General features: G+C 47.1%; 1 protein-coding gene across 1 annotated transcript; it reads right to left on the minus strand.

The window, feature by feature from the left end:
• Positions 1-5,500: 5,500 nt before the first annotated feature.
• Positions 5,501-25,448, minus strand: ADRA1D (adrenoceptor alpha 1D). The gene is made up of 2 exons (XM_054573497.1): positions 24,081-25,448; positions 5,501-6,924 (listed from the first exon to the last, which is right to left on the minus strand). The coding sequence occupies exons 1-2, from the start codon at positions 25,189-25,191 to the stop codon at positions 6,323-6,325; spliced, it is 1,713 nt and encodes a 570-aa protein (XP_054429472.1). The 5' UTR covers positions 25,192-25,448; the 3' UTR covers positions 5,501-6,322.
• Positions 25,449-71,667: the final 46,219 nt, after the last annotated feature.

The following is a 71,667-nucleotide window of genomic DNA, read 5'->3' on the forward strand; positions in this document are numbered from 1 at the left end:
GAAGACAGTGTTGGGGCTGGAAATGTAGATTTGGGACATGGATGCTCCTATAGGTGGCATTGGAAGAAAGAGATTAAAAAAAAGGAGATAAGAAACCAAATAGAACTTTAGGAAATGCCTAAATTTAGGGGGAGATGAAAGAGGGGCAGGAGGAAAAAAAAAAACAAAACCTTTCCTGATGTGTTAAGGGCTCCTAACAAAGCAGGCGGGTCTTGATGGTAGATTGGGAATGATGAGTATGGGTGTGTCCCATGGAAATGCCATCTTCAAAATCCCCAGAATCTACTTCTCCTCATCATTTATCTCCATCCCCATGGCCAATGGCCAAATGTCCATAATTTCTTGCCTGGATTATTGTGGTTGTCACCCTCAAGCTGGTCTCCTGCTTCCCCTCTGGTCTCTCTCCCTTTCCCCCCACCCCCGCCCCAACAAAAGCCAGAGTGGCCCTGTTCACCCAAGGTCAGGTCCTGTTACTTCTCTCCTCAGGCCCTCTTATGGGGCCACCTCACTCGGGAGGAAACCTAGAGTCCTGCTGTGGTTTACACAGCCCAGTGAACTTCGGCTGCCGTCACCTCCTTCATTTCATACTCCCCTGCTCTGCCTGGTCTGCTCGGACTACCAAAGGCAGGGATTGAAGCATGAGCCTTTCAGATGGGCAGAGGGAGTGTACCAGGCACGGGGCTCAGTTCCCAGGCCAGAGCTCCACCTCCCTGTGTATCCTGCCTGTCTCCAAGACACATCCCTCTTCATGTTTAATAACCCATGTTTAAGCAGCTATTGATCAACTTACTGATGACTTGCAGCTGCATTCTCAACAGATCCAGTGTGCTAGAGATGCCAGTCATTACCTGCCCCTCCTCTGCCCCGTCTAGGAAAATCACTCCATCCACAGATACTAGCACCCAGACAGCTGTGTTTTGTGCCACATGATCTGTCCTGTTCTCATCTGCCTGACCAGCTATTCAGATTTGTCCCCAAATTAGCCAATTCATAGGATGGTCAGTGACCAGCCTATTTGGCTTTGTTCAAAAGATGAGTGAGGCCCATCAGAGTCTCTCTCAGGAATGGGCTCTGGGACTCCTTTGGTTTCTGACAGGACAGAAAGAGGTGACAGACAGCATGGTGGAGTCATGTGAATGGAGAGCCTTGGAAGTGATATGGTAGGCAGTTAGACAGGCATGAGCAGAGCAGAAACGATAGGCTAGGTATGGAATGTCACTAGAGAAGAAAGTCCCAGGTACCTAGTAATGGGCAAACCTGGGAAAGCAAGTGTTATAGGCTAGGACCTTACCCCAGAGTGACCCTGCCTCCCCTGGCATATCACTAGTCGTGTGGTTTAGACCCTTTAATGGAGGAACAAGAGAACCACATAATAGCCTGATGTGACTCCCATACAAGCCCTTATATGACCACTCCCTTCAGCACTGGGGCCTCAGAACAGTGAGGATCTGACCCTTATCAGATAATCTTAGGAATAAATCCTGGGTCTTTCGACCACAGAGACAGAGTTTTGGACAAACTAGAGAAGACATCCAGGCCTCAGTTGTGTTTCAGCTCCAGGCCCAGAAAATCAGCAAAACCAGAGCAAGCAACACCACACATGGCTGACATCAGGATCAGATGCAATGACTAATGACCCCCTGACCCTGTGCTGACCAATCAAGACCCTGAAGGACACCCTTGGAAAGCTGATGAATAGTCTATTGAGATCCTCTTCTGGGACCTCTCCTAAAATTCTTGCCTTTAAAAACTCTTAAGACAAGGTACCTAATGCTCTCTTTCTCTCCTCGCCTTTCTCCTCTTCTCTCAGGTGCATTACCTTTACATTTCCTTCTCCTAAGCTCCCACGATCCTTCTTCTGCCTCTGTAACTTGTTCCCTGAGTCCACATGGCCACTTCTTTTACCTCGGTGACTTTCTAAATAAACTTTCATTTGTATTTGAGTTCTTGGCTCTGAATTCTTTCTTAGCCAAGCTCAAAGACCAAGGTCTAACTTCTAACTCTGCTGGTAACAGAAGAACTTCTACAAATGTCAGGGTGAGGTCCCTGGCGTGGCCTCCGGTGCGTCCGTCATTCTGGCTCTTGGCTCTGAGAGCTCAGCCTGTCATGGCCCCAGTTTCCAGATTTCTCCTTGACTCCAAATTCTTCCTGCAATGTCCACTTCATTCTCCCCCAGACCAAAGCAATTTGAGAATGTAGGCTGGGGTCCTATCCAGCACTCCTTTTGTTTCCCTGCTTCTGCCAAGGGGTCGGTGGGGAAAGGGAAGAAATGCCAGCCCAGAGCAGCAGGAGACTGCAGCACTCCCTCCCAAAGACCCCACTCCCAGTACCAGCTGGATCCACCAGGCTCCCCAGAGAGTTATTCTGAGCAGAGAGCCTGCGGGACTGGTTTAGCCTTTACAAGCATCTGGTTTTGTGCTTCCCAAAGCCAAAGGAATAAAAAAAGAGAGAAAAAGGAAGAAAGAAATTCTTTCCAAGTGGATGGTGAATATGTAACCCCCTGGGGGTGTAATAGGATGGGAATAGAAACAGGGTCAGGAGGGCACTGAGGAGTCAGAGCTCTGACAGGTCACTGAGGGGAAAGCCACCAAGGTCCCAACCTTTCCTTGGTGCCTGTCAGCACCTGGACCAGCGGTGGTGGGGAGAGGCTTGCTGGGAGGTGGGGCTCCAGGTGGGAGGGTTAGGTGGGCTGGAAGGCACATGGAGCAGGTGTTCCTACAGAGTTCCAGGGTGCAGCCGGCTCTCTGCTTGGGGGAGGACTTCGGCTCCAGCTCCTTGAGGATTTATGGGACCAGATGAGGTGAGGGTCTCACAAAAAATGGTGAAGTTAAGCCAGCTACCAGGTGGACAAAGGTGCAGGGTTCCAGGAAAGGGTGAATGGATCCATAGATCCAGTATTTAATGAGCACTCACACCAGTCCTGAGCAGCCCTGGGGACCGATAGCCCACTCCCTGAAGGACACAGGCATGGATTCTAACATTGGACTGTAAGCCAGGGCGATTTTGGTGTGAGCTACCAGGAAGACTGAGGCATGCATGCTCAGGGATTAGTTCTGGGCAGGGGACCTGGGAGGGAGGTCTCGGGAAGATGACAAAGCATGAAAAAGACAGGCAGGCTCAGGGCCTTGGGGAGCCGGAAGCCCCAGCACCAGTGGCCTTGCTGTGCCTGCAGGGAGTAGATGAGATGGCTTTGAGGAAGGTGAGTGGGCTTGCGTTTGGGGTGTTTGGGGTCATCCAGACACAACATCTGGAGCTTGAGACAGACTCTTGGGGGCCATTTATGTATGAGAGATGATTTGGAGTGGCTGAGATTGCATGGAGGGTTGAGAAAAGGAGGGAGAAAACCCTGGGGGACATTTAAGGACAGAGAAAGGCGCCTGCGCAGGAGTCAGAGAGAGTGCGGTCAGGGGACCAGAAGAGGTCCCAGGGGCGTGGCTTGGGCAGGAGGGGAACATTTCAGGAAGCAGGAGTGGCCACCAGTGAGGAGAGCAGCAGAGACAGATGATGGGAGGAGATTAGGGAAATGAAAGGTCCCAGGTGACTTGCAAAAGTAGCCCTGTGGAATGTGGGGGACAGAGGTCCTGAAGAGTGTGGGAAGCAAGGCAAGATGGGTGGCAAGAGCCCAGCTTGAGAGGGAGGGTGGACCAGAGCTAGAGGTTTGGGGTGGGAAGCAGGAACGAAGCTTTCTGAGGGGGAGGGGCAATTGGACAAATGCCAGTGTCTTTGGAGACTTTCTTTTTCTCTGTCACATCTCACAGGACCATGCCCTTCTCACTAACAAACTTCCTCATTTCTTGAGGATTGTGCGAAGGAACTCCTATTCCTATTTTGATGGGTGCTGAGTCTCCCCTGTTCCCCCAATCACCTTGGCATTTCACAGGAGCTTCCTGGAGACAGTAGCACCATTTTTCATGTGCACTTTAAGGACAGTCTTTAATGACTTGTGTGGGCCAGGCTCGGGGGTGGGACACCAGAGGACCCAGGGAATGGTGCAGTGAATGCACTTCTCCCAAATGTCCCCAAATCACTTGCAAGAGGCTTCCTCTTCCAGAAGGGCTGTTGCAATGCTCTCCGTTCCTCTTGGTCCCTCTGCAACTTTTTGGCATGTCCTGAGACCAAGCTCAGCAACTCAGTGCTTTATTGATGATTAGAGCCGGGTCCCTGAGGCCTCTGCTGTGGCATGGGCTCTCTGGGTGCTCTGCCGCCCTCTCCCATCTCCTGCAGTCTCGGCACCTGGTGTGTGGGAGGGAGTTGTGTGCAGAGGACCTGCTGTCCAGGAGATGGGGCCTGAGGACTGAACATCTGACATGTGTTGCTGATTGATCATCATGCCAACAGAAAGTACTGGGCGAGCTGCGTGTACCACCTGCCTCTGTGCCTATTGTTATGGGGGCAAGGAGGTCCCCTCTCCGACTTAAAAAATCCTCCTGAAGACTCCCTCCCCACCTTGCTGCCTTGCCCCCACTGTTGGCCTCCTAGGGGTCAACTTCTCTGGCATGGGGTAACTAAAAATCACCCTGCTCAGGGACCCTCCCCTGCCCGGGAGCCCAATGTTCAGTCCTCTGATACTGGGGTCGACCCCATTGCTGACCTGATTGGACCAACAACCCCACCTCTGGGAGACCCCATTAAATTCAGCTTTAAGGTGGCCAATGTATTGCAAAGTAGGGTCCTCTTGGGGTGTGCAGTATGCTGCCAGCACCCACCTAAAACCACCCTTCCTGTGCCTTTGGGGGGATGCCAGGCCTGAAAGTCCAGAACCTGCTATAGTCCTACAGCGTGAAATGTCAGTTCCTAAGCCCTGGTATTCGCTGCCTTTTTGCCTTGTAAAATGGCAAGCGAGTAAGGGGTCTGAAATTGTGGTGACCTTTCAAACAGACAACTTTCCCAATACAGGATGGAAACTTTTGGCTTAAAATACTGGTCCATGTTGGCTCTAGCAGCTGGATCTTCCACTTTCAGAACACCTCCCGCTCCAGACTCCCTAGGGGATCGTCTAACCAGCTTTCCTTCCAAGGGCCCACTGGGCCCAGTCCTCACTGGCAGGCTGGTTGGGTGCATGTGGTTGATATTATCCAGCTAAAGACTGAATTACTTGCAGTCTCTTGGGAATATGATGCATTGGACATTTTACTCAGAGCTAACAAGCAGGGGTTCTAGGGAGGTGTTCTCTCACTCACCATGTACACCTGCCTACTTGGATTTGCATATTTTTTCTTGTGATGTTTCACCCATTTAACTGATGTCTGCCTTCCCCACTGAGGCCCTCAGAGGGTCACAGGTACATCTGAGGAGACTGACAAAGTGAAAATTCGAGCTTGTGATTACTGTTTGGTTCCCAAGACTAATCGCGCGAATTTTAAGTCAACGACCTCTCCTCTACCCCTCCAGAGTCCTTTGGTCAGACTACAAGTCCCAAGGGACAGCAGCCATCTATTAAAGAGACAGTTAAGTTGAAACTAGAAAGGTGAATGAACACCCACTCTATTCTGTCGTGGGCCTTTAGTATTTGAAAGATTTTAGAAAAAAAAAAAGTAGTTCTTTATAGGTTGTAAGCTAAAGAGGGACAGTTTGCACAGTTTGGACAAAATAGAAGTACTCTTACCAATAAATATGTCTCAAAATGACAAATAAATTTCTCCCCATTTGACGGCTCCGGATCCCAGCGAGAGGTGACGGGCACAGGCACAACGAGCCATGTACAGAGTGTAAACAGTAAGGCCCTTGGGGACGTCGTAATGAGGGGCAGGGCCAGGTGAAGCGGTGCGCATGGAGTTCCGCCAGGGGAGAGTGGGTCCACGGGTAAATTCAACAGGCATGTAAAACACCGTCCAATCGGCCACCAAAGCTGCGGGTGGCTGTGACAGGTCCTCAAGGTTCCTCCCGTTGGCAGTTAGGCGAAACGGTGTTCATTGAACAGTCCTGGTCCCAATGACTTTTCCCTAGGGAGGCAAGTGGCGCAGCCGTGCTGGGCCTCCGCGCCCCTTTCTCCCGAAGGGAGGGACCGGCCTGCCTGGCCACACTTGCGGCTGTCTGTCCAGGGTTCAAGGCATGAGTGGGGCAGTGTTTCTCAGACAGATTTGGAGCAAATGGCTCCGCGGGCTCCACAACCGCTCCTTCTGAAAGGAGGAGCTTGGGCAACTGTAGCCACGTAGGGCCCATAAAATTCTACCCTTCCAGGGCACCACCCCCGCCTCAGTTTTGAGTCCCTGACCTTCATGGGTCTTGAAAACAGCCAGCCTCCCTCCCCACATCCTCGCCCTCACCCCAGCTTGTCCGCCTCGCCAGCACACCCCAACCCCCGGCCTAGCTGGGGGATGCCTTAAATATCAGTCTCCCGGAGGTTGCTGTCGTCTGCCAGTTCGTAGGCCTGACAGGTGGCGCCCTCCGCGCCATCGTGGGGGACGCCAAGGGACACAGCCTCCACCTCCGAGCGCAGGGCGCTCGTGGCCTCAGTGCGTGGAGCGCTCCCGGCGCGGATCTTGTGCGACAGGCTGGAGACTTTCGCTCGCAGATGGGTGGTGGGTCTCCGGAAGGGCCCAGGCAGCCTCCACTCGAGAAAAGCGCAGGGCTGCTTTCCGCAGCCGGCGGCGGGAGCCTGCACCTCAGGCATGCCTGGGGAGTCTGAGGCTGAGAGCTCGGTGAGGGCCAAGGGGGCTCCGGGGAGCGCGGCACCCGGGCCGGGGACGCAGTCGGGGCGTGGCCCGCTGGTCGAGGCCCGCCAGTGGTGACCGTAGACGCGCCAGAGGGGGCGCCGGCGCCGGCGACGCCGGCACTGGCAGCGCAGGAGACGCAGGAAGGCGCGCTTGAACTCGCGACTGGAGCAGGGGTAGATGAGCGGGTTTACGCAGCTGTTGAAGTAGCCGAGCCAGAAGATTACCTTGAAGACGCCTTCCGAGGGCTTCAGCTGCGGGAACAGGGAACCTGCAGGGAGCAGAGACCCAGGTGGGTTAGAGAGACAGCCCGGGAGGAAGGAGGCTCAGGAAGTCCCTGGGCGCCAAGGGGCAACCCTCCCCGCGACCTCCAGGGGCCCTGGCTGAATGATCAACTAGGGATTCTCACGGTATCCCTCCCAAATGGGTCCCTGATATAATTCGAGGGGGTCCATGAACTTGGATGGGGAAAAAGAGTCATTTTCAGTTTTTCTCACAACTACCTGAAATTGAGCATTTCCCTCCATGACCGGGGTAGGCAACAAACCGAAGTAGAATTGGGCAAAACTATATGAATTAGTTTTTATAGCTCAAAACTGGTGCAACACTGGCAGTTTCCTAAGGCTCAACCTAATATTAGCTGGTCCTGCAGATTTTTTTCTATCACTTACAGTTGTTGCAGTTGTTTTGAAATATTGGCTCTGCTCCTCACTATTTGGAGATGATGGCCATTGGAAAGCACCTCTAGATCTTATTTCATGTCTTAACATAGAAGCACATTTATTACCACGTCACAAATTTCATTTAAAAATATTTTGGCAAGGGGTTCCATACAATCAGTTTTACTTGCAGTCCTTCGTATTTTATTTAGTGCATTTGAAAGCGTGACTCAGAGAAGAGCTCTTGAATAGTTCCCAGCGCAAAAAGGATGAGAACCCCTGACAGTGTGGAGCAAGGCTTTCCTCATACCAGGCACCGCGCTGAGCTCCCATCAAACGTCGCCCTGCTCCCTTGTGAGTGATGTGGATCAAATAGCATTGGTACGCGGGTGTGGTGGTGCTCAACCTGTGGGGTGGGGACCTGTCGGGGGTCTCAGAGAATGGGCAGGAACCAGCCAGGGTAGTCAGGGCCGCGGGCGTGGGAGTGGAAAGGACGGATGGGCAAGAGAGTACCAAGCCTGGGGCCTGGGACTGTCACTTCGGATCCACTCAGAAAATGTCACTGGAACAGAAGAGCCTTAGATTCTGGGAAGTTTGGCTTTTATTTTGTGGTCAGAAGCCATGGATATTTTTAATCAGGTGAGAGATATGGCCTGCAATTAAATTTCCAGAAACAATGGCCATGGCTGTTGGAATTCAGGACAGCGGCGCTGTCTCAGTGGGAGCAGTCAAGGAAGGCTTCTGTGATGGCTTTGGGGGAGCAGCGCCAGGCAGGACAGGGTGGGGGCACTGGGGTCTGAGCTGTGACAGGAAGACCTTCCTATAAACCTCTCCTCTGGCATCTCCACCATGGACCCGAAGAGTCATGTCTCCAAAAAGTACCTGACAAAATGCAAAGGCATGATCCAGGAAGCGAAGGCCACTGTCTCAGCCTTACTCATCCTCAGTGGCAGCAGGAGTAGAGGGTAGGTGGCAGGAGTGTCCCATTGCGGCAGAAGCTGCTGGCGCCCAAGAGGCTGAGCAGACCAGGAGTAGGTGTCCTTGACAAATCATGGCGCCTGCTCTCTCTTTCCCTTCCCCCAAAAGAAATAAGAGCAGGGTCCCCTACTGAGGGGGCTGAGGCACCATGCCCCCGTCTTGAACCTGGGGCCCTTGCCTAGCACACACTTCTCACCATACAGAGGATTCCAGGCGTGAAGAGACACTGTGGAGGGAGGGAAAGTTCCCGAGCATTGTGCGGCACAGGCCTTTCAAACCATGGTCACAGAACCCTGAGCAAGTTATTTGACTAGCTAAGTCTCACTATCTTTTTCGGTCAAATACAGACAATATTATTTCCCTGGCACGGGTTTTGTGAAGATTCCTAAATTTCAGGGCCTAGAACTTAAGTTCTTAATAAATACTGCTGTTATTCACTCTTCTCCCTGTTTCTGCGGCTTTTGAGAGAGGAGACCGTGGGCCTGGAAGGGACTCATTTCCCAACTCTGGAGAGTGGCCAGAAACAGACGCCTGGACCAGGGAGGTTTGGGGGAGGCTGGCACATCCACCAGGGTGTGTTGAGGAGATGATAACCCCTGGGAGAGGAGTTGGGTTGTTGTCCCTGGAATGTAGGGTCCACTGGGGTTGACCTCAACCTCCAGAAAAGAAGCCCTCCGAACAGCATCCCTCAATGGTTGCAAAGTAAGGCAGAGTGCTGAAAATAACTGTCTGACTCAGGCCACAGTTTTTTATATTTAGCCCAGGATGACAAATCAGCGGACTATGCTTTCAGTGACAAGCCTGAAGCCGGCCAAAGGGCATTGATAACAATGTGGTTTTGATTTGGATTGGTGGGTGACATGGCACATCTTATGACCTGGGCCTGGTTGTAACCATCAGTATTCTAATTTATTCTCAACCAACCTGTGTGGAAGCCTGCTGCCTGCTGGGATTTCCATACACACATGGAGCTGGCATTCAACCAGCCTTTCAACCCTCCAATTTTCCTACTGTGTCCTGCTGATGTTCTGTCTTACTTGGGGCTCTCCCAGAAGCAGACTCTGAGATAAGAATTCAAATTCAAGTTGTTAATTAGAAAGGTAAATGAAACACCAGTAGTGGAGTGGGAAAAAGAGATAAGGAAGAGAAGAAAGCTGATAAAAGGTGTTATGGAATTTCTTGAGATTCTGGAAGACAGTAGAGAATGGGAACCTTGGAGTTATTTCCCACCCCCATCCTGTGGGGTGAGGAAGGTGGGGTACCTATACACCCACTCCCATAAGTCATTGGTTGATTTTCCACGCCTCCTTCCTGCTGTGTGGGTGGACAGGGAGGATTTTGGTGGGCAGAGAGGGCCCCTGGGCAGAGAGACAAAGGAGGTGCTTGGACGGAAGTTAGCCCACTAGTGCACTGAAGGTCTGGGGGGGGGTGGTGAGGCACCAACAGCATCTGCCACAACTTTATTTGTTCTCTGCCCACTGTACACAGACATCTTGCCTGGAAAATACAGACATTTGTGCTTTGGGCTTCAGCTTCCACAAGCAGTATTTCCCAAGAGACGTTTCTTGTTCCCTTCATAGATGGCAGTTCTGAGTCTCACAACTAGGTCTGCTTAGAGTGCTACATGTAGTCTCCCCTGTGCCTCCCTGCACTCTGCCTCAGTCTCCCTGCCCCCCTCCCCAACCCCTTTTCTCATCGGCGTACAGCCTCTTGCAAGGACCTCTGGGCCAGACAGGGCCATGGGCAGGCACTTCCCTTTGCTTTGCGTGTCACAGATGAGGTGAAGAACTGTCCTGAGACTCCTGAGCATGGGCACTTGGCTTATAGGCATGTCCCTACCATGCTACTCTGCTGTGGGGGTATCAGCAGACAAGCTCCTTCTCAGCCACTCTCAGCTTCCTCCTCCCCCAGCCACTCCAAGTTATGGCTACTTGGGTCGACCAGCTGTCCTACCTGCCTTGCCTCCTCATCCCTCCCCAGCTGCCCAGCACACACGTTTGCCAGCTCCTGTAGCTCAGATGCAGGAAAGCCTCAATGGGAAGCTATGAGCTCTGAGACAAGGCTATTCTCTCTCTGTACCTGGCAGTCCCCTTTTCTGCCCTGGGCTGGCTCCCTCTCCCACTGCCACTTTGCCCACAGCCTTTCTTGTAGGCATGAAGACCAGCCGTGCTACGTAATCTTGGCAGCCAGCAATGGAACCAGAGGCTCTCATGGGATGCCGTCCCCCACCTTCCCACCTCTCCGTCCAGGAGCCCAGAATCACCTCCCTGCTCTCCTTTCTCTTGTGGTTCCTGCTTCTCTCTGCAGTCTGACTTTTGTGCTTATGCGCATCAGATAAGTGGCCACACTGACTTCCCTCTGGCCACAGTGGGCACCTCAGTTGTGCCTTTGGGCTTTTGCACATGATCATTCTGGATGCCCTTCCACTTTCCTTTACCTGGTGGTGCCACCTCTGTGGCACTGCCTCCTGGAAGCCTTCCTCACACCACCCCCTCCCATGAGAGCAGAGTTAGTTGTACTCTCCCCTCCGCCGGCATATCTACTCACTTCTAAGTTTCCTGTCTCTCTTAGCTTTAAATGGTAAGCTCTTCACAGCATGCTTGGCCCATCATGGGTGCACCATACATTCTGACCCCTCTTTCTATTGCATCCTGCGTCCCATCATCGCCAACTCCTACGGGTCCCAGAATCCCCCCATTGTGCGCCATCCCCTGTAATCACCCTGGTCCCAGCTACCATCAGTCCCAGCTCTTCCTTATTCCCGCACCAGCTCCTTTGACCCTTGGCTCCTATACAAGCCTTGTGGCCACCCCTTCTCCAGAGCATTTGACTTCACCTCCTGTTTCATGGAGAAAACAGAAGCCAAAGAAGTTGGAGACTCACTCAAACCTTCCTCTCTTCTTCCTTGTAAGAAAGGAGTTCTTCCCCTGCCAAGGCCCATGCCCTAGTTGTGTTTGGTGCCCTCGAGCCATCAGTCACCTGTGAGCTTGTTTCTGTCACAGCTGTGCCCTCAGTCTCTCCACCCTTTCCATCCACACCTGCTGTCTCCTCTTCCATACCTGCTTTTAACTCGACTGCTTTGCCCCACAGCCCCAACCCACACAGGCCCCCAACCTGAAGACACTTCTCCTGTACATTCTGGACACATCACCTCACTGTGGTTTCCAGGGTGCCGCTCTCTTGGATTTTTTACTCTGTGTCAATTTCCTCCGCCGCTTCTTCTCCATGTCCCCACTGCTAGATGTAGGAGTGCCCTTATAAGAAGAGTCTTGTAAAGGCAGTAAGGTCTTCCTCACTTCCCATTTAAAATTGCAATGTCCTCCCCCTACCCCCCTGCTCCCCATTCTGCTCAACGGGCTCTACTGCTGTTCACAGCACTCACCACCTTCTCCTGATCTATGTGAGGTATTCTTCACTGTGGCCATCATTTCCTCCCCACACTCCCTGGGCCAGGATTTGTGTTTGCCTTCCTGGCGCTGTCCTCCTATCACCCGCAAGACCTCATGAGCACACCGAGGATACAGTAGGTACTCAACACTTGCTGAGTTTGCCGAACGAGCCCCTCTTCTCTACTCTTACGTGTCCAACTGGCCACCACATCCAGTACATTCAACTTTGTCTCCAGTAGAGTCCCTCCCGTCACATCATTCCTGAAGCCTTTGCTGAGTCTGGCATCTCATTTTGTTTGCAAGCCACCCTTGGTCCCCTGTCCTCTCCACTTCCCACACAGACGCTGGAGGCTTTTTCTTAAAAAAAGAAGAAAAAAAAAAAAAAGAAATGGCTTTTCTCTTTTCCCCTCTGAAACTGTAAGTGGCTTCCAGTAGCTCTGAGGAATAAGTCCAAACTTTCTTGTGTTGCATCCAAGGCTTTTTAGGACCCAATGCTGTCTTCACCTTAACTCCCTCCAAATTAGGCCACATGAAGCCACAAGCAGGTCTTCTCACAGCGCCGGCCCCCTTCTGCCTTCCTGTTTAATCCCTACTGCTCCCACGGTGCTTTCTGCTTCCTCCCTCCCCCGCCCCCCCAGCTTTGGGTCAGGCATCCTCCTTGACCAAGCCTGGGTTAGGTACCTTTTCATGAATGCATCTACTTTAATTAATAAAGTATACGATTGCTCTATCGGTTCCACTAGACTTCAGCTTTCTTGAAGGCAGGGATGGGATTAATTGTTCTTCTCATCCCAGCCTGGGCCGGAGCATGGGCTATAAAATATTTGCTGAATGAATGAATAAGTGCTGTTTGGGTTGGTGGCCTCTGAAGTGAGAAGGAAGGAAATGGGAGCTAATGCTTTTTCGTGTTCAGCACCTACAAGGCTCCATGGGGGGCCCTGTGTGTACTTCCCATTTCATTTTCATGGCACTGCCATCCCACTCTGCAGAAAGGTTTAGTTATCTCCAGAGGGCAAGGGGCAGGGTCAAGCTTGAACTTGAGTCAGTCTAGCCCTAAAGTCCTTGGCCTTCCTGTAGCATCATATTAAGATAGAAATAGAACTTTGGTCTTCCAGGGATCCCGGTGGTTAGGAGCCACACACACGTGCTTTATTCCTCTGGTAGCTGCCCCAGCCCCAGCCGTGGGCTTTCGCATGCTGGCCAGGCCAGGATGGCCCTCCTCTCTCCATAGCAGGTGGCTTCCCCGGCTTCAGACTTGGCCCTAGAACTACCTTCTCAAGGAGTGTTTCTCTGATTAACCCCACTCCCCTGAGCATCTGGGGAGGTAGTAGTAGTTTCTGGACTGTGTATTCTTTGAGCACATCTTCTGCCTCCAGCAGGCTAGGTGGCACTTACTGGCCTTCTGCAGGGCCTCAGGGTGCTTCGTGGGGCCTGCCACATTGGATTTGGCTACTGCGCATGCGTATCTACCCAGAATACTCATTAAGGCTGGTCTGTTGCCTGTTTGTAGGACCTGCATCTCAGGAGAGAACCAAACAGACCCCCACCTCCTAAGAGGAGCACCAAGCTCCCTGCCTATGTTCTTCCCCTCCTTCAAGTCTTTGTTCAAAAGTCACCTCTAAGGTTCAAAGTAGATGCTGTTGGTGCTCTGCCCAGGCCCCCGGCCTCCAGCTCCTGTGAATGTTGGCTGTTAGGGCTCACAGTGGCCTCTTTTCTGAAGAACTGCCCTCAACCAATGGGAGCTGCCTCAACTGGGAGACGACACCTCTCCACCAAGGAGCAGCTCACAGCCAGGGCTATCGGCTGATGTGGGACAGAAAAGGCCAGATCCCTTGTCTCCAGGTGGTACAGTTCTGTGCTGTTGATCTTGCTCCAGGGCTCTGGTGGGACCAGGCTGATGCCAGATTTTGAGACCATAGCCTGGGTTAGCCCTTTCCTGCCCTAGCATACTTCCCTCCCTGCCTCGCAGGTGCTTCCTGAGAGCTGCCCTCAGTCCATCACTTGCAAAAGAACCCCTGTCTCAGGCTCTGCATCTACAAACGGGACCCAAGGCACTCAAGGCCAGTTCTTCAAGCCATTTTGCTTGCTTCCCAACCTACAATGGTGGGATTATGCCTTCATCACAGTACCAATTCTGCCTACAGCTGGGAAAGGCAGGGCACGAGTGTGCAGTCTGTGTCCACTTCTCCCTACTCAACAGGCATTTTGAAGCAGGGCAGCGGCCGAATTTACCTGCCAGTAAGGAGCAGTGGTAAGGATGCAGGAAGGAAGTGGTTGCTTCACTCTGCTCCTTGACTCTATTCTCTCAGGTGAATCTCCATCAAGCTTGCTCCCACCTGCCTTCCCCTACTCCCTCTATTGGGATTCCTTTGTCAGGAGTCTAATCTAATGTGCAGGGCGGGCAGGCATTGCTGGTCAGAAGTGGCAGGGCCTCTCCTGTATTAGCAGGTAAGCCTACTCGCTGGCATGTTGTCTGGGCCAGTTTGGCCTACAGATTGTTGGGGAAACTAGGAAAGCAGCCTGTGAGGTTGGGCCCGGGGGAGGTGAGTATTTACAGCCTGGGTCATCACAGTCTAGTCCCCTCTTCTAAGAAATGGGAATGGCTTATGGTGACCAATGTGGCCAAGCCTCACTGAGGAGTGACAGCTCTGAAGCCAAGGGGCGGACTGTGTGATTAACAGCATTGTTTTGGCCCCGCCAGAAGGGAACTTGTTCTTTCTTGGCAGAAAGTCAGAATTCACAGCCAGCCTTATTCAAAACTTACAGCCAACTATGAAATATCAGGCCACATCAGCCTTCCCCCCCCTCCTATTCCCTCCGTCATTAGTGGGGCGTGAGGGGCAGTTCCTAGAGGCACAGAGGCTGACTGGTGGAGCCCAAGGGAGGAAGATGAGACACAGGCCTGTCCTGAGTCCTACTCTGGGCCTCACACATTTCCCTTCAATCCTTTTCCCGCCCCTTTCCACCTTCCCTCTTTTCTCCCCCAACTTTCTACTCATTGTTTCCATTTCTTAACTCATTATTTCCTGATCTGTGGCCTTGGAGTGGCCATACCCCAAGCTCTGAGTGCCCAAGGCTGAACTCCCTGCCAACGGGCTCCTGTGCTCAGCTGAGCTGGACCTGATCAGAGCGTGAGCCTTGCAGCTCTGGGACTGCACTGATAAATGCTCCTGGGCCTGAGCAGACCAGTGCTTATGCCGGAGGAGAGAAGATCCCCAGGCAGTGGCCACTCTGTCTGGGAGTCCCAGCACTCAACTGCCAGGCATTGCCTATGGGGCCCTAGTACCGGCTCTCAGAGGCCCAGGAAACCTGTTGGGCTGGGTCACCACCCGCAAAGCAAGGGCAAACAAATCCCCCAGCATTCGCAGGAGAGCTTTTTGGGGGGAATATAGCTCATGAAGCAAAGGTTCAGGTGGGGCCAGGCAGAGACTTTCCCTTGAGGGATGGGCTCAAGAGCTCTGGGGGTCTTCTGGGGTCTGTGAGAAGATCAGGTCACACAGGAAGTGACTCTGTCCTATGGCAATGCTCAGGACCCCGTTGTGGCCAGGATCTGAGGCAAGAGGGAGCATGAAACTGAGCCTGGGGGATGAGTGGAGGGGCTGAGAAGTTCAGTGAGATTTAAAGCTTAAAATATGGCTGCCAACTGACCTGAACCCTGGCCCCAGCCTGACCTCTGACCCTGGCAGGAAGCAACAGGGACTCTGGAGCCAGAGGGCTTGGGTTTCAGTCCAAGTTCTGACATTTAGGATTAAGATTAATATAAAAATAGGCCCTGGCTGGGTAGCTCAGTTGGTTAGAGCATTGTTCTGATAGGCCAAAGTTGCAGGTTCAATTTCTGGTCAGGGCACATACAAGAATCAACCAATGAATAAATAAGTGGGACAACAAAAAACAATCAAAGTTTCTCTTTCAAAAAAAAAATCAATAAATTAAAAGAAAGACTACTATCAAAATATTTTTAAAAGAAGTAAGTAGCACAGGATATTCTTGCCAAGTCTGTAAAAAGGAGGGAAGATTACAGTGAGAAGATGGGGACGGAGTGAGGGTGAAGGAGCCCCGGAGTTGAGGGTGAATCATTTTTAAGGGAAGCTCGGGATACATCTACATGCTGTGTGTGTGGGCAGAGGAGAGGTGGAAAACAGTGAGGGCTGAACAGGAACAAATAGAGATCCCTTAGGACAGAAAGGTGTTGAGAGAGACTTAGGGCCAAAAGGGAACGTGTAGGACTTCCAGGGACACCCTGAGTCTGCCCTGAGGAGGAAGTCTGCCTATGGAAAATGTGATTTTTCTTTAGCTAGGGCTCAGCTAGACACTGGTTTGCCCTGGCTCACAAGAACTGATTGTTAAAATTTGAGGAACTTGGCAAGCCACCTGATGTCTCTTCGGGAGCTTGAAATTGATCACAGTGGGAATATTTACACCATGGAAATGGGCAGGTGCTACACATTAGCCCCCATTCGAGAGCCAGTTGTTAAATATTTACTAGCACACTAGCGTGTTCCACATGAAAGAATGGTCAGATTCAAGGTTTAGGGCTCACAGAAGTGGGTAGAGGTGAGGGAATTTGAGGTGGCAAGAAAAGATGAAGTGATGGGTCATGGAAGTAGCTGGGGAGGGAGGCCTAACTAACCAGAGGACAAAGTAAGGATAGGGAGTTGAAGGTCTAGTCAAGGTTGAGGTCCATCAGCTTTTCCTGTACAGACTCTATTTCAAATAATCAAAAAAACAAAAGCAAAAACAAAAAAACCCCCCACAAAAACAAAGAAAAATCAGGTAGTGGTGAATTCTTTTTAGAATTTTAGTGAACAACTGTACAAGGGATGACAGAATTCAGCTATCACCACTTTAAGTCCCAGTGATATAAAGAGAGCCATGGTTAATGGCTGCTAACACCAGCAGGTGAAAGGCTGGTGGGACACTTTATAATGGATGGATCAGGCGGATGGCACCTAAACTCCAGACTGATCTTAATATTACCAAAAAAAGAAAAAAAAGGCTTGCCCAAGACACTGAACCTGAATCTGATCAAACCAGTTTACAGGAAGTACAGGGAACAGAGGAACACATTAAATGGCACTATGGGGATGAAAACCCCCAGACTGTGGGCTAAGGAGAGTCTTATCAATTAAGGAGACCTAGGATGCAAATCAACCACAAGCAATGTATGTACCTTTTTTGGATCCTGATTCAAACAAACTAAAAATTTGAGGCAATAGGCAACATTTGAATACTAGGTAGATATTTAATGATGTAAACAATTATTTTTGTGTTATAATGGATTATGGTTATTTTTAAAAGTCCTTATTTTCTGAAATACATACTGAAGAATTTATAGATGAACTTATATGATGTCTGGATTTTCTTCAAAATAATCTGCAGTGCAGGAAAGTAGGTTGGGGTCAAGATGAACCAAGACTGGCCTTGGACTGACAGCTGTTGTAGCTGGGGCCCAGGTCTCAGGGAGTCGTCATACTGTTCTGACTACTTAGTATGTGTTTGAAACTATCCATGATTTAAAAAATGGGAAAAACCCTAACCCTAGATCATTTCTTATTCATAGTAAGCACTCAGTAAATGTTAGCTGCTTTGTTTAAACAATTTTTTTTTAGGTTACATAAATGGGGGCCCATCCCCAATGCACCACTAGTAAGGATGGTTGGCTTTATCTAGAGGGCTTAACCCTAAGTGCAGTAAGCCAGTCACAGGAGGACTGCTTGATTCTACTTAAATGAGGAATCTGAAATACAGGCATACCTCAGAGACATTGTGGGTTTGGTTCCAGAACACTGCAATAAAACGAGATGTGATCTTTATGCTGGTGGAGGGTCTTGCCTTCAATTTGTAAAAACCACAACGTCTGTGAAGCACAAAGGCGAAGCACTATAAAATGAGGTATGCCTGAAGTCAAATTCATAGAATCTAAGAGGGGCTGGGAGGAGGAGAAGAGGGGAATTGCTCATCAATAAGCATAAAGTTTCACTTAAACAAAACAAGTAAGTTCTAGAGATCTGCTGTACAACATCATGCCTAGTTAACAATACTGTGTTGGACACTTAAAAATTTGTTGAGAGATTTCATTTTCCGTTCTTAACACAATAAAATAAAATAAAAAAATAAGGAGGGCTGTGCTTTGTCGTTTAGATTCTTGTCATTGCAGGATGTGAAGAGGCCATAGGTCCTGTCACTTCCTCCCTCTATGCACAGTGACTGAGCACCTACTGTGTGCCAGATGCCACCAGGCACAGATAGGAGATATAATTCCAGCCCCTTCTTCAAGCTTTTGGGACAAGGGAGAGAATAGAATAGGCATTACTGAGGACCTGAAGCACCCCATATCTCTCCCCTTGTCTGTAGACCCCTACCTGAGACCCCTGCATGACCACAGGGAGCCTGTGGAGATCGGTCCTTTGGCAGTTGGCCAGCACTCTGCAGACACATGCTGAATCTACCCTTCAAAGCTGGCTGTCAAAGTGTGCTTTCAGTATGGACACCAACTCCTCAGCATGGCTCACAGCCTCCTCTTGCCTCCTCCCACTTTCTTTCTCTTCATTAAGGAATAAGTTTGTAAAGTGCATACATCTTAACAATATGGCTTGATGACTTTGCATATGCTTATATCAATGTAGTTATCGCCCAGATCAAGAAAGAATATTTTTGACCCTTTGGAATCTTTCTTTTCACTCTCTTCCAGTTAATACCACCCACCTCTCTCTCTCTCTTACACATGTAACCACCATCCTGATTTTTTATCACCATTGATGAGCTTTGCCTGTTTTTGAATGTCACATATATAGAGTCATATAATACGTTAGCTTTTAATTTCAGACCTGGTTTATTTTGCCCAGTATAGTGTCCATGAAACTCATCCATGTTGCTGTGGCCATAAGGTTTGTTATTTTCCTAGGTGTACAATAAGTAGTCCACTCAATGAATACACCTTGATTTATTTATCTATTTGGTTTATGACATCTTGCTTTACCTCATGACCTGTATTCTCATAGATTCTACATGCCAGGTCTCCCAAACCACAGGGTGACCCACAAATACCTCCACTCTTCTATGCCTACATATGTACAGTTTTCTCTGCCCTCACACTTGATGGTATGTGTAAGAATATTGACAGTGAACTGTGATAAAGGTATGGCAGAGTGTTTGGAGCACAAAGGAGCACCTAACTAAGTCTGGAGGTGGTCAGGGAGGCACCTGCAATATCATGGGACCTAGGCTGACAGTACAGGAGGGAGCCCCACGTATGGCTCACACATGGCTAGAGTCCCCGTGTGTCCCAGGACTTCCCATATGAGAGCCTCCTGGTAGTTTACATACCTGGAGGCATATCTGGGAGGAGCCATGGGCTCTGAGTCTCTGAGTTTGCTTTGTGTGACTGCCACATTCTGCACATTCAGAAGCTGACTAGGAGACCAGTGAGGCTCGATGACCTGCCCAAAAAAGGGAGCTGAAAGTGCAAGCCGGGCATCTGTCTGTGGCCGCTAGGAATGACAGGGGGCAGAACTGTGTGTGTGTGTGTGTGTGTGTGTGTGTGTAGATGGGCCCACCTCTGAGCCCGGCTGGGGGTACTCGCCGGGCAGGTCAAAGTCAGACAGGGAGGTGCTGGGGCCATGAGACCATCAGCAGAAATGGGGCCTCTGGAGGCACCTGGGAGAGGAAGGGAGCTCTCTGCACAAGGGTACGTGCCTGCCTGGGGCCGTGCTCCTGCAGTCCCTCTGTCCCCCTCTTTCTTGCCTGCAGGGAGGGTGGCTGGCATTTCTATACCAAAAGGCTGCGGGCGAGAGGACCCTTGCACTAAATGTCATGGGCAGAAGCTTTCATCAGATGTGTTTCCTGTCGTCTGCACCCCTGCCATGCCCCACTTTTGGGGGCTCCTCCATGGAAGCCCACAGGCAGCAGGTCCTACCTGCTACCCCTCCCCATACGCACTCTGCAAGTTTGGGCTCTTCTGGACATTGAGCTAAAGGATCCTTGTAAGAAGGGACCTTTACATCATGTCGTGTGATTTTCTCGGGCACTCAGTCCTGCTCCCGCTTGCTGGGGTGCGGGCAGGAGGCACATATCTGTCATGGGCAGGGCTGCCAAGAACCCCTCCTCCCAGGACTGGTGACCATATACTCCATTGTCCAGAGTTTCATCTCTGAGAGTGAAAGGGGACACTGCTAGTAGTCAACATGTATAACCCTGTGGGTCAACATGCACAACCAGGACTGTCCTGGGCCAACTGGGATGTGCAGTCGCTCTACACGGAGCAGGCAGCACAGCTGGGCATCGGCATGGACGTCCAGGTGGGTGGGCGCCCTCTCACGGGAGTGAGTGGTATTTCTCATGTCCTTATGTAGCTCCCCAGGTGTCCTGGAAAGGCAGGTGCTGCCCTTTTTGGGCTTGCTGCCCGAAGTCACATGGTCAGACATGTGATGTCTCAAGTTCATGGAGCTGACCCTCTGACTGCCTGCCACATGCCCTACAGTCGCTCCCTACAGGGAAAGGGGGCAGCTTGCAGTGTGGGGGATGACCCCTAGCCCTTCTTTGGGCCCCTCAAGACTTTAGATGCCTGGTGTATGTGCCCCAATCTCTCCTGGCCATTGACCTGGGCCCTCAGAGTCCCCATGGTTCAGGACACCCCTGCAGTACCTCTCTCTGCTGCTGCTCTGGCCTGAACCACAGCATTCCAGGTTTATAGATGGCAGTCAACCATCTCCTGTGCCAAGGTCCCTCTGGGACCCCAGGTTCCCTTCCTAAGGCCCTCAGTGCTCTCTGGGCTGCTGGGGCCACTCACTGGCTATGTCACTACTGCAGCTGTGCCTGCAGCTTCCACTTGGTCTTGGGTCTGGAGGTGTGGGTGAGGAGCATCCCGGGTCTGTTTCACAACCCCTGGGTTATGGCCCTACTAAATGCCTTTGTTCCCATGGCCTGTAGCCCTTGCTGGCAACCACTGATCTTTCTTAACCCCTTCATCTCTGCTGCTCCTCATACCCGGTGTAGGGACCTGAGCCTGGGAGCTGAAAGGGGTCACTCCTGGCTTCCTGCTTCTCTGCCTCCTCCCGATGTCTTCAAAGTGGGAGCTCCCCCAGGCCCTGTCCCCAGACTCTCCCTTTTCTTTGCTCCCCCCATCCTCTTTCTGGGAGGCTGTACCCCACACTCCGGCTTCTGCAACCGCTTCCATCCTTGCCCCCTTTACCTCAGTTCCCAATGCCCTCTGCCCCTACCACAAACTGGCACCTCCTGCCAAGATGCTACCTTGGATGCCATATCCCCGCCCCCACCCAAAGCTGCTGCTCAGAATGCTCCCTGTTCCTTCAATGGTGCCTACTTGCCCCCAGGCCTGGGCCCAGTGCTGGGAAGTGTCAGATCCTCCTGGCCCTGTCCCTCCTGCATAGCCCTCAGGCCACCCTTTTCCCTAACTCAGGCTCTGTCCTGTTCTCTCTGTCGACCTGCCCTCTGAACCGCATCATGGCAATTGGAATATTCTGTGTCCTTGCTTGGCCTCTGTCCTGTTTGTTTGCTATTGCCAGAATCCACCCAGTTCAGCCCCACCAGCAGCCGTGGGCTCTGCTCTGGGACTCAGTGAGGTGCCCAGGGAGGCCGGGCACAGCACGGACCAGTAGGAAGGAGGGGACAGGGATACCTGCCTCCAACCCCCTGGGTTCCCCACGCCACGTGTGAGGAGCAGCAGAGAAAGAGCAGTGTGTACCAACCGGGGGCAAAGGCCATGGAAATTTAGGAATGATTTCCTGGAAGAGGGGTCACATGATCTAGACCTCAGAAAACAGTAGCCTTTTGCAGTGTTGATTGTAACAGTGAGAAATTAGAAACACAGAACACTCAGCAGGACACTGCATCAACACACTGTGGAACGCTCTCAAACAACACCATACTGCTGCTAAAATGAGCCAGCATGGATATGGATAAAGCTCAACAACACAACTTTGGGTGTAAAAGGCAAATTGAAGATTGATACACAAGGCATGGTGTGATTTACATATATCCTAAAGACACACAAAACAGTATAGTGTTATTACAGATACAGATGTTTGTGGGAAGAATATAAATGTGTGGGAGTGATAAATACCAGATTTACCTTTCCCGAGGGAGGGAGCAAAACAGGACAGGGAAAAGGAGCTTAGTTGAGGCTGTGTGCTGTTTCTTTGAAAAGAGAGAAAAAGGGATCTGAGGCAGATATGGCAAAATGTGAACATCTGTTCAATATGGGTGATTACAGGTACATGGGCACTTGCTATATTATTTTCTTCTTATCTATGCATTATTCTGTAACTGAAAATTTTAAAAGAAGTTAAAAGGCCATAAAGGGAGGTGGCATTCTACACGCAGGTTGTTTATTTCCTGCACGGGGCTGGTGTGGACCAAGGGGCAGGGGAAGGGGAGGGCACCTGGGATGACTGGGCACAAGCCGGGCAAGGCCAGAGCAGGAGTTGGTTGGCAGGGAAAGGAGCCTGGGTATTGGGCTTGGGGGGATTCTAAATACTGGGTGGCGGTGGGTTTCTAAAGGGGGCCATTTACCTCCTCCTACCCCCCCTAACCCCCCCACCCCTACAACAGCCTCTGGATGGGTGATTGTCAAGTTGGTGATTTATTCATTTCTTATCTTGTATTGAGCATTTACTAGAAAAGCAACAGCTCACATGGCACTCACCATGGGCCACAGTTCTAGTCACACAAATCTCACTGAAATCTTATAACTCCCCTTTAGGTCGTCATTATAACCGTCACCACTGTCCCTATTTTATAGATGAGGAAACAGAGGCACAGACAAGTTCTGGGGTTTACCGGAAGTTACACAGCTAGTAAGCACTGGAGCTGGGATTTGAATCCAGGCCATCTGGTGCCAGAGCCTGTGGTCCATGCTGCTGAGGTCTATTGCTCTTCATGTGTCAGGCAGTGTGCTGGGTGCTGCGGATTCAGTGATGACCGAGCAAGCACAGCCCCGCTCTTGCAGAGCGCTTCTGGGCCAGCGGGAGAAGTCAGACACCAAACCAAGCAACGCACGGATATGATTGCGGAAGAGGGGACATTTATGCCGAGATCTAAAAGGTCGGAAGTTAGCCGGGAGGGGTTGGGGTGGGCAGGGCAGACAGAGGGAAGAGCGAATGCAAGACCATGAGAGGTACGGGCAAAGAGGAAGACCACGGGTCCGTGTTTGTCCCTGCTGTCCTGGTTCATGCCTGCGGTTCAAGCATAAATATTCCTAGTGTTTCATTTTGGTTTGGACAACAATAAATTTGAAGGTCACCCTCTCATAGGCCATGGTGGAGAGTTTGGATTTTTTTCCCAGGGCAGTGGGGAAAGCATTGAGGGGCTTTTGTAGATAGTGATGCTCTAATTTATAATTTATAAAGGTCACTCTGGCTGTGGTGTGGAGAGGGCCTGGAGCAGGACCCTTTCCTGACTCAGCTGCAGAGTGTGGAAGCAGCAGGACTGGGAAAGGCAGGGGAGGCCCCAGCTTGGGCCTGCTGAGGTTGCAGCCATGGGTGAAATGACTCAGGACAAATTTGTCCCCAGAAATGCCGTTCTTCTCTTCCCTGTGCTGACCCAGCCCCAAGGCTTCCAGGGAGGCCCTCTGGTGTGGGAGGAAGCCCCCGAGAACAGCTGCCCACCTCCCGGGACTGCAGGGACCCTTGTGGAGGACATAGGAGAGTTTTCCGGAAGGGCTGAAGGACTCAGTAAATTTAAGAAATGGCAATAGAACAACATTAACCTTCCATTTGATAATTTGCCCCTTTCCCTTCCTTCTTACACACACACAGCCCCTCCCCCAATTCCAAGAGGAGACTGCAGAAATTAGAAGCCCAGGGCATTCAGTTACCAGCTGGGGAGGGTCTCCCAGTGGGGCCAGCTTCCAAGCTGAAGGAGTGCTGGGGAAGGCGGGGGGCTTCTGGTGCCTGCTGGCAGCACATGGTGGCTGGCCAGGGCTTACTGCTCATGAATGAATCCAGGTCCACCCTCTCTGTGAGCCCACTTCTGGGAGTTGACGGATATCTGGGGGCATGTGTGTGTTCATATGTACATGAGCACATACACTATTGACCCCATGCTATGGGCAGATGGCTGCACAGGTTTCCACGACCCCTTTGTATGTAGCGGGGCCCAGAGTGTAAAACAAGCTCAGGCTTGTAGTGGCAATGAAGAAGGGGGAAGGACAGAAAAGTCAGAAGCCTGTAAAACAAATCCTGTAAGCACGAAGAGCCTCTCCTTTGTCCCCCACAAAGCGGAGCCACGCGTCTAAGAGACCAGGGAGGTTGCAAAGTCCACCTTCCATGTTCAGGTGGAGAGCCACTCTCCACCTGGGAGGCTCTCCAAGCCTGGGTGCCGAGAAGGCACAGCCACAGGCTCAGGGAAGAAGGGAAGGGGCTGGTGGGAGAGGCGTCACTCACCAAGTGGCAGGACGAAGAAGAACGGGAACCAGCAGAGCACGAAGACTCCCACGACGATGGCCAGCGTCTTGGCCGCCTTCTTCTCGCGGGAGAACTTGAGCAGGCGTACCGACAGCGAGCTGCGAAAGGTGTGGCCCTTGGCGCTGCGCATCCCCTGGCGCGCCCCGTCTGTACCTGAGGTGGCGCCGCGACAGTGGATGCGCAGCACCACGTCGGAGGCCTTGCCCCGCTCCCGCTTGACGCCTGCCTCGAGGCTACGCGTGGTGCTGCGCGCTACCACGTACACGCGGCAGTACATGACTATGATGACGGCCATGGGCAGGTAGAAGGAGCACACGGAGGAGAAGACGGCGTAGCCCACCTCCTCGGTGATGCTGCAGAAGCGCTCATCAGGGGGCACCGGCTCTTTCCAGCCCAGCAGCGGCCCCACGGACACCACGAGGGCTACGGCCCAGAGCATCGCCAGGATGGCGGCCGCCTTGCGCTCGGTCATGATCGCGGGGTACTTGAGGGAATGGCGCACGCCCACGTACCGGTCCACTGAGATGGTGCAGAGGCTGAGGATGGAGGCGGTGCAGCACAGCACGTCCACGGCGGCCCACACGTCGCAGAAGGCCCGGCCGAAGGCCCAGAAGCCCAGAACCTCCATTGTGGCCGAGAAGGGCAGCACCGTGGTGCTCAACAGCAGGTCGGCCACGGCCAGGTTCACAATGAAGTAGTTGGTGACTGTCTGCAGGTGGCGGTTGCAGGCCACCGAGAGGATGACAAGCAGGTTGCCCACCACAGCCAGGAGGATGAAGGCGGCCAGGAAGACGCCCACGCCCACGCCCTGCGCGCTCACCACCAGACCCCCGACGGCCGCCGTGCCGTTCACCTCGCCGCCCGCGCCCGCGGCCCCCGGCTCTCCGGCGGAGCTTCGGTTGTCCTCGCCACTGCCCGCGCCTACCACGCCGCCGCCGCCCGCAGCCCCCGGCACGCTGCCCACCGCCGGGCCCTCCGAAGCGGCCGGGCCTCCCGCACCGCCCCCACCACCGCCCGCACTTGGACCCGCGGTGCTGCTGTCCGGGCGGGGTCCCTCGAAACTGACGCTCAGTAGATCGCGGAAAGTCATCTCAACGCGCGGCCGTCGGGGGCCGGGCCCGGACGCAGGACAAGTGACTGTCAGGGAGGGGGGCACCGGGCATAGCCGCAGGGCTCTGGTCCAGCCCCGTGCGCCGGTACCGTCGGAGTCCTGCCCAAGTTCCCTTGACGAGGAGCGCGGCTGGTCGCGAGCGGAGCGAAGCGGCAGGGGGAGCGGCCGGGGCTCTCCGAGGCCGGCGTGGAGTCGGATGGAAGAGCCGGGTCGCGGGCGCGCCTCGCTCTCTGAGTGTGCCTAGGCGAGCGGGGAAGTGGCGGCTCCCCGCCCGGGCGGTGCAGGCGGCGGCCACTGCGGCGCTCGCGACTGGGCGCTGGGGGCGGGACGGAGGAGGGGCAGCGCCGGGAAGGAGAGGGGGCGGCCTGTGCGGGGGGAAGGTGACGCCACACTCACCAGGGGCAGGGGTTTTGCGCTCCTGGGAAACGGGCTTTCGGAGTCCGAAGGATGTGGGGTGCTGCCGCGCACTCCAGCTTCGCGGCAGCTACTCCAGCCTCGCCGCGGGTGCCCACGCCCGCCCTTTCTCCTTCTGGTCCGCTCCCGGATGCCTTCCCGCGCCTCTCCCCGGCCCCCGCTCTCTCCCCTCAGCTGTGTCCTCCTTCCTCCCGCCCTTTCCTCAGCCTCTCGGTCACTTGCTGGTGGTGCCCTTGGGTGCGCACAGTATAGAAGGCGCGATTCCCGGGTCCCCGGGCTCCCGGCTCCGGCCGCCAGAGAGCAGCAAGCGCCCGGGATCTGCGGACTGCGGACAGGACCGCGCAATGGCGCTGCGAGTCGCCTCCTGGGACTGCCTGGATGGATCTGTCGCACCTCCTTCCTCTTCTCAGGCCACTGGCCAGGGGAGGGTCTTAATCACCTCTGTCCAGTGCGGTGGCGAGGAGAAAGCCCCGGATGGGGTCAAATGCCTGTCCTGGCTTGGGATGGCGGAGGAACAAGAGACTATATGGTGACAGACCTTGGAGCTTGATCACGATACATCGGTTTGCATATACTAACTTCTGCACTGTTACTTGACTCCATTATCAGTTGTTGGAATAAAACTTTTTTGCCACACTAAATAAGTGGCCTCCTTCTGGGGAGGGAGGGTTTAAGAACTGGAGGATGGGAAAGGGCACTTGGGGGGATGATTAAGGGGGAAGGGTGCAGACAGCCTGGCTCCAAATCTAGGCTCCGCCCCATATTCGCCGTTTGACTTCTTTGTGCCTCAGTTCCTCATTTGTAAATTGAGGACGAGAGTAGTGTCTACTTAATGGCATCAGGGTTAAATGAGTTAATATTTGGGAAGTCTCCAGAGCAGTGTCTGTGTTTGTTAGCGGAATGGAGTTGGTAAGGGCAAGGTTTGAACAGGGAGGACAGAGGGCAGAAGGGGTGTGGAGCGGGTATGAACGGCGGACCCAGGTGCAGGGGAGGGTTTGAGGGGCCTCTTGCTGACTTGGTAGGACTGGGTAGGGAGAGATGCAAAGAAAATACTAGCCAGGCTGCTGTCATGTGGGCACCATGCTGAACGCTCTAGGCGGCAGGGGAAGGAGGAATTGCAGGGAGGATAGCACCGCTGAATATATGCAGGATGAGGAAGGCTTGTGCCATGCCAGGGAGACTAGAGCCTGTTTGGAGAGGTGTCAAGGAGGAAGTGGAGAACTCACAACCTTGGTACCCACTGGCTGTGGATGATACAGGCAAGATGCCTGCGAGTCCTAGATGACAAAGTGCTTTGGAGAAAAAGCACAAAATGTTAAGAGATGGGTAACCCCCTGGTTCCCATACCCTCTTCCCCAGCCCAGGAAGCCAAAGCTGTTATAATCATAGTTTAGAAAAAGCTCTTCCGAGGCCCTCCCCAAGTTTCCCCATTACATCTTTTATCTTTACAGGGGTCTTTGATAATTTACCAGAGGTGAAATAAAAGCAAGATGAACCCCGGAGACCTGCTGGCCCTTGGGTTCTTTGTGATCCAGTGCCATGGCTTCTACTTGAGACGAAAAACTAAACCCCTGTGTTTATCTCCTCTCCCTCCTGAGACCCCTTTAGGGTGGGAATAAAGAAAAAGGAAAGGTTCATCCTACAACTGAGTTAGCCCCTAGGCTGATAAACCTGAGTTCCAGCCCCAAGAGAGGAGGCTTGAAGGGACACTAAGGGGGCCCTTGAAGCACCTGAGGGGGTCTGGACCTGCTCCTCTCTGGTGAAGATGGTGCAGCTGGTTGTCACTTTCAGAGTCGGAATACTGCATGAAAAAGAACGCTGGAGACTGCTTTCCTGACAGACAGCCCATCTGTGGGGATGAGCCGGTCAACCCCCAGTTCCCTTCCGTGCTACCAAGCCCGGGGAACTTTTATTATTCATTCAAGTTAACGAAGCACCAGCTTATACCAGGAACTGCTCCTGGCACTGGGGATATGACGTTGAATAAAGCAAAGTCCCTGCCACCCCCAGGCCCACATTCAAGTGGCAGGGAGTGCTACCAAGAAGAGTTAGGAAGGGAGCTTTTCCATCGCTCTGGACAAAAGCTTTCTCTGCATTTACTATCTGGGTCCTAGAGATTATCTTCAATTAAATAATCAAAGAAAATCCAAATCCCATCTCTCCCAGTAACTCCCTATCTCTGAATAGCAGTGGAGCCTGAAAGGGTACAAGATCATGCATGTCACTGGCAAACACAGCTAATGTTGCCACTTTCTGGGGTCAGTCCTTATGAAGCACATGGACTTCCATTCTCTTTTCAGTTGCAAAGGGATCTGTAGCCCTAGTCTGGCCTTTAAGCTTACTGTGGTGACCCTACCCCGGCTACAACCTGACCTACAACCAAAGCCTTGCTGATCCCCCTAATTGTGTCTTTTACTCCCGATTCATACTGTACTCAGCAGGAGCACTGGAGAAGGGGCTGAGTGTCCAGTGCTACCCTCTCCCACCATCAGGACAGCAGAGCAGTGCTCAGGACTGGCCACGTCTCAGGGAAGGACCTTGTTTCTGCAGGAAGGGGATTCTTTGTAGTCCCCCCACCCCAGCCTCAATGCAGGGCACTTGAGGTCAACTTATGATTTGATTATTTATGCTAATCTTTGCCTAAAATTAATGCAGTTAGAAGTTATTGACTACATTTCGCATCATAGTAGAAACAGTAGAGGCTGGGGATAGGCGTCAATGGAATGATATTCTTACTCAGAGCCTAGCAAGCAGCCCACTGCTCGGGGGACCCTTGGGTGACTGTTTGCTTTGCAACTGTTTGCTTCTGCTCCTAAGAGATATTCTTTTTTTTTTTTTTTTTTTTTTTCTTCAGGGGAGGAAATAAGCTGGGAAGCAGGACATTGAACAAATCTGGAAGATCCACTAGGATGGAAAAACTCTCAGAGTGGGACAGAGATTAGTTACAGTAAGTTAAAAGCTATACTATCCTCCCCCTTCCAATTTCTGTGGTTTAGACCAATGAAACTTTGTTTCTCATTTACTCAACATCCAATGTGAATGTACGTGGTTGGGCAGCTTTCATGGACGGAGCTCCATGGTAAGGACAACTTAGGGATCTAAACTCCTTCTAATGTGTGACTTCACTGTGCCCTAGAGCCTAGGAATTCTCCAGGGCCCTGGAATCCTCCTCCAGTTTGTCTACATTCAAAGGCCTGAAGAACAAAGGCGGAGTGTGGAAGATTACATAAACATTTCAGGAGGCAAGCACAATACCTCTGTCTAAGTCCTGCCCCCACTTAGATGCAAGGGGGAAACGTGGTTCAGCCAAGTGTCCAAGAAAAAAGGGGTGTAGATTAGATGGCCATCCAGCCTGTGCATGCTGCAGGAGAGCAAAGGTCCCAGGGAGACTCGACCTGGGCATTAGTTAGGCAATGCCTGATGGATGGATTGTGAAAAGACCATACAGATTGACCGCTATGAACTTCCAGCTAACATTCTATCTGGGCCCAGCAGATACCTTCCAGATCAGGCTCAACATGCGTATTTCCAGCTGGTAACAATGGCAACTCCAACTCACTCAGCTCTGCGAATGCAAAAGGAGAATTAAGGTGGGCAGCAGAGACTCAACTAGCCTTGCTTTAATCTTCATGGAGAGTAAACAATCCCTCTGTAGTAGAATCCACCCGGTGCCAATGGGAATCGCTTACCTTCTTCCATTAGTGCCTGAAATTCCACCCTTATAATCGGGGTCTTTTAATTCCGAGAACCAGTGTTTTTCATTACATCACAAATTCCTTTACCTCCTAGTAGAGGTGACATACTAGGTTGCTATCTCCTCCAGCCCCGAGATCTGATTATCATGACGTAGGGAACTGGGACGAGTGGGGAAGATGTTCCATAGGGATATTCTGTGGTAATGAAAATAAAGATAAGAAAGTTCTAGGGATAAACTTTGCTAACCTGACAAATTCTCTGACCCCCAAAAGGAGCAGCAAATGCTAATGAGGGAGATTTCCTAACACAGAATTAAAATAAGTCAGTCAACTCAGAGGAAGTGGCTTATAATCAACTTGCGAGGCCAGGCAGGGTTGCATGACTCCAATCCCAATTAGGGAGGCTGAGACAGCTCCTGCTGGGATGTCCGCCTTTCAGCTCACAAATGAGATGGCCCAAAGCCATTTTCCATTTCCTTTCTCCTGAGCCAAGATTCAATCTCTGGAGAAGACAGTGAAGAAAGGAGGATTTACTTTGAATGATTCCCTAGAGGAATGGAAAGATGGAGGAAGCAAAAAAATTCATGTCCCAGGAAAAACATTAGGTGGTGAGGCTGGCCTCCCAGACTTTAGTGTTCTTCATGCCTTATCCTTGAGATCCTACCAGTTCTTCTTTTCTCTCCTCTGTGAGTTCATTACGTAGTCTGCAGGAATCCCACTTACCTCCTTATTTGGGTCCCCTTGTCTTTGATTTATTCCTCTGTAGAGTAGTATTTTGTAATTCTGTCGTTTACCTGGGGTACCTGGAGATAGTGACCACTTCGGGTTTTTCAGTGACTATGGCATTTTGTTTTTTGGGCTCAGGGGCTGGTGAAGTGCTGGCCTCTTGAAGTTGCTCAGTGAATGTTTCTTACTTTATGAAGATCTTAGCAACTTTAGGATGAAAGTATGAATCAATAAAAGATATGAATGAATGAATGAAAGCATGAAGGACTGTGTACCTCTCAGTGTCACTGAAGGTTAGAATCTCTATCTCTGTCCCAGAGCATCAGACTTTTGCAGGAGATGACTGGGGATGGCTTTTACACATTCTAGCAAACCTGGTCTGTCTAGGGTAGAAGTGACTACCTTTCTTCTAGGAGGAGAACTTCTGAGAGACACCTACAGCAAGCTGGGTTTGAGGGCTACATGCCCTTGCTCCGAAAATGGGATTAAGAGAACCCCAGTGTCAGAATGTGCCTAACATGTGCTTATAGTTCTCCCCTTGGGTTGTTGTCTAGGGCCTCAGGCCTTGAAGGAAAGTGACCACAGACACTGCAGGTGCCTAAGCGTGCTCTCTTTGGGGAAGAAAGCTGCTCTGGGTCTCTTCATCCATAGCAGAGGAGCAATGATGACTCACTCAGCTAATATCCTTTGAAATCATTTGGTTTCACCAACTGACGACCTTGAGAGTGACAGAGATTACATGAATAAATGTCACAACCAGATTTTTTCCCATATTCTATTTTCAAAACCAGAGGCTAAATGTTGGTATTATAATGACTTCTTTGAATCACTCCAGAGATCTGTTCATTGGTGGTTTAGTTAGGATTATAACCTCGTGTAGTGGGTTGAATGATCATCCCACAAAAAGTATGTCTATGTGCTCATCTCTGGAACCTGTGAATGTTACATTATTTAGAAAAAGAGTCTCTGCAGATGTAGTTAAGTTAAAGATCTAGAGATGAGGATAGGATCCTGGATTATCCAGGTGGACCCTGGATTCATTGATAAGTATTTTTATGAGTGAGCCCGAGGGAGATGAGACACAGACACACAGAGGAGAAAGCGACGTGAAGACAGAGACAGAGACTGAAGTGATGTAACTACAAGCCAAAGAATGTCAAGGGTTGCTAGCAGCCACCAGAAGCTGGAAGAGGCAAGGAATGAATTCTTCCCTAGGGCCTTCGGAGAGAATGTGGCCCTACTGACACCCTGAATTTTGGACTTCTGGCCTCAGAACTGTGAGAGAATAAATTCCTGTTATTTTAAGCCACCGGTTTGCGTTAATTTGTTACAGCACCAACAGGAAACTACTATACCTTGGTTGCGATTGCATAGTTTGCACAATGATGTGTCAAAGCATTTCCTTTAGAGCGTCACAGATGGTGTCAAGATCATTTTCTGATGTATACATCAAATATAATGGAGAAAGTGACGGTTTATCACAGCACATACAACTTGATCATGATAGAAAAGTCCTTCGGAACCTGAATAAATAGACTCCCTGGTGTATATTCAAATTACAGTAGTCTCCCTGCCACTTATCCACAGAGGAAATGTCCCAAGCCCCCCTGTGGATGGCTGAAATTGTGGCAGCAGTGTCTTTATTGGCAGATACAGCTTCTCCAGCTATCTTTATATTTTTCAGTCCAAATCTATTCCTGAATCTGTGTAGCTGTCCCTTACTTGTAGTAAATTGCTTGGTGTCACTGGTTTCAGGAGGTCTTTTGCTGAAGTTTTCATATAGGCTCCATGCTTTCTGGCACAACATGTTGCTGTCATTCGGAACATGATTTTTGTTCTTGTCCTCCACCCACAAATTTAATGCCTTTCCCATATTAACTAAGCACTTATCATGCACTGTAGCCATATCTTTTACAGTATGAGGTGCCACAACAAAAGTAGCACAATTTTCTTGCTCCTTCTTCACAATTTCACAGAGATTTATTCTTACTTTATGAAGATCTTAGCAACTTTAGCATATGGTTTTTTTGTTTTTTTTTTTTAAGTCAAGAACTTTCACCTTTTCACTTAAAGGAAGCACTTGAAGGCTTCTTTTTGGCATACCCAAATTGCCAGCATCATGACTCTTTTACTCAGGGGCCATTATTAAGTAAAATAAAGGAGACTGGAACACAAGTGCTGTGAAACTGGACAGTCATCTGATAACCCAGCTGGTGACTAAGTGATTAATGACAGGCAGGGAGACGCTGGACAAAGGAATGATTCACGTCCTGGGCTGGACAGAGCAGGACTTGAGAGATTTCATCTTGCTCCTCAGGATGGCACACAACTTAAAACTTATGGATTGTTTATTTCTGGAAATCTTCATTTAATATTTTTTTAATAACTAATTTATTTATTTTTCCAAATACATTTGTCTCTGCCTTCCCCCCACCACTTTCCCCTGCCCCCTCTCCCTCCCTCAATCCTTCCCCACTTTGGCTTTGTCCATGAGTCCTTGCTATATGTTCCTTGACTTGCCCCTTCCCTTCCTTTTCCCCCACCCACCGCTCCCTCCTTCCCTCTTGTCTCTGTTGGTGTCTTTTCCTTTCAGTGTTGCTGGTCTTATTTTCCTTGCATCTTTGTTTTGTTGGTTAGGTTCTGCTTATAGGTGAGATCACATGGTATTTGTCTTTCACCCCCTGGCTTATTTTGCTTAGCATAATGCTCTTTAGTTCCATCCATGCTATCGCGAAGTGTAGTAGTTCTTTTTTTCTTTCTGCTGCGTAGCATTCCATTGTGTAAATGTACCATAATTTTTTGACCCAATCATCTACTGATGGGCATTTAGGTTGCTTCCAACACTTGGCTACTGTAGGTTGTGCTGCTATGAACATTGGGGTGCATAGGTTCTTTTGAATTGGCGTTTGGGAATGGAGGCATATACTGTGCTCATGGACTGGAAGAATTAATACCATCAAAATGTCCATACTACCCAAAGCAATTTATAGATTCAATGCAATCCCTATTAAGATACCAATGATGTATTTCACAGAAATAGAACAGACATTTCAAAAATTTATATGGAACCATAAATGACCCCGAATAGCCCCAGCAATTTTGAGAAAGAAAAACAAAGTAGGAGGGATCACAATACTGGACATCAAACTATCTTAAAAAGCCACTTTACTTAAAACAATCTGGTACCGGCACAAGAACAGATCCATAGACCAATGGAACAGTATAGAAAGCCCTGAAATAAGCCCAGGTCTATATGGGCAACTAATATTTGACAAAGTGGGCAAAAGCATAAAGTGGAGTAATAATAGCCTCTTCAACAAATGGTGTTGGGAGAGCTGGACAGCTACATGCAAAAAATTGAAATTTGATCATCAGCTGATCCCAGCTGACAAAAATAAACTCGAGATGGATAAAAGACTTAAATATAAGTTACAACACCATAAAAGTCCTAGAGGAGAACATTGGCAGGACACTCTCAGATATCCCACGCAGCAATTTTTCACCGATATGTCTCCTAAAGGGACATAAAGGAAAGAATAGACAAGTGGGACTTCATCAAAATAAGAAGCTTCTGCACGGCTAAAGAAAACATCAGCAAAATGAACAAGGAGCCAGCCATATGGAAAAATATATTTGCTAATGATACATCAGATAGAGGTTTGATCTCCAAAATATATAAAGAACTCACTTGACTCCACTCCAAGAGGACAAACGATCCAATCAAAAAATGGGTAAAGGACCTGGGCAGACGCTTTTCCAAGGAAGAGATACAGAGGGCCCAGAGACATTTGAAAGGATGCTCGGCATCACTAGCCATCAGAGAAATGCAGATCAAAACCACCATGAGGTACCACCTCACACCGGTCAGAATGGCCATCATAAACAGATCAACAAACAACAGGTGCTGTCGAGGCTGTGGAGAAAAGGGAACTCTAGTCCACTGTTGGTGGGAATGCAGACTGGTGCAGCCATTGTGGAAAGCAGTGTGGAATTTCCTCAAAAAACTGAAAATGGAACTACCTTTTGATCCAGTGATTCCCCTGCTGGGACTACACTCATTTAATATTTTTGGACCATAGTTGACCACAAGTAATTGAAACCTTGGCTAAGGGATGGCTACTGTACTTTTGCAAAGTAAGTCTTTTCATATTTAATTTTCAAGGGGGATATCACAGAACGAGAAGGAAAAAGTTTCAGTCACAAGCCCAAGGGTTACCGGTATGAGCTGGGAGACAGGGAAATTTTGTGAGCTATTGGAATATCTATTACCTGTGTTTTATGTTTACTCTGAGGAAGAAACTGAAGAAAGCAGTGTTTATTGTAGAAATCGTAGCACCCATATCTATCAGAAATTGATGAGGGTGACCATCTATATTTATAGTTAGTCCACCTTTGATGTTTATGGGTAAGGCAGGATATTGAGTACCTTTTTCATCCTTGAAGCACCCTCATTGTCCTAAATTGAGAGACCTTTCTCTGACTTCGTTTTTCTTTTGTAAAATAAAATGATTTTTTTTAAACCAATGTATACACTTGCCCTTGTTAATAAAGGTAGTCAGCTGGGAAGTGGGCCATCCAGCTGTTTTATCTGCCAGGCTGTTTAAGAGGCTATTCAGAGAAACAGAATCAATGGGAGATATTTGTTTGTATACATATTTTTTATATTTAAATTTAAATTTTAAAAAATTGGCTAACTCAATTGTGGGGAATGGCAACTCCAAAATCTATAGGACAGGCTGGAAATTCAGGTAACAGTTGAAACTGAAGTCTTGAGTCTGAAATCTTTGGGGCAGGCCAGCAAGCTGGAAACTCGGGTAGGATTTTTATGTTACAGTCTTGAGGCAGAATTCCTTCTTGTTTGGTAAACTACAGTTTGTGCTCCTAAAGCCTTCAGCTGATTGGATAAAACCCATCCACATTATAGAGGGTAATCTTTATTTAATCACATCTACAAAGACCTTCACAGCCACATCTAGGCAAGAGTTTGACTAAACAATGGGGCACTGTAGCTTAGCTTTTCTTCTTTTGCAGGATTGAATTATGGCCCAGTAGATTTTTATTAGAAATGTTCTGGGTATGGCCATTGGGAGGTTTTGCCCTACTTTTGGGCCTGTTTTGATCTTCAGGTTTATTGTGGAAAGAGGAATCCAGGTCAGTTCAATTGGCTTTTGTAATCTAGGATTTAGCATCTATAGACGGTCACCCTCATCAATTTCTAGCTGTTCTGAGCAGCATATGTAAAATTGATATAGGTCAGGTAACCCTGGATCATATGTAGTCTAAAGAATTCTAAATTCTTCTATGAATAGTTGCTGGTTTTGTTGGGTTTAAGGAAATCCTAAGTTATAGTTATTAATTCAGCTCTTGTCCAAGGGTTGCATTCTACAGTTTTTTGGCATGTATGACTCATGGAAAGGATATATCTTTAGAGGCAGCTGGCATTTAAGGATCTTAGAAGTTGTTGGGAAAGGGTAGAGGCTGGACAGGGGAAGAGGAGGGTAAAAGGGAAACAGTTGGAAGGATAAGGGGGAAGAGGCAGGGCTGGGGTTTGGGGAGCATATTTGCCTTTCTCTGATTAGGCCTGAGTTGGAAGCAGGTGCAAAAAATAAAGAAAATGGAAGTCATCGACTAATTCCTGACCATTCTGGGCTCATTGATGTAGGTGTTTGGCCTCCTGGGCTGGTGGCTACAGATCGTGGGACATAGTTTTATTGTCATATATGGTCTGGCCATTCTATGTTTGTATATTCAGTCTCTGAGGATTTATTGGTGTCTTGCCCCAGAAAGTTCACAATCTGGATAAGGAAATAAGATGTTCATGCAAGGACCAGACTGTTTGTGCCTGGGATTAAGGGCTCCATCTGAGGCCAGGCTGAGAGATCAGGCTGTCGATAGAGTAAGGGTCAGGTTGTGGGCAGGGTGAGGATCAGACTGTGATGAAGTGTACTCAGGTGGTGAGAGCAAGACTGGGCTGTAGGCAGGTGACTGGTCAGGGCGGGGAAGGAAGGGGGTTGACCAGAACCTTCTTTCTGAGGGAAGGGTACCAATGAAGGGCTGATTCAGTGATGTTGGTCCCATCTCTGATTTAAGCTCTTCCTACTTTCTTAATGTCTCCTTTAGCATTAAGAGAGCTTCCTCAGCTGTACCTGGTACCTTTGGGGGAGTAATTTTAGGTATATTTTGGGAGAAAGTGACATGGCTTTGATAATAGGGGGTTAGGGAGAAATTATAGCCTGCAGTCTCTTCCTGCTGTTTGAGAAAAGCATCATCACACTTGCACACAAAGAGGCTTTGACAATCACATCCTCTGACAAGGCAGAACTATCTCTGTGCCATTGTGTTAGGAATGAAGATGCTGTGACACCACAGATCTCTCAGGCTGGTAGGGGTGAGGAGATGGCAGCAATGATAGGGGCATTGTTCCTTTCATCATGCTGTTGAATGCATTTCCTTCTGCTTAAAAGATTGGCTCTAGGAGTAACTATACTTCCAAGTCTCCATTTACTGATTATCTAGGGTGATTGCACGGGGGCCACAAGATTCTGCCAACAAAACCTCACTTACTGTGTGGCTACACTGTTGCACTCTTGGGTTGAGCATTGCCTTTCATTTCTTCATTTATTCACTCCACAAATATGTATTACACATGTACATTATTTATAGATCACTTTATTGGTCACTGGGGATAAGATGTTGAGTAAGATATGGCCTTGACTTTCATGGATCTTATAGTCTATCATATAGATGATAAAAACTAAAGTGCAATGAATCTAGTGCAATGAAGGGCACATGCAGGACACTGTGACAAGATCTTGGAGGGGGCAGGGCAGTTTAGGTCAAGGGGTGAGGACAGGCCTCTCTGAGTGGGTGCCATTTCAACTGGACTGGAGTTTTAGATATACCAGGTCCATTGGGAGCAGATACACTCACCTCAGGCAGAAGATAAGCATACAGGAAAGCCTCAGTCCAGAAAAAGCTTGGCATTCCTGGCACCAAATGAAGGCTAGTGAGGTTAGAAGCATAAAGAATGAGGATTAGAGGGCATGAGCTGCAGCTAGAGAGGGAGCTGCCGCTAGAGAGGGAGCTGGGGGCGACCGATAGATGCAGGAAAGTGTCTGTGTCTAATTTCAAATATTCCACACAATGAAATATTTTCAAGTAAACTTTTTATTAAAGTATAATGTATGCAGAGAAAAATGCACAGATGATAAGTAAACAGCTTCCTGAATTTTCATAAAGTAAAATCACCTGTGTAATCATCACCTGGGTTAAGAAACAGAATTGCCCCACTCCTGTCTCATTGGAGACTCCCAGTGGGCATCTGGACCTCTTTCATTGCCTTCATTGCCTAGTCCTGGGCAAGGGGAGTATCCTCCATTATCCCAGTGTGCCCAATGTAATCACAAGGGTCCTCAAATGGGGATAAGGGAGGCAGAAGGATTAAAACCAGGATGATGGTAGAAAAATTAGAGTGGCCATTGCAAGGTTTGAAGATGGAAGGGGCCCACAAGCCAAGGAATACAGGCAGCCTCTAGAAGCTGGGAAAGGCAAGGAAACAGATTCTTTCCTAGAGCCTTCAGCAGTGGACACAACTTAACCCTGCTGACACCTTGATTTTAACCCAGTGAGACCCATTTCAGATTTCTGACCTACAGAGGTATAAGATTATAAAATTGTGTTTTTTTTAAAGCACCAAATTTATGGTTATTTGTTAAAGCAGTAACAGGAAACATACTAACTGTATTGTCAACAATAAGACTACTGTGTACACTTGAAGACTTCTTTTTGGTTCATTTTGTCCTTAAAATATAACTCACTAGGGAAGCATGGTCAAAATGCTGTTTCTGAGTCACTAGAAATTATTATCCTTCGTATGGTTATTCCATTAACTTTATATAAAATTGGCTCATTTGGCCCAGGTTTTTTTTTTCTTTAACTTTTAGAGATGCTCTTTTAAAAATACATTGTATTGATTATGCTATTACAGCTGTCCCATTTTTTCTCCCCTTTATTCCCCTCTGCCCTGCACCCCCCTCCCACTAGCATCCCCCCCACTGTCCTTAGTTCATGTCCATGGGTTGTACATATAAGTTCTTTGGCTTTTCCATTTTCTATACTATTCTTAGCCTCCCCCTGTCTATATTGTACTTACTATTTATGCTTCTTACTCCTTGTAACTTTTCCCCCCTTCTCCCTCTAATCTCCATTTCTGTGATTCTGTTCCTGTTCTAGTTGTTTGCTTAATTTTTTTTTGTATTTGTTTTCTTTAGGTTCAGTTGTTGATAGTTGTGAGTTTGTTGTCATTTTACTGTTCATAGTTTTGATCTTCTTTTTCTTAGATAAGTCCCTTTAACGTTTCATGTAATAATGGCTCGGTGATGATGCACTCCTTTAACTTTACCTGATCTGGGAAGCACTTTCTCTGCCCTTCCAGTCTAAATGATAGCTTTGCTGGATAGAGTAATCTTGGATGTAGGTCCTTGGCTTTCATGACTTTGAATACTTCTTTCCAGCCCATTCTTGCCTGCAAGGTTTCTTTTGAGAAATCAGCTGTAGTCTTATGGGAACTCCTTTGTAGGTAACTGTCTCCTTTTCTCTTGCTGCTTTTAAGATTCTCTCCTTACCTTTAATCTTGGGTAATGTAATTATGATGTACCTTGGTGTGTGCTTCCTTGGGTTCCACTTCTTTGGGACTCTGTGAGCTTCCTGGATCTCCTGGAAGTCTATTTCCTTGGCCAGGTTGGGGAAGTTCTCCTTCATTATTTGTTCAAATAAGTTTTCAATTTCTTTCTCTTCCTCTTAGCCTTCTGGCACCCCTATGCCTCGGATGGTGGAACGTTTGAAGTTGTCCCAGAGGTTCCTAAGCCTCTCATTTTTTTGAATTCTTGTTTCTTCATTCTGTTCTGGTTTACTGTTTACCTCTCCCTTCTGCTCCCAATCGTTGATTTGAGTCCCAGTTTCCTCCCCTTTACTGTTGATTCCCTGTATATATATATATTTTATTTCACTTTGCATAGCCTTCACTTTTCACCCATTTTGCAACCGTACTCAACCATTTCTTGAACATTCTGATTATCGGTGTTTTGAACTGTGCACCTGATAGGCTGGCTATATGTTCATCACTTAATTCTATTTTTGGGGCTTTGATCTGTTCTTTCATTTGGGCCATACATCTTTGTCTCAGCACACCTGTAATGTTGGAAGGGGTGGAGCCTTAGATATTCACCAGGGCAGGGCAACCCAAGTCACTGAGTTGTGATGTTGTCTGTGGGGGAGGGGTCGAGAGGGAACAATGCCACTTGCTCAGCTCTCCACCAGCTTTCAGTCATTTCCTCCACTACCCACAAGCAAATTGGGCCCTTCTGGTGCTGATTCCCAGGTGGGTGAGTTTGTGTATGTTCTAGGACCCTGTGAGTCTCTACAACAAACTCTCCTATGAGGCTGGGAATTTATCCCGCCACTGCGACCCCCACAGATTTTTACAGCCAGAGGTTTTGAGGCTTTCTCTTTCTGCACTGGAGCCCTGGATTGCTCAGTCTGTTTCTTTCCCCAGCTGTTCCTACTGGTTTATCTGCATGCAAATGTGGGACTGCCTTGTGTGCCAGCTGCCACCTTGCCACACATCCTCTCCACTCTGGCTGCCTGTCTCTACCTCTCCTACCAGCCCAGATGAATGTTTCTTCTTTAACTCCTTGGTTGTCAGGCTTCCATACAGTTCGATTTTTCTGGTAGTTCTGGATATTTTCTGTTTTTAAATTTGTTGTTGTCCTTCTTCTGGTTGTGCGAGGAGGCAAAGTGTATCTACCTATGCCTCCCTCTTGGCCAGAAGTATAATCTAGAGATGTTTTTATTCCTTTTTGCACTAACTTATTTTTTTAAAAAAATTATACGAAACATGGGACTCCAAAAATCCATTCCATCTCTCTTTCCCCTTATGGTTAACCATTTAAAAAAAGTTAGCTTTTGGCTTACTTGATGCTAAGGACAGAATGTTTGGTTACTCTCAAATTTATATGTTGAAACTCTAATCCCCAATGTGGTAGTATTTGGAGATGGGGCTGTTGGGAGGTAATTAGTTCATGAGGTAGAGCCCTCAGGGTGGGACAGTGCCCTTATAAGAAGAGACATGAAAGAGTTTGCTTCCTCCATCTCTGTCAGCTACGTGCGGAGACAGCCAGAAAGCAGCTGTCTACAAGCCAGAAGTGGGCTCTCACCAGACACTGCTTCTGCCAGCGCTTTGATCTCGCTTGGACTTTCCGCCTCCACAACTGTGAGAAATAAATCCTTGTTGCTTAACAAAGAATATTCTTGTTTTAAGGTTAGCTTATTAGCAGACCTAAGGATTATAGATTGTAATACCACTGAGAAAAAAAATTGATTCCCGACTGGGGCCCCTGTCTGTGTGGAGTGTGCACCTTCTCTCCGTGTCTGTTTGGGTTTTCTCTGTGTACTCCTGTTTCCGCTCCCATCCCTAAGATGTGCATTTTAGGTGAACCGGTGTGTCTCCATTGTCCCAGTCTGAGTGAACACCTGATGTTCCAATGTAGCCTGGTGAAGATTTGTATTTTGGGTATACTGAGAAAAGTAATTCAGTCTGGACTAATTTCTCCCTGTTAAAGAAAGTGGGGTAAATGCTACTGTGTCATTTCTGAAGCAGGTGTTATGTCTATCATTGTCTTGGGAGACTGTGATGGACATGTTTTGAAAGATAGATGTTTGCTTGCAAAGTTACATAGACTATACCCTTCCTTTTGACATTTTTAAAGCCCATTACTTCAGTAAAAAAAATAAATGGTTTATCTTTGTTTACCCATATTTCCCAATAACAAATGTTATGCCTTTATTAATACCCATAGATAATTCCTACTACTTTGGCATCAGAATTCTAAGATTGTGACTCAAGAATTCTTGGCTGCACTAAGTTGTTCGTATGTAAAGGTAACAGGATATTACTTGCAGCTAGATATGCAAAGTCTTAGGAAATGTATCATTTCATATACTCCTCCTGCAAGGATACTGCCAAGTGAACTTTAGGCCCACGTTATTGTGCAGTGTTTCCTTAGACATGGGATGACCAGTGGCAGTGGTATGTGGTGGAGAGAGATTCCGACCGAGAGTCAGAAAATAGGGTGTTAAACACAACCCAGGATATGCCAGCAACTAGTTATGTGATCTGCAGCTGGTTACCTTAACTTTCAGGGTCTCTATTCCATCATCTGAAAAATGAAAACAATTCCTATGTCCTTGGGCTGCTGGAAGATTAAATAGGATAAAAATATGGAATTGAAATGAAAAGTATGATAATACATATAAGAATATATGTATAATTTCAGTTGGAGCATCCCAAGAAGTAAACTCTGAGGTAAGGATTCAAGTAGTTTATTTGGGAGGTGATCCCAGAAAACACTAAAGAGTGGGGAAGTGAGACAGAGATGAGAAGGTGAGTTGTCAAACCAGTTACTGCTGTGGGCAACAGGGGCCTAGTCCCCCAGGGAGCTCTGTGAGACTGTGGAAGAACAGGAACCTGAGTTATCCCACAGTGGGGTGAGGGAGGTGGGGTATCTACATGTTCATTCCCATCAGTCATCAGTATCGCTGCTCAGGTGGATATTAATTCCTTGTCGCTATAGCCTGTTCCTACTGGTACAGGAAGAGCTCCAACAGCCCAAAGGAGCCCCTAAGAAAAGAGTTGCAGGTGCTGGCGGGTGGAAGTTATGAAATAGGTGGTCTTAAGGGTATGCAGGTAGAACACTGACAGCATCTACTACATCAATCATCTTTCCAGTCTCATTTTAAACAATATGCTAATAATCATCAAGATATATATTTAGATAGAGACACTTGACTGTTTCCCCAAATGTCCTTCCAAACATTCTCTCAAAACCTATTTTGTCTGTGGGGACAGCTCTAGCCCACACTTGGCTCTCGACTCCTATCACCCTATGGCATAGACCTCGTTCAGTCCTTCTCATACTTGCTCCTCCTTCACTGTCCCTCACCTCCCACCTGCCTCTAGCAAGGGATTGGGAAACACATGGAAGCTCAGGAAGGACTTGTTAACTGGTAGAATTACATTCAGAACTCGACTTCGTTTATCACTCACATATATCATCATTTCCATCCAGAAACTTCATTTTAGAGGCCGATACCTCCCGATGAGAATGGTATGCTGGAGAAGCCTGTGTAAATAACACTCATGGATGATAGCCAAGCCTCATCTTAAAAATTAGATTTCATTCCCCACCGCCCCCTGCAAAATGCTTAGTGGAATTGCTCACATGAAGCAAAACAAACTGGCTTGAGTTACTTGCTACTCTAAAACAACCCTCCTGGGATATTTATATTTTAAAAACATGTCCTTATCTCAGAATCTTCTCTCCCTGCCAAGCCCTCCTACCCCTGGTCTCTCTCTGTTGGGCGCCAGCCCCTGTGGTCAGGGCCAGGCTCCTTTAGCCTTTGTTGATTTGGCTGACTCTCCAGGTATCTCCTTCTTCCCCCCTCACCCATGTGGGGACCTTCCAGAGCTGCTTCTCAGGTGGAGAAGGTGACCTTGCCAACAGAAGACAGCCCACTGGCCCAAGACTTGCTATGAGCAAGGGGCTCAAGAGTGACAAAAGGTGGCCCTTCCCTACCAGATTTTCTGTCTCTCCTTCCTCCCTGTATGGCCTGGCATCTTGAGGCCATATGCAATCCTTGGAAACAATTGAGGGGCTTGATTTTTTTCCATTGTCATTTTTATTTTGGTTCATAGGAGGTATAAGCCCTAGAAAAAATAAAAAACAGGTCTAGAACAACCTACTGCATGTTCTCAAAAGCACCAGTGATATGCTGGTGGCTTTATTTTTCGATAGCACACAACAGAGTTGCCTGCATTTTTTCCCACTCAATTGAGTGACTTTTTGATGGATTTGACTGGTTGTTTTGGCATCGCGTAGGCACAAACTTGAGCTGGGCTCCACAGAGGCGGCAAAATCAGACATGAATAATAATCATAATAAACCTTCACAACATTCGAAAGTTCCCAAAGAGCTTTCTTATGCATTTACCTCGTTCCATCCTAAAGTGCCAAGAGACATTGGCAAGGCTGGGGTTATGGCTCCCATTTTCCTCATGGAGGACATAGAGGCCCAGAGGTAGGTGTCAGTTTGTCTTCAGCTCTGATCAGACCTGTATTTCTTGTCTGGGGCTCTTTCCATATTGGAGGACGGGATTCTGTGTGTGTGTGTGTGTGTGTGTGTGTGTGTGTGAGAGAGAGAGAGAGAGAGAGAGAGAGAGAGAGAGAGAGAGGGACAGGAAGAAGGAGAGGGAGAGGGAGAGGGAGCGCATGCTGCCTGGTGAGGAGTGCATGGCAAGAGGCTGGGGCAGAGACAACTATGAGGGTGTCCATCCCACGGCCTGTGGGCTGCATGCAGCCCAGGATGGCTGTGAATGTGGCCCAACACAAAGTCATAAATTTACTTAAAACCTTTTATTTGCTCATCAGTTTTCATTAGTGTTCGTGTATTTAATGTGTGGCCCAGAGACCCCAAAAGGCGGACACCCCTGCTTTAAACGTTTGCTTGGGTAGGGCCAGTTAAGGTTCAGAAAATCAGGTTCTGAGGAGCAAAGCAAACATCACGGGATTGGATGCCAGACTGAGACAGAGACCCTGACGCGATTAGAAGTAGTCCCGGGACTTTGCAGGGGTCTGAAGACACCAGGCGCACCAAGAATCCTGCAGGGCACTTCGCCTGCTCATCCGTTAGGGCTGGTGCCGGGCACAGCTGTGAGGTGGGCACACTTGGTCTTCAGGGTCCCTTCTGCTTCCCTGCTCTGCCATTCCAACCTTTCTAATAGTTCCCCTTGGCCTCTGGGTACATTTCTGCTTCTTGGCCCCTGGCTCACTTGTCTAGGCTTCAACTTGCTGGTCTCTCCCTCCCCTTGGCCCACCATTTGCATCCTCCTCATCCCCAGGAGAACTCCCTCCCCCTGTTCTCTGCTCTGGGATCCAGCTCTTTATGCTCATAGAGGTAACAAACTGCTTGCCAGAGAACACCCCCCTGGGCCTCTCTCAGCTCGGGTGAAATGCACTCATTTTTGCTGGAGTCTTCTTGGGACAGTGCTTCCTCTTGCCTTGGCCCAAGTTGTCAACCTGAGATGTTTGTTTTCCTTTGACCTTCCTTTGGAGGATGCTTCAAATCCCGTGTCCTTCAGGATGGCTTTCTGGGCTGTCCTGGTCCACCCTGGGTTTCTGTAACCTGCTGGGAAGATGGGTTGATGGGGCTGTGGCCCCCAGCTTCTCCTTTCTGCTTCTTTGGAGCTTTCCTTCCTCCGCCTTTTTCCCACCTACCTCTCTGCCTTCCTTCTCTCCCTCCTCCTGCCTGTCATCACACACATACAGTGGATTTCCAGTGTCCTCCTTGTCACTCCCTACTCTTCTCATTGAAACCTTCTAGAGAACTGATAGGTCCCTTCCCCTGGGTTTTCAGACCTCGAGTCAGCAAAGTGGACATCCCATGGTGAAACTGCAGGCCTCAGTTGGGGTAGGTTTGGGTGAAGTGGTGAGTTTATCTGGGAGCTCCTGAATTTCCTGGAGGGAGTGGTTCTGAGTTTGTGACATGCACCGAATTGACTATTTTTTTTATCATTTTGACATCTCTTGTCTTTAACTCTTATCTCCCAGTAGACAGGGGCCTCTTCCCCATTTGGAGGGACTCCACATCATGATCTAAATGGAATACTGTCAAGCGTGGAGTGAGATGGGAGAAGGGAGCAGGTGCGGGCAGAACAGAGGCTGCTGCTCCTGTCCCTGCAGCCTGCATTGACCTCTGGGTGCCTCCTCTCCTTGGGGGATGGATGTTTCCTCCTGGTCTCCTCTGTTTTATTGGCCCTCAAGATTCCAGACTGCAGCGTCCCCAATCCCCACGCCCCACACTCGGGGTACAGGCAGCCTGTGTGAGGTCAGCACTGGGCGTCCAGCCGGGAAGTGAGGGCAGATGGTACTGGCCATTGTGGCCTGACACAGGGCACAGACTCTAGGACGCCCCTGGGGATGTGTCATTGTCCCCCTGGGGATTGTGGGGGTGCTGGGTGCTCCCCAATTTTTTTGAAGGTTCTTACAAAGGCGAGGTCCCTCTCCCCCGCTCGCTGTGCCAAATGTGAATCATATTTCATTTATGGCATTTCATTTCAGTGAAAAACACATAGTTTGACCAATTAAAGCCTCTTTTGGACGAAGCCCCTGACAGAACTGGAGAGGCAACAGAAAAGGACGTCCTGTTCCTATGGTTTTCGTCTCTCTCTCCTGTTTTTCTTTTTCTTTTTTTCTCTTGGTCACAGTTCAGATTTGGAGGGAAGCAGCGATGGGAATAAACTATGTGCATTCTGGCCTCTTGGCGGCTGTCGGGCCCCAGCTCCCAGCTGTGCAGTCGGGCCCCAGGAGCTGAGGCCAGGCCTGAGAGGCAGAAATGGCTCAGGGAGGTCTGGGTGAGCCCCAGAGTCCCGGAGACGAAGGAGGGGAAGGAGGTGCCTGGAGCCGATGGGCCGCTCCTGCTGGGGACGGCAGGGGCAGTGAGGGAGCCCCACAGTGGGCGTGAGAGCACGGGGCCTGCTCAGGGGAGTGGAAGCCAGGAAGGAGAGCGCAGGTGGTCTGGGGTAACCGTCACTGGCTGAGCCTGGTGGGTGAGGGTCTGTGAGCAGAAGTTGAGGAGCATTGAGGCAGCGCCTTGGGCAGGGTCACCTGTGCTGTCCTGTGAGCCTGGACACTGACTCTGTGGGTCCTGGAGGTGGGGCTGGGGCAAAGGTGGAAACATATGGCAGATGTGATGTGGTGAAGATAGCAGAGGGGTGAGGCCCTCTGGGGACTTCTGGGGTCACTGAGCAAGCAACATGGGGGGGATGTCTATCAAAATCAGACGGGACCAAGTACCAGCAGCATACTCATCTGTCAAGGGGATCCAGTACCCAAGGGCTGGAAAGACTGGGGGAAACTGAGACACGGGAGAGTGGAAGGAAGAAATGCAAGTTAGTTTGTTGGGTGGATACCACGTACCTACCTGGCATGGTATCAGGTGATTCACACATGTCTCATTTTATTCCAGCAAGAACTCATTCATTCATTCGATCATTCAACAAACATTTACTGAAAGCCTTCCACGTGGTAGGAACTTTTCTAGACACCAGGGATATAAGTAAAATGGGACATGACCCCTCCCTGCAAGAGCACCCAGTCCCGAGGTGGAGATCCTAACCCTTTGTCGGGCTGGATGTTATGGGTGGCTTCCTGGAGGAGGTAACCTTTGAGCTAAGTTTCAAGACTATAATGAAAAGGAAAATGAAAGGATGCTGTTGCTAAATGGTGGCAGTGTTCCATGTACAAAAGGAATGTGTATGCAGGCACAGAGACTAGAAGCATTGACATTTTTGAGGAAGTATAATGTGACGAGGCCAAGGCTTTGAGGCAGGTTCGGAGGTGTGAGGCAGGGGTGGGGGGACCTTCTGGAGGCCCAGGGCCTGTGATAGGTTTGAATACAACATGAACCTTTACAATACTTATTTATCATTATTTACTTATTTGGTGGATGACATGACAAGATTACTTTTTTATATATTCCATTCTGACACCAGTGTCAGAGGGGCCAAGTTGGACTTAGGAAGTCCTGTTAAGGACCGTGGCTATGATGTGGGGGAGAAGTGACAAGACCTGGGTTAGGACAGGGGCTTCAGAGATGAAGAGATGTGAAGAATTTGGGTGTTAGTGGGGAAGTCGAATGGATGGAACGTGATTGGATGTGGAGGGCGAGGTGATGGCCACGTCTTTTAGCTGGTGCAATTGTGGAGGAGTGAGCCCTGGTTTCAGACCCTGCCAGCAATTCAAGGAATTTAGAAGAGAAAGACAGAGAAGCAGGAATTTTAGTCTAAGAGGAAGGACAGTGAACAAGAAAGGATGGAAGTGGTGCATGCTACCAAGGGGCAAGGAAGGGGCCCCCTACTGACGGCTTGGGCATCTTGCTAAGCTTGTGGGCTGTTCTGACTAGTGCAGGATCTCTAGGGAGACCAAGGAAACCAGATGGAAGGGGGCGGGGTGTTGAGACAGAGGGCAGAAAGCAGGACTTAGAGGGAGTCCTCCTTTCAGGTGGCAGGGTCCCTGAGTGGGCATGCCTGGCTGAAGGCTGCAGCACTTTATTGAGGCCGCAGGTCAAGGGGCAGGTTGCAGGTTAGCACATGCTGAATTTGGGTGCCTGTGCGACTCCATGTGGTGACGTCCAGAGGATGGTCAGACAGGTAACTGTGGCATTCATTAGCTCTGGGCTCACGATCGAATATCCCGGTTTGGGCTCATTAACATATATGTGGTAGTAGAAGCCATGGGATGGGGTTTTTCAGTGAAAATAACAAAGGGAAAAGAATGTCAGAGAAATCATTGGCTTTCCCTATTCTTCTCTCTCCTTTTGATAAAGGAGTACAACACTAATTGACTTGTTGGGAAGATAAAATATGCACATGGTGAACATTCAAACAGTACCAGAGGGTATATCGTGAATGGCGAGTCCTCCCTCATTCCTGATCCCTAGCTAACCTGATCTTCAGAGGCACACCAATTTCTTATGTGCTCTGGAAATGTTCTAAGCCTAGTAGAAAGCAATTTTATATAAATGTTAACACATTATGTTTACCTTTCTACATCTTTCTTTCAAAATGTAACTAAATGTCTTGGTGATTATTCCCTTTAGTACTAAAAATCGCTCTCATTCTTTTACAGTTTCATAGTATATCATCATATGCATGTCCCATAATTTCCTTACAAGTGGGAATTCCGTATGTTTCTAGGCTTTTGCTATATAAACAACACTACCAAAATATCTTCATATGTACAAACATCATTTAGGGATTAACTTTGGCTACATATAAGAGAAAACTCACACAACAGAGATTCAAACACTAGAGGTTTACTTTTTCTGATGTTCGGAGAAATCTGTGGTAGGCAAATGCTGGCATTAGTTTAGTGGCTTGATGATATCACATCATGGCAAAGTCCCCACAACCTTTTTCTTATGGTTTCAAGGTGGCCGCTCCCAATCCAGCCACCATGTCCGCATTCCAGGTGGGAGGCAGGAAGGAAGACAACAACGGGGAAGAGAGTATATCATCAGCTGAGTTTGTTATTCTGTTCAGGGGATTTCCTGTAAGCCTTACAATTTTTTTTCTTACATCTCATTAGCCAGGCCTTCATCAGGCAACCATCCCTGTCTTAGGGAGGCTGGGAAATGTCTTTTACTTTGGCTCATTGCACTGCCAACAAAGAAACCAGGTTCTATTGTAAAGAAGGAGAAAATGGACATTAGGTTTATGTCTAGTAGTTTTGTCTCTAGTATAAATTCTCGGAAACAGAATTGCTGGATTAAATCCTCTTATACATTTAACATTTTGATTGTGACAAACTGCCCTCCAAAGGGGTTCACACTTCTACAAAGCACAAGAGGGCCTGTTTCCCTACTGCATTGCCCACAGACTGTTGCCAAACTCGTAATGTTTTGTTAATCTGATGGGTGAAACATGATCTCTCATTGTTTTAATTCGCATTCCTTCTATTGTGAGTGGGATTGAACATCTTTTTATGTGCTTAAAAACATTGGAATTTAAAAGGTGATAGGAAAAAAATGCCATAAGAGAGAATGAGAAACAGTGATTTCAGTTGAAGGAGAAAATCAGGAGAGGTTGGGGTCAAAGACGGGAAAGGAGGAGCTTCAAGGAGGAGAGGAACACACGGGGGCAATGTCAGATGATAAGGATGAAAGAGGACCTATTAGGTTTGCTAACACGGAGGACACTTGGGAGCCCAGACAACGCAGGTTGAGCTACAGTAGAAACCAGGTGAGCCTTCTCACCTGGGAAGCATCACTTTTTTCCTGTTATTTAGATGAATAAGTTAATTCAGAGGGGTTAAATAACTTGCTCTAAGTTATAGAGCTGGAGGAGCTGGGATCTGAATCCAGGTGTGTTGCACTTGTGGAATCTCTGAGAGTGAATTTCACAGAGGCTCTGGAAGAGGGGGAACATCTGTTTAGAAGTGCTGTCTTCAGACCTAGAAGGGGCTTTTGATATTAAGGATCCAGTTACTCCATTTGACATATGAGGGAACTGAGTACTGTTAAAATGAAGAGACTCTCTACAAAGTACAAGGGCTTTACAAGGACCCAGGTCCTACTCTGATTCGGAGCATTTTGTGAGATCACTTCTTTCTCCAGCAGGGGGCATTAGTCAGTAGCTTGGACTTAGTAGAATTTGACTGAGTCAGCACCTTGGACAATGCAATTTATGGGGGCGGGTGGGTGGAGGGTGATGGTCCTGGGCTCTGAGGGGAGTCCCCAGCCCTCTGAAGGAGACAAGGGTCTAACTTCTGTCTTCAAAAAAGATCAGGCTATTGTTAAATTTTGGGTCTCATCAGTAGCCCTATGGGAGAGATCTGAGAACTTAAGCAGACTGTGCTCTTCTGAGAATTGCTGTTTGATCTTCTCTCATGGCAGATCCTCTAAATTGCCCCCACCTGGAGTCACTAACATAGGGGTTATCATCTATCCTTAGCACTCAGTGAAGCCAACCAGATTGCTGTGCCTCTAGCCTATCTGATGGTCTATCCACCTATTCATTTTAAATATTTTTACAATTAGGCTTAAAATAACTGATTGTTATTGTAATAAAATATGGATTATCACCCAGATAATCCCTGTTGAGGAGTTTGTTTAAGGTGGTGGTTTGCTCAGCCTCTGAAGACAAATCACGGTTGACTAAGCCAATCATGGTAATCTGTTCCTTTTTTTTTTCCTTTTGCTAGATACTCCCTTTCCCAGAGACCCTTGCAACTGGGTGGTGGTAGGCGAGTCACATGGTTATAAGAGACAGATATGAGAAGAGTGTACATTGGCATTAAGTCTTCTACTTTCTTCTTGCCTTTAATGTGGATATGGTGCCCAAAGCAGAGGTAGCCACCTGGTAACAGAGTGTAACAATTAGGTATCAAACAGCCTGGGGATGGAGGAACAGAAAGACACGTCCTTGACTTTGTTACTAACCCTGGACTCCCAGTTTTCAGGTTGCCTGTTATGTTAAATAATTAAACATTTTTATTATTTAAGCCACCCTTACACATTTCTGAGTATTTGTAGTTCTCAAGTTTTTAATTTACCCTCTTGAGTTTTTAATTTATAAAAAGGTCCACTTATTATTTAGTGAATTGCATTCTTCTTAATATATCTTGGAGACTTATTTCTATTATTACTTACAGGTCTGCCTAATTCTTTCCTTGTTACAGGCATGGAGTATTCCATTACAACATATATACTGCAGTTTATTGCTCATTTCCCTATTGGTTGAAATTTAGATTGCTTTCAGGTTTGTTTTTTGTTTTTTTCTTTTTCAAACAAGAGCTGTAATGAACATCTTATATATGCTGGCCACATTTGTCAGTATATCTGATCTGAAGGTTAATTTGCTAACAGTGGAACAGGTGGATCAAATGCTATATGAGTTGTAAAATTCGGTGGTGCTGCCAAATTGTCCTCCGGAAGGGCTCCATCCATGTACACGGCCACAAACAGTGCACATGCACGCCTGCTCCCCTAAACTGTCATCAAAAGTCTCTGGTTAAAAGTTTGCACTCCTGACAGTACAATCATTTAAAAAGATATCTTGGTTTATTTTAAATTTACTTATTTCTGATTAAGGTAAAGCATTTTTTCTTATGTATAATGTATCGGACACCTGCATTTCTTCTTTTGTAACCTCCTGTTTTTAATCTTTCCTCCATTTTCCTATGGATTGTTACGTCCTTTCTGCTTTGCACAACTTTCTGTTTTTCGTGAATCTGGAAAGTCAGCCCTCTGACAAGTGTGTTGCAAATTTTACCCCCAGTTTGCTGTTTTTCTTTTAATACTCTTCATGGTGTTGTTTATTCCTCAAACTGTTTTAATTTTTATATTGTTGTATGTATCAATCATTATTGTATGGCTTCTGTATTTTTCCAAACAGGTCTTGGTACTGCTGGTTCTGTGGAACCAGACTTGCATTTGGGTATCTGGATAAGTCAAGGTTGTTGCCCTGTTCCCCTCAGGTCTAGACAGTCTGTGGAAGTTTGAAGGCACTGGGAAAGATGATGCTGTAACCCAGGGAATGATGCTCTATGGGAATTTCCAGGTCTGAGGGTAGGCGGGGCGAGGGAGGAAACTGAGCAGTGGAGGGTCGATCCTGAATCCATGACCTTCAGGGTGATGGCTACGTTTTGAAGGGTCTTCTCTGAGGTGCTTCCCAGCAGGGCCTGGATGTGAGAGACTCTAAGGATTCCCCTCGCAGGAGGCCGGCCAGAACTGTCAGCGGGAAAACATCAGACAATCTTGTCTATTGATAAGAGAATGAATAAATAAATTATAGTAGTAACACACTGGAATACAATTCAGCAATTAAGAAAAAAGAACAAACCTCATTACAGCATTGTTCATGATGGCCAAGAAATGGAAACAACCAAATTTTCTTTAATAGATAACTGAGTAAAGAAGATGTGGTAAATATATATGATGGAATATTACTCAGCCATAAGAGAAGATGAAATACTGCCATTTGCAACAACATGGATGGATTTTGAGGACATTGTGCTAAGTGACAGTAACTCAGATGGAAAAAGTCAAGAACCATATGGTCTCACTCATATGTGGGATATAAAACTCAAAACAAACAAGAAAACAGACAAACAAAAACTCATGGACACAATAGTATGGCAGTTGCCAGAGGTAAAAGGGGTTTGGAGAAAGGTAGTAAAGAGTGAATGGAGGTTAAATATATGGTCATGGAAGGAGATTTGACTTTCAGTGGTGAACACAAAATGCATTATACAGATGATGTGTTATAAAATTGTACCCTTGAAATCTATGTAATTTTATTAACCGATGTCACCTCACTAAATTTAATAAAAAACAAAACAAAGAACAAATCAATATTACGTGTATTATGGGCTGAATTATCTCCCCCTCCCCACATTTATATGTTGAAGTCCTAGCCCCAGTACTTTATGTGGTTGTATCTGAAGATAGGACCTTTAAAGAGGCAGTCAAGATAAAATGTAGTCGTTTGGGTGGCTCCGAATCCAATATGACTGGCGTCCTTACAAGAAGAGGAAAATAGGACACAGACACACACCATGTGAAGACATGGGGAGAGGACAGCCACCTACAAGCCAAGGAGGGGAACCTCAGAAGAAACCAACCCTGCTGACACCTTGATCTCATTAGGCTTGCAGCCTCCAGCACTAGGAGAAAATGCATTTTTGTTGCTTAAACCGCCCAATCTGTGGAATTTTGCTGTGGCAGCCCTAGCAAACTAATACAACATGTGACCACATGAATGAATCTCACAGACATTATGTTGAACAAATGAGAAAAGATGTCAGGCATACATACTGTGTGATTCCATTTGTAAGGAATTTAAGAATGAGCAAAACTAATCAGTTAGTTTTGTGGGTAAGTATTGGCTGGGAGGGGGCATGAGGAAGCCTTCGGGGTACTGGAAGAGTTTTATATCTTGATGTGAGGGTTAGTTATGTGGTTATATACCTCTGTAAAAATTCATCAAGCTGTATAGATAAGGTTATTAAGATTTGTGCACTGTATTATTTGTAGGCTATTTCTACTAAAAGAAAAAAAAAAGAGACAAATTCTTGAGAACAGACACGAGCATTCTGGGGTTGGCCTCACCTCTGTGTGGTCCATTCCATTCTCTGTTACCAGCAGAGGGATGGGAACGCCGGCCCAGTGAGCACTCTTCAAGCCTGTGCCTTCTGAATCTGAGACAAAAATAACCACATCTCAAGTATGTTCTTTCCTTTTTTTTCCAAATGGGAAAGGCTCAGGCTTTTTTCACATCCCCAGCCAGAGGGAATCTTTCTCAAACTTTCCATAGAGATTCTCCTTTGGGCAGACACCAAACATGGACATGTTCCACCAAGGAAAAACTTCTGGGGAGCTCCACGCTTCTGAAAAGAGCCAGTCGGGAAGGAAATGATGGCAGAGCGCCCCTCCCCTACCAGGCCTCTCCGCAGTCCTCTGGGAGCCTCGTTAGAGCGGCTGTGGCTTGTCACCACGAGGTCTCTGATCAAAGGGACTGTGATGCTGCTTCTGCTGCTTCCGGAGGACCGGGGTGGGAGAGTGGACTGGGTCAGAGAGCGGCCAGGCTCCAGCCCCTCTGAGCACCTGGCCTTGTGGAAGTGAAGGTTTTGATTCTCCACTGCCCGCCCCCTCACTGTCCCCCCAAACGGAGGGAAGTCATAGATATTAAAAAATAGAGTGTAAAGCAATATATAAAATATGAACTGTGGACAGAATGTCCCATTTCTGCTGGGCTCTGTTCATCTGTCAGATGTGGGGAAGTTCCAGCCGGGTTTCTGGCCTGCACCTCCTATCTCCCCTCCTGGGACTCCTCCCTCCCACTGTTGCTCCTCTTGGTCCAGCCTCTTCAGTTTCCTCCTCACCACCGGAAGTGCTCCGGGGTGGGGACAAACCTTCTGGAATCACCGATGTAGGGCAGGCACTGTGATGACTATGCCAGGAAGGAGTTATTTTTCAGATGATGACACCGTAGGGGTGTCATGACCTCTGGCCTGAGATAAGGCACCTAAGAGGCGTTGGAACCAGGATTTGAATCCAGGCTGGTGGGGCGCAGCACTTGGACTCTGTCCGCAGGGCTCAGCTGCCTCAGGTCTACTCCGAAGGATGTTGCTGGACTGTTATATTCTATCTTGTCTCTCAAGATAAGTAACATTTTAATGAAATATTTTTTTAAAATAATGAATAAAATATAAAAATTTAAATAAAAACAGGATCAGTATTACTGACTTTCCCTTTTGCTTCATGCTGTAATATGACACAGTTATTCAACTTATTCCTGGGGTCCTCAACCCCCTGTCCTGCCCCAATATATGATAGCGCTTCCAAGGTCTAGTCTTGGGCCTACTGCTTTCCTTGGTCCACTCTCTTGTCCTTGGAACTGAAATGGAGAGTATTGTATGGTTTTAATTTTCATCTCAGTATGGGTGAGTTCAAATCCTACATGCCCAGCTCGGGGCAAACCACTTATCTTGGGTTCATCATGTTGCGTATTTCTACTGTCCAGTTGGAAATCTCCCCCTGAATAATGCTGACCTCCTAAAGTCAACTTGTGCTCAAATGAACTCACCCCTTCCCCCATCTTGTCCTCAGGCCTCCTTTGACTGTCCTGTCAATGTCAGCAGCACCCTTGGGTCACCTAGCTCCCCCCTCATCTCCTTTTCCTATTTCCAGTTTGCTATAGAGCCTTGTTGGTGTTTACTCTCAAATACCTTCTGCAGTTGTTCTTTCTATTCTAATAACCAGACAGACTGTACATTAAATCGGCCACTTGCTGGGAGTGGGAAGGTACAGAAAAGGCCACATAAGTACTCATTTGTCTGAGACAGCAGATAGAGTGGGGAGTTGGGGGGTAGAGTTGGGAATAAAGGATGCATTCACTTAGAGCTGTGTAGACAGGACAAGTGGAAGTTGAAGGCAGATATAAGCTCCATGTTGCTGAAATGTCTTCTCAGTCTCTTATTGCATAAGTAAATTTAAAACCCTGCTATCTTCTAGGCACTTGCTGGGTGCTAGAGAGACAAAGATTGAAAATCAGCTCAGTGCCTGAGAAGCTCACAGCCTGTTGAGAAGACAGGCCCATGAATAAACCCCACAGAGGCATGCCTTTTTGGGGCCCGGAGGAAGGAGCAACCAGCTGTACCTGAAAGGATAGGCTGGAGAAGTTGCCCAGATAAGAGGATACTGCGCTGAACTAGAATGTTTGGTGGTATGGGGGAGATAACTGATGTCATTGCTGATGACGTTGGTCATTAGGGAGGGGAAGAAGTTGATGAAATTCATCAAGATGATCACGATACACAGGGAGACTCTTTTAGGATGGAAGTGATGGGGCTGAGGAAGGCACTGAACCTTGGTACCTCCGATGGTAATAGATTAGACAGTAATATCAGCCATTTCAAACTAGTCCAAGGAGCCTCATTGCCTGATTTCAGGTGTCTTCTCACAGTTATGGCTTATGATTCAAGGTTTAGATTCTCTGTGCCTTTTTTCATCTTAAATGAAGAAGCATTCAGAACCCAGATATTCATTTGGCTTGCAAGCAGAACATGAAAGTAATAATTTTTTTCTGGCTATTTACTTAGAAGGACTTGCCTTCTCTGGGATCACAAAGAAACATTCCTGCAACTGGTCTTTACTTGATTTTAATCTGAATAAAAAGTCAGAAAGAACTGAGGAAAGGGAATCGTCACACTGATTACCAGTTAATCAGCTGGCACAGATGTCTGACATCTGGTCCCCATTCTGCCTTCCCTACTACAGAGTTCTCTCATTCAGCCTCCACAGCTTAATGGGCCTGGATCCCAAGGGAGCATCCACTTTGTGTGTGGAGAGCTTGCGGAAGATTATAAAGGAAGCTGTACTTCCTATACTCTTCCAGTTCTAGCACCACTAGCTCTGGTGGCTGACAACTCCAGAGGGGCTTCCTCACCCCAAACAGTCTCTCTTATTGGCCTGTCACATGCTCAAACTCTTGCAATTGACACCTATTTTCCTTGGCTTAGTTCTTGCATCTCCAGGTAACATTGGAAGGAGAAACATATAAAGACACTGTTACTCCCAAACATTTCAGTGTAAGAGAGTTTACAGCTCATGATGTCTTGGGCCATTGAGTTTTCATGGTGGGGGCGGGGGGAAAGACCTGCTTAGAGGCCTGGCCAATTGTCAATGAGCAGCATTGGGTGAGGATATGTTACAAAAGGCATGACAGCTTTGGGACCTCTGAGGACTTAGGATGGGGTATACAGGGGAGTGGAGATGGGAAAAAACCCTAAAGGTGCACCAGAACTTCTGGCTGAGCAAGGTTTAGAGGTGAACAAAAGGGGTCCTGGTTTGCTTGAAGGCATTAGATGGGGGATCCTGCAGGGGCAGAGATCAGAGACCCCGTGGACATGCTGGAGTGCCTGCCTCTCACCTGTACGCTGCTGCCACTCTCCATGGCTAACTCTTTGAAAGACAGGACCTAATTCTGTGCAGCGATTACAGCCAGTCCTGAATTTGCTCCCCTGGACCCCCACCTCCCACCCCAGCTCTTCTCATCCCAGAATGCTGTTAGTGTGGAAACAGTGGGATACTTTGGAGACTGATGCTTCGAAAAACTGAGAGGAAACTCAGACATTTCTTTGGTTTTCACAATTTTTAGAAAAACTTTCGCAAAACCTACATTTCTGCCACCATAGAGGCAACCTTGGTTTTTCTTCTTAATCACCACATCTCCTGACTGTATGAAGCACTGTGTCCTCGTCTCCTTTTCACTGGCAAGAAGCCAGGCCTTGGGGACTTCAGAGAACTGAAAATCCAGGGCCCGAACTTCCCGGGAGCACACCACCTGGCTGAGCCAACTGTCCTGTTGCGGAGGGTGACACTTACCTTGAAACCTCACAGTCATATGCAATCAGGTTCTAATTTTAGGAAATTCTTAGAACTCGTTGGATAACTCTGAGTATCTTTTAAAAACATGATATAGAAATTGGGCACCAAACTTTAAGCATTATGACTCTAAGACTGAGTCTCCTAAGTCACCAGACAAGCCTGTTGTTGGTTTTCTTGCAGACCAAACTCAGGCTCTTGTCCCTGATCTTCCCTAGGTCATAGAAAACTACATTTCCCAGGCTCCTTTGTGCAGAAGCCCACTTGCATTCAGAGAATAACTTGGGATCTTGCACTTTGGGGGCTTCTCTAAGTAATGACTGGCAGGTGTGAAGGTATCAATATTCCAGCTGTTCTGTCCCTAATTAGGATGACTCTGGGATGTGACCCTCTGAAGTATTGATCCAAAGTTACTCTTCTGACACTTAGGTTGGTATCACCCTTGTCTGGCCCTCTCCTCTTCCTACTCCCACTTCCTTGCCTTCTATCAGTATCAGTCCACTCACCCCCTACCCAGAAACATGGTTAATAAACTATGTTCATAAAAATTCTCATCTTAGGGGAAGATAGGCAATGATTCTGACTTATTCTCTTCTCCTTTCTCACTTCCTCCAGTCTGAACCATCTGGGCACCAATTGGGCCTCTATTGTTTGGGCCGTGTCTGAGAGCCTTGCCTTCCTGATTTTAGTGTAAGTCCCTAGAAGGGATCTTACACTCTCTTGTCTTCCTGAGATGCCATACAGGCACTGAGACATCCCTAAAGTTACCCATTGTCAAAGGTGGAAGGCTGTGGAGGCCATTTGGACCAGATGAGAAAACAGAGGCCCAGAAAAGCTAAGGGGCATGTTGGCTAAATGTTACTTTCTTTTGTTCTTCTGGCTGAGTTGTGCAGAGAGACCTTGTGTCCTCATGATAGTCAATTTGGTTTATTGATTTATTATTATTATTATTCTTGCTGTGTGGTATCCTGAGGGGTCACAGGCCTTTGGCACATGTTGTTGGAAACCTTCCTGAAATCTTTCTGAGGGAGAGACCCTATGTCCTGTGTTTCAGGCAAGTTCTGCTCTTGGCTTAAGATTTTGAGTAGCGCGGGGAGGTGAGAGGTGGGTGCCTAAGTAATTGGAGAGTCATAGAAGGGTCTGCAGCACATGCTTGGGGTCCAGTGGGGCCCTAAACATTTTAGCCCAGCCATTTTAGCCCAGCCTTGTGTTTGGAGTGGGGCAGACAGTGCTTCCACGATCAACTGAAGCCTGAGCTGAATGTTGAAGGCAAAGAGGAGTTTCCAAGGTAGAAAAGTAGGAAAAGGTCTTTTTCCCCAAACTCAGTATACAACCAATGTTGGATATAAAGAGGATGATTTTGCATTTAGAAAGACAGTTTTGCTTAGGGGTATGACAATAGAGTTTGGGGTCAAATGGGATTTAAGTCCCAGCTCCACACTTTGTGACCTTGAGCTCTCTGAACATCAATATCTTCATCTGTGAATTGAGATAATAAATCCTACCTTCCTGGATGGTCACCCAGCTCAAATGAGATGAACAAATCCCTGACTTGTACAAAACACTTGAGAAACAGTAGCTGTTATGTTCCCTTGTTGAGCTTTTGCCTTTCATCATCGTCACTGAGTACTGATTGTTCTCCTACTGGGTTCAAGTGTTTAATGAGCCTCATCTTGTCTCATGCACCCTCATTTGAGAGGACAGGAGATATTATACCCTGGTCTAGGGACTCTGAGAGGAGAGGGGACCTGACCACTATTATCTTAAATTGGGATCCCGCAAGAAGCTGGCACTCAGGTGAGGATATGAATGCAAATACTTTCCTTAGAGAGGTGATCCCAGGAAACACTGGCTGGGTAGCAGGAAGTGAGACTGGAGTGTTTTCAATTCACTTAACTACTGGGAGCAGCTGGGGCTCTGTCCCACCTGGGAACCCTGTAGAGCACATCCCTCCGGGTGGTCCCCTTCTGAGGGAGAGGGAAATGCATATTCATCCACCAGCTCCTCAGTGATTGTTGAGAGCTAATCCCAGGGGCCTTTGGCGTCACCAGGCTGTATTGCAGGTGACAAAGTAGACTCTGGTGGCCAGAGAGTGGGTGCTGGCACCTGGATGTGAGATGCTAGATGTGGGATAAGGACAGGGTTGTGAATGGGGTACTGTCAGTGTCTCCTTCCAAGTCTTGCAGCTGGTAGGTCAGACCTACATGTCCTGGCTCTCAGACCTTCTCCAATGAGACCATTGAGTGTGGGTCCCCAGAGAGGGAGTGGTCGGTGTTGGCAGACTGTGGGGCAGAGAGGAGTGTGGCTACAGACAGGGTACAAGGGAACCAAGCAGACTGCCAAAATGGGGGTGGGGGCCGGGGTTGGGGGCAGGATGGGGTCTGAGGAGGGACAGAAACAAGACAGGTGCTATGTCTCCGTCTGGCAATTTATACTCTACTTCAGTGAACACTCTGATTTGGTGCCCAGGACAAGTTCTATTTAAGACACTTGTCCCTTAACATGGTAATTTATGAATAGGTTTTGCGTTGTTCTTAGTATTAAAAAAAAAAAGAGAAAAAGAAAAAAGAAAAGAAAATAGTTGACAATCCCTCTTTGTGTTCTCTGCCTTCAGCCCCCATTAACCTGTTCTTAAATCCTGCCAGTCACTCTCCTGAGGTCCAGAAGAGAGGTTATTAAATAGTTCTACTCCCAGGCAGTTCTCATATTTGAGCTTCATGCACCATATGTAGTAACTTCACTCTGAGAACAATTTAGATTCAAGGGGTTTGTTTGGAGGTAACCCCAGGAATCACTATGAGGAGTGGGAAGTGAGATCGGGAAGGGAGAAAACATCAATGCAGAGTGCACTAATGGGCGGGTGGGCAACTGGGGCTTCATGCTGATGGGGGTCTCTGAGCGAATGTACGGACCAGGCCTCAGGACTGTCCCCCTGAAGAGTAGGGAAGCTGGGACTTTCCTACCAGTTCCTGTCCTCAGCGGGCACTTCTGGTCTGCCTTGCGCTCGGGGGCACCCTCCCCTGGTCAGAGACTGCCCTCAGGCTGAGACGTAAGGGTGGGCTGGGGAACCAGCTGTGGATGTTCACTGCAGGAAGAAAGGAGATGATATATCAGGAATAAAAAGGCACTGGAGGAATTAAACAGGATTGGAAAGGGCTCAGCAAGACCAGCCAAAGACTCAAAGAACACTTGGCCCAAAGAAATTCCAGAAGAGAAAGAGCTGGTAAAAAAAAAAAAAAGAGGCTGGAACACTAGCAGCCACCGCCCACCCAGGGCAGGGAGGGCAGAACAGGCTTACAGGAATGATTCAAGTCAGGATGGAAAGCCGCCTTAGCAAACTGGCCAGGAGGGGACTCCATTCTAACAGACTTCACCATTGGAGCAATTAGCTTTGGTTGGGGCTGGTTAAAGGAGATCCTGAAGGTGTGCTGACCAATTCGTTTGGTGACCTTCTGACTGGGAGATAAAGGCCTTGGTTTTATTGTTGCCAGTTCTTTTGTTCAGGGGATGGATAATTTTTTTTGTCTTTTATTAAAATAAAAAAATTGAACTATATCATACATTCCAAAAAAAAAATGGACAAAATGTACTTCTTGGTGAATTTTCATACACTGACTCACTCATGTAACCAGCACCTAGTTAGAGAAACAGAATGTGATAAGCACTTCAAGAGCCTATGTCCTGCACTCTCTTTCCAGACACTGCATTCTCAAGGTAACTACTATCCTGATTGCTAATAACTCAGATTCATTTTGTAGGTTCTTGAAATTCATGTAAATGAAATCATTCAGTGCACGTTCTTTTTATGTCTGACAGCTTTCCCTCAATATTAGGTGTAAGATCTACCCATGTTGTATGTAGCCACAGGTCATTTTCATTGCTGTATAGTAGTCCATTTTGTGACCATATCAAGGTTTAATTTATTCATTCTGTTATGCTGGACATGTAAATTTTTTCCAGTCTTTAGCTATTGTGAATAAAACTCCTTTGATGTTCTTGTGCATATCTTGACGGATATATGTTTGCATTTCTATTACTCATATACCAAAGACTGGGCTTGCTGGGCCACAGGATAGGCATCTTTTTTGTATTTGTAGATACTACCAAGTAGTTTTCTAAAATGTTTCCATTAACCTTACTCTTACTGGCAATGTATGGGATTTCCAATTGTTCCTTATTCTTCCCAATACTTGGTGTTTTTTGTCTTTTTTATCTTAACCATCTTGATGGTTGCGTAATAATATTACATTATGTTTTTTAAAATCTATTTTAATTCTAGTTGACATACAATAGTATATTAGTTTCAGATATACAACATAGTGATTCAACATTTATGTACTTTACAAAGTGGCCATCACAATAAATCTAATAGCCACCTGTCACTGTATGTAGGTATCACAATATTACTGATTCTATTCCTTATACTGTACATTACATCCCTGTGATTTTATTTTTAAACTGGAACTCTGTACTCCTTAATCCCTCCCCCCAACATTGTGGTTTTAGTTTGCTAATTTTCTTGTGACTAGTGAAGTTAGGCACTATTTCATATGTTTATTGAACATTTAGGTGTCCTTTTGATAAAGTGTTTGTTCAAAACTTTTCCCATTTTTCTGTTGGTTTGTCCGTTGTTTTCTTATTGATTGTACACAAGGGCTGTGTGAGTTTGAGCAAATCTCTATCCCTTTATAGACCTTCGATTTCTCAACTTGTCTGTTATTGTGGAGTTAACTCCAACTTCTAAGACTCTGGGGTGGGTGCAAAATCTGGGCTTTTAAACCAGCTTATTTTATCTCCGTGGCTCCTATCAGGCATGGGAAAATAACTCAGGCTGGTCTGAGATATTTGTTGAAGCGTTTGGGACAGTAAAGCTTTTCTTCTGGGATTTCTGGTGTGAGGAGGATGTAAGATGATGTAAGGCGGAGGTCACACCTGTGACCTTATTGCCATTGACCCATGAAGACAGGAAGATCTGCTCAGAGAGAAGCCAACATTAAGGAGAAACAGAGGAGAGAGAGGGAGAGAGACGGGGAGGGTGGGGCGGGGGGCGGGGGGGGGAGAGAGAGAGAGAGAGAGAGAATTGTTTTATTCCTTTCAGTTATTCTGTGAGCCATTGTTTTCTTCATCACTTAAAAACAAAAGGAAATGGTGATGGAAGGAGACTTGAATTGGGGTGCTGAGCACACAATACAGTGTACAGATGATGTGTTGTGGAATTTGGCATCTGAAACATGTATAATTTTGTTAACAAGTGTCACCCCAATAAATTCAATACAAAGAAAAGAAAGGAAAAAAGTAGTTTAGCTGTGGCTCTTATCATCCTTTTGGCACTCACTGTTTCTCTTGTCTGGAGAAAATATCTCCTCTTTTTCTAACAGCAGGCTTTCTTACCCCATTTCCTTCCAGGACTACCCTCCTCTCCTGCTATTTTGAATCCTAGCCCAGGGTAAGGGCTAGGTGTCAATGGTACAATGGCTGAGGGAAGGAGCTCGGGAATCAGCCAACAAACCTGAGTCTGAATCCCAGCTCTACCACCTGTGAGTTGTATGGCCTTGGACAAGTCCTTTTGTCTTTTCAGGTTTCAGTTTCCTTATCTATAAAATGAGAATAATTGTATCTGCCTCTCATTATCATGAGGATTAAGTGACTGAGTGCTCAATATATTTGCTGAATGAATGAATAAATGTACAAAAAAATGAGTTAGTTAGTAGATTAGACTTTGTCAGTTTACTTGTGAACATTGCAATGTTAAGGTAAACACTGACTAGACTGTGTGGTCTCTCCTTTCTTACTACCTTTACGTAAAAGCCCATAATTGTCTATAATTGCACTTCCCTGTATTGTGGGTTGGCTTTATGGTCTTAGCAGATGATTAGTCCTTCAAGAGTGTGGACTGGATCTCCTCCCTTCTCTCCCTCAGCTTGACAGGTGCTCAGTAAATGGTCACTAATCATTGTGTCCTATTTGGCCAAAATGACTCCCGAATGCTGGCTTGGAAAGAACAAAGTTCAGGCTTGATATGAGCCCTTGGAAGTTGGATTGTGGGAGCAGCTTCTGCCCTCCCCAGCCATCTGGAAAGCTCATTCTTGTGTCCTTGATATGGAAGCAGCTTGTTGTGGCAGAGATATTTGCCTACATGTAAAGGCAGGACAGCCCAGGGACTGGCTCTTAGAATCAAACACGCAGGGCTGAGAGAAAAATGCCAGGGGAAAGAAAGTACGTGAAAAGTTTATATCCGGTTGGTTTAGTGTGCAAATGATTGATGGTTGTGCTCAAGAGTGTGATTCTGATTTATGGGTGGGATAGTACATTCACAGTTTCCTAAGTACTCAATGACCCCTTACTCATAGATACAGTTAAGTCTCTACCAATCACACACAAAAGTGCTTTTAGGAGAGTTTTTAACGAATTCATTTCCATCCCTGGGGAAAGAACTCACATCTCATGCTGTGATAGACCACAGTGCTATCTTTTTAAGTATGAGAAGAAAATGTGTGACAATACTGTATCACCCATGCTGATAAGGGATGTGACCACCTGGCGTGGGCCCTCAGGAGACCCAAGGGTAGACAGTATGTAGACTGACCGTGACGGAGCCTCTGTGTCAAGTTCTTAACAGAGTGAAAGAAATAATCAGGGCAATCAGATAATTTCTTTTTGGAATTTTACCAAAAAGTTATGGAAAGTACAAGCCAGTATGTATTAGGAAGATAAAAAAGAAGTGGAGACCAAACAAGTGCTGAGACACATTCATGGTGGAAAACAAAAGTGGTGGCTGGGGAGCTCCTCAGATTGCGAAGAGCACGGGGCCACCACGCAGTCCCTGGAGTTGCCTCAGGGCCTCTTGGTCCCCTGAATGGAGTTACCTGGTTGGGTCTCTGTTCCTTTGCTATGATTAAAAGGCTTTGCTCTGCAGACAGAATTTATCAAAATGGGAGCTCTTGTCAAGTCCAGCAGTAAGGCCATGCGGAAGCCAGTGCTTCTCAGACCTTAATGTGCCTCTTGTTAGAATGCACATTCCCATTCTGTGAATTGGCAGGGGCCTGAGGTCCTGACTTTCTAAAAGCTCCCAGTGGAGGCTGATGCTGGTGGCTGGGGGACCACACTTTGAGGAACAAGGGCTTAAGCAAACAACACACACACATGCATATATACACACCATCTATCACCAATTTAAAAATTTTACACAGAAGTTGAGATTCCATGGATAACCACTGGTTGGTTGGCTAAATTTGTTACTTTTTACTTAGCTCTACTCTGTAGCTGAAAAAAGAAATGATGACTTCAAAAAACCAAATACTTCTAATTTATTTTTGACATGGAAATCCAGGACATGTTAAAAATTAATAGTAAAGATACTTGACTTAGCAAAGATTTCTTTTGTATTTTAGGCCAAGAAAATACAGTTTAAGAAAAACTGCAAGAGTTTATTTAGCCTCCTGAAATTGTACCTTTAAATGTCTCCCTGGGGTAGACTTACAGAACAGTAGGGAAGAAATGGATTATTCATTAAATGGTCCTGGAATAATAGTTTAGCAACTTGAACAAAAAATCAATTTAGAGTCTCATCTTACTGTGTACTAAAATAAATTTAAATGGATATAAGAATCAAATATAATATAAAAACAATAAAAGCATGAAATAATCTCTAGGTGGGGAATACTTAATAAGGTTAAAAGAGTTGGAAGAAATCATAAAAGTTAAAAATTTTATTAGATAACATTTAAAGTTTCTGTCTGTAGTCCACCCTACTCCCATTCTACCATAATTAAACAAAAATCAAAGTAGTTATAGAAGAGTGTAAACATCAGCACAATCAAGAGAAAGGAAAATTTATTAACTCTGCATTTGCTGAAACTTATAGAAATGTACCTCCAACAAGATAAATCTTACTCTTAGGTGCATTAAAAAATAAATTGCCAAAGAGATAGAAAAGAAAAAAATAGCTGCTGAAAACACACAAACATTAATATAACCAATGAATCAACTGGGAGAAAAATACTTGTAATACACACCACAAAGCGAAGGTTGATGTTCTCATTATATAAAAAGCAGTTTAAATTTGTTAGGTATAATATTAATATCTCAGTAGACACATAAGTGAGCAAACAAGTCATAAAGGAGAAAATTTAAGTGGCAAAAATAATAAAATGAAAATTTACTTATCATTGATATCTTAATGTCCCATCCATCAAATTCGTCCAAAATAAAGGAAAACTAGGAATACCTGACACTGAAAGGATCTATGTGGTGTAGTAGTCTCAATAATGGCCTCTAAAGATATCCCTTTATAAGGAGGGTTTGAATGTTACCTTATAGCACAAAAGGGACGCTGTAGATGTGATTAAGTTAAGGATTTTGAGTTATCTAAGTGGGTCTTAAATGTAATCACAAGTGTCCTTATAAAGGGAAGGCAGAAGGAGATGTGTCTGCAGAGGAGTAGTAAGAGATGTGATGATGGAAGCAAGAGATTGGAGGATTCAAAGAAGGGGTCACAAGTCAAAAATGTAAGTGACCTCCCAAAGCTAGGCAAGGCAAAGAAATGAATTTCCCCCTAGAGCTTCCAGAGGGTACCATCCCTGCTAACACTTTGACTTTATTCCATTGAAACTCATTTTGGTCTTCTGACCTCCAGAACTGTAAGAGAATAAATTTGTGTTGATTTAGGCCCCCAAATTTATGGTAATTTGTTACAGCAGCAATAAGAAGCTGATGCATGCAGTTAAACAGACTCTCTCATAAACTGCAAATGGGAGTTTCAATAGTGCTACTTATTTTGCAATATTTTCACAATATGTAGGAAAAGGTATAAAAATGTTATACCTAGTGATTCAGTAATTCTATATCTGGGGATATATTGCAAGGAGACAATTTGATAATGAAAAAGGCTCTTGCATGAAAATGTTTATCAGCATCATAACAGCAACAAACTAGAAACAAATTAAATGTTCAACAGAAAGGGAAAGATCAAATAATGGATAGACTGAGGATAGATTATCATTAAGTTATAAAGTATTGGGTTGGCCAAAAAGTCCGCGTGGTTTTTTCCATAAAATGAAAGACACATTTTTCATATTCACCAATAACTTTATTGATTTGGATATTTTGAGTTGGCTATCTCCTGCATGGTAAAGCATTGATTCTTGTCAAATAATGTCTTGATCTGATCGCTACCAACTTAGCTGCTCTACCCAATCGTGGAGCATCGTCCAGAGAGGAATCTCCAGGACAAAACTTTGCAAACCACTTTTGACACATTCGATCAGTCACAGCACCTTCTCCATACTGCACAAATCTTTTTCTATTTTTGCTTTTTGGTTTTGTTTTTACCTTTCTTGAAATAATAAAGCATAACATGCTGAAAATGTTGCATATTTTATTAAAATGTATACACAAAAATTCACGAATTTTGGTAAGTTTTTAAAAAATGTGGACTGATATGACAGTTGTCATAATATAATCTAACAAAATTGTTTCAACTGGAATTAAAGACAACTAAGTGCTGCTAGAATCATTTTATGGAAAAAAAAACCAAATGAACTTTCTGGCCAACACAACATTATAACTATTTTGTAAAAATATGGGAAATGCTATATTGGATAAATATTACATAAGGGTAAAAGTCAAAACATAAAATTAGATATGTCCCATGATCTTAACTATGTAAAAATTCATAGAAATAATACTAGAAGAATATAGGTAAAAATGTTTATTGACAGGGAATGATTATTTTTATTCATTCATCTGCTATGTCTTTTAAAATTTTCTATAATGAGTGGGTATTGGTTTTTTTATTTGAAATCATTACTGAGATCAGTAAATGGCCCCTCTGGAAATGGAGGGAAGGGGCCCTGGACCTTGAGGCTGATATTGTGGCCAAACCTTGAAGGAAGTAAAAGGTCTGTGGAGGTTGTTTAGGGACGAAGCAGAAAGAAAAGGAGGAAGGGCGTAGGTGTCTCAAGGACTTGGCTGGTGGCAGTTGGGGGTGAAGGGTGAGCACCTGTTAAGGAGAGGAGTTTGGCTTTGTTCTAAAAGCGCTGGTTAGCAAGTTTTGGGGAAAAAACAGTTTAGGTGTTTACATGCTTCTAAATAAATCTCTTTAGAAAAAGGGGTAAAATAGGCACTGTTTGTCTGTTGTTCACCCAATATCCACTCTCCTTTCCATTTCATGGCAGAACTCCACCATTGTGCTTGTAACCCCCTCTCCCACCCCTCTGAATCCACGCAAGTAAAGAGAGCATACCCAAGCCCCAGCTACGGATGGGAAGTGAGGAGCAAGCCTAAACTACCTCTCTTAATACGTGTGCGCAGAAGCCCAATTTAAGCTCCTGCAATCACAGAATTTATAATGCCCCACACTCAATAAACGCTCAATAAATGTTGATGAATGAAACAATCAGCACTTGGCATTCCCCTAGCAATTGTTATTGGTCCAGAATTGGAGATATACCCTAGCTTATTTTGATGAAGCTAAAGAGAAGAACTTTTATGGTCAAATGAAACGTTTGTTCTCCAGACTTTGAACAAAGAAGCCCAATTCCCCATTGCTGCTGGCTGCCATTTTGCCACCTTGAGATGCTGGCCTGAGAACAAAGCCCTCTCAGAGGAGGACAGAGCTGAAGGAATCTCTGGGAGGTGGAGCCAGAGCTTACCCCACCTCTGTACTTCCAGTTATGTGAATGAAAACACTTTTTTGTTTTGGACCCTTTGCATTGGGATTCTAATGTAGGGTGCAACAAGAGTCCAAAGACTGATTTTTAATAGAAAACTTCAACATATTTAACATGTCTAGAATTAATTACTGAGAGCTTATAGTGGGTCAGACATTGTACTGAGTACTAAAGTTAAAGTGGTTCAATACCAAGTACAGATTTTTATCTAGAGAAGCTAGCTGTTCATTAGACTGACAGGATGAGGCAGACAGTTATTTTCTTAACCCTAGTAAGGGTAAAAACAACAACAACAACAAACTGTGTAATTGGGGTAAATATTTGGCAAGTAGGAACCTATTGTCTTGGGTTAGGGTGTGCTTCTATCAAAATGAGATACTTTACGTTGCAATAACAAACAAGGCCAACAACAAAGGCTTATTTGCTGCTGTGCTACATGTCTAACACGGGTGGGATGGGGAGGGGCTCTGCTCAAGGTAGCTCTTAGGGACCTAGGTTGATGGAGCAGTCACAATATCAAATGTTGCTAGTCTTTTTGTTGGAAGAAAACACAGATCTTTGGGGTATGTCATACAGGTAATTAAATGCTCCCACCCAGAAGTGACATGCAAAGTCAGCTTCATGGAAATGCACTCACCTGGTTGGGTGTTGTCCTGCAAAGTGAAAGGTAGCTGGTTCAATTCCCAGTCAGGGCACATGCCTGGGTTGTGGGTTTGGTCCCCAGTTGGGGCATGTATGAGAGGCAACCAATCAATGTTTCTCTCTCACATTGATGTCTCATTCCCTCTGTCTCCCTTCCTTCCCTGCTCTCTAACAACACCACCAAAAAATGCAGTTGGTGCATTTGTACAAGGCCACAAGCTCAGAAGGGCTCTACGCTTGGTTTAATGCTCTGCTGTTGCCATTTTGAAATTAGTAATAATTTTTAAACAAGGGACCTCCCCTCTCACCTCCTGCATTTCCATTTTGCACTGGGCCCTGTAAATTATGTAGCCAGCCCTGGTGATAAGTGTCACTTACATTACATTTCATTGGCCAGAACTGATCACATGGCCCAACCCCTACCACAAGGGGGCAGGGAAGTGCAACTTTATTTTGTTCCAGAAAGAGAACCAGAATGTTTATTGGACAGCATGGAAGATGACCACAGAGGGTATGACACTAGTCTTGTTTTGTGAGGTTGAGGGAAATCTTCCTCCTGATATACAGAGCTCTAGGTGATGAAAACAACTTATTTGCAAAAGGGTCCTAGGAACTTTTGTGAGAAAAAGGACAAAGATTTCAATTCTATTTCTGGAGACTCAAAGTCAGGGAAATCTGTTGGTGTGGACCAAATCCAGGGTCTGGGAAGAGGAAGGAGGTTCCGGAAGTAGAATTTACTAGTCTGAGGATGCTGCGCAACATGAAGACCAAGGGGTCTGTGAGAGAGAACTCATGGTGGCCCAATGTACATGGGGCTGGGAGCCCCCAGTCACAGTGGTCAGCTCTGTGATATGATTGGTGAGCCTAGGCTGTAAACCAACAGTTTACAATCTCCATCTTGGATGCTACTTCTAGAGAGCTGTAGCCTCAGATCCCAAATAGGGCCATCGCTGCATCTGTATCAGGGGAGTCCATCGGCTGTGGACAAGGATGCATAGGCCCAGTCTTGGACACCGACAAAAAACAAGAAGTCATAGCCCCAGAAATTCATGGGACTCTAATTCTCTTTCTGGTTGGCATTTGGAAACAAGAATGGACCTTCTTCAAACTGAGTCATACTCCAAGGTTCTTAGAAAATTTGCAAGGAAGAGCCTGTTTGGGAGAGAGAGATGTTGGACTTCTACTAGTAGAAATGGAATGAGTAATTAAGGCAATGTGAAAGGAGGTACTCTATATCATACCCTGGGCTGGAGAAGCAGCTCATGTAGTTACTGTGCAGCTGAGCCAGACAACTATGCTCATGCAAAAGCACTCTGAAAGAGCTCTCTCAGCTTGGGAGCAACATCTCCCCAGCCTAGCTGAGTGCCAGTGAGAGCACGGAGCAAGTCCACTGAACTTGGCTGCAAAGCAGCTGCCATGGTGGAGAGGCAGTGTGGGTTCCTGGGGTCTGGACTCAGACAGAGGGTGGGAGCTGGGAGAAGTTGTGTCCCAGAAGACCTGCTTGGAATCATGGCATACCCCTGGCTATGTGAAAGAGAACTGTGGGACCACTTCTGCTCTTCACTTGATCACATTAAGGTCAGGCCTCGTTTGGTTTCTATAGGGAGTCTGCTGGAAGACAGAGGCATGGTAAAGAAAAAAGGATCCAGTGCAGTGGGCTTGACAAAATGAGCATTTCCCCTGCTCACTGGAGGCTGTTGGTGGCCTGCCCAGATTCCCTTTTCCAGGAAGGAGTGCCATTTTCCTGTTGCTGTGCAGCTGTTGTTTTGGCTGCTAAAGGCTCACAAGGGCTCCTTCTTTCAAGAATTGCCCTTAGCTGGATGAGATCCGCCTCATCAGGGAGGTTATATGTCCCCTGCTGGGGAAGGGTAGCATTCAGCCAATGATTGACATGTGGGTACCAAAGACTAGCCCTCTTGTCTCAAGGTGGATCCACTCCATAGTGCCGTTCATGCCCAGAATTCTCCTGGACTCCAGCTGAGACCACATCTTACTCATCAATGTCCTCTGCTCTTTTTGCCTCCCTCATACCAATTCTCCGGAGATCCCTCCTCCAAGAGATAATGTGCATCCAGTCTCCATCTTGGATGCTACTTCTAGAGAGCGCACACTTTCTCCTGTGTGCTGAGAGAAGTGTTTTTTAAGGAAAGGCAAAGGGAGCAATAGGGGAGGAGATGGAAGAGGGAGGAATGGTTACTTTTTTCATAGATAGAAACAAGCTTCCCAAAAACTAGGGCTGAAAGTCACTGATAAAGGTATCTGTGCAAGTCCAAGAGGTCACAGGCAACCATTTATGATTCGAGGGGCTGCAGTCAGCTCTCAAAGAAGGCGCATGGGCTGGGTTCTGAGCTGAGACTGTGTGCTGATGCAAGTCAGTGTGTTTGGGAACACACGTAGTTATAGATTTTTTGATTCTGTGCTTCTCTTCTTGCCTTCCTTCCCTCTCTCTTTCCTGATTCTTTCCTCACCTTTAGAACTTCCTGTCCATTTTGGGTAAGGCAGGGGTTCCATAAAGGGAGAAATCACTGAGGTTATTCTTGCTCAGTGAGAGACTGCACTGGCAACTGCCTTTTTATATGTGGCCTCTCACCCCGATCCAGCTACATGAGCCACTAAAAGCGGCTGTGCTTGGAGAGCTTTTGGCCGGAAGCGTCCTGCATGGCCTCAGTTCCTTATGGTTGTGTGCACTCTTCATTCCTGCCCCTCTTCCCTTAGTCTCTCTCTCTAGAATCTCCTGGTCTTGTCTTCTGGATTTCTGGGTTCCCTTTACCGGGTTCCTGACAGCTATCTGACCATGTCTGTAGTTCTTTCCTATTTAAAATCTTTCACGAGTGTCCCATGGACCTCCTAAGGTCTTCTGCATGGCTTGAAAGACTGTACCCCTCTCCGTCTCTGCAGCAGACCACCCGCCACCCCACCCCTGCCCCTGTCTCCCCTTCTGCCTTCACCCTGCATATCACACAGCTATGTGTCTCAAATTACTCCTTATCCATCTGTGCCCTTGCCTTTGTTTCTGCTCTTCCTTCCTATAAGATTGCCTCTCTCCCTCACTGACCTTTGAAGAGTGACCCAAGCTAGTTTTTCTCTCTGAACTTCATGTCATTCTCAGGACAACTCCCTCCATTCCTTCTTTGGGCTCTTTCCTTCCCATGTTCCCCTCCATTATTCCGTATTGACTTTTAACTGGTAACAGCACAAGTAGACTTCACTTTTAGATTACACAGAGAGGCTATAAGCTCCTTGGGGACAGGGGTGCGTCCAGGACCTTTTTGAATCTCGGGTGTCCTGCACACTGCCTGGCACAAAGCACTGGGGATGAACATACTGCACTGGATTCATCTTCCATGCCAACTTTCTTCTAGTCTGCTTTCAGGAGGGGCTGGAAAAGCAAAATCTACATTTCCCAGACCCCTAAAGCTAAGGATCTGAACAAGGTTGAGACCAAGGCCAACTTTATGCTGCTTCCACTGGTCCTACTGGAGAGCCAGCTTTGGCCATGGAGACACTGGGTTGTCCTGCAGTGCATTCCAATGGCTATTCACTAATTTGTCCTTCAGAAAATGGAATAATTACCCTGAATTTACGGTTTGAGTTCATCCAACTTATAAAAAATATATAAGGTTCGCTATAAGGAGTCCCATCTGCATTTTTTCCAGGCCTAAAATCCTCCTGAAAACTAGCAGAGTATATGGTCTCTCTGTCCTCACAGAGCAATGACGTGTGGGTGAGGGCCCCAGAGGCAGAGCTCATAACTCCATGTTTTGTTGGTGGAAGTCTAGAGAGTGTGGCCTTATTCTAACAAGTGATTGC

This window comes from Pteronotus mesoamericanus, unplaced genomic scaffold (assembly GCF_021234165.1).
Source record: "Pteronotus mesoamericanus isolate MK-2021 breed Mesoamerican mustached bat unplaced genomic scaffold, CSHL_Meso_final contig_25, whole genome shotgun sequence".
Classification (NCBI taxonomy): domain Eukaryota; kingdom Metazoa; phylum Chordata; class Mammalia; order Chiroptera; family Mormoopidae; genus Pteronotus; species Pteronotus mesoamericanus.

Bases quoted from the DNA above. Each gene is read 5' to 3' on its own strand.
- ADRA1D (XM_054573497.1), bottom strand. From the start codon at position 25,191: ATGACTTTCCGCGATCTACTGAGCGTCAGTTTCGAGGGACCCCGCCCG. The intron at 6,925-24,080 runs GTGAGTGACGCC...TGCTCCCTGCAG, and splicing joins CTTCTTCGTCCTGCCACTTG to GTTCCCTGTTCCCGCAGCTG.